This window comes from Salvia splendens, chromosome 5 (assembly GCF_004379255.2).
Source record: "Salvia splendens isolate huo1 chromosome 5, SspV2, whole genome shotgun sequence".
NCBI classification, from domain to species: Eukaryota; Viridiplantae; Streptophyta; class Magnoliopsida; order Lamiales; family Lamiaceae; genus Salvia; species Salvia splendens.
The window spans coordinates 29378995-29451083 of NC_056036.1; the positions used below are offsets into that span (position 1 = coordinate 29378995).

At 40.1% G+C, this 72089-nt stretch overlaps 2 protein-coding genes and 1 pseudogene across 3 annotated transcripts; 1 reads left to right on the forward strand and 2 right to left on the reverse strand.

Moving 5' to 3' along the window:
* Nucleotides 1-2555: 2555 nt before the first annotated feature.
* LOC121802440 (nascent polypeptide-associated complex subunit alpha-like protein 3) lies at nt 2556-4686 on the reverse strand. 2 transcript variants are annotated; one of them, XM_042202116.1, is made up of 4 exons: nt 4528-4686; nt 3751-3823; nt 3195-3322; nt 2556-3115 (listed from the first exon to the last, which is right to left on the reverse strand). In XM_042202116.1, exons 1-4 carry the CDS (start codon nt 4585-4587, stop codon nt 2777-2779), a joined length of 600 nt encoding a protein of 199 aa, XP_042058050.1. In that variant the 5' UTR covers nt 4588-4686; the 3' UTR covers nt 2556-2776. The 2 variants fall into 2 exon arrangements, with proteins under 2 accessions (XP_042058050.1, XP_042058049.1); XM_042202115.1 differs by having other exon boundaries at nt 3751-4657.
* Nucleotides 4687-5917: 1231 nt separating this feature from the next.
* On the reverse strand, nt 5918-22644 carry LOC121803402 (annotated as a pseudogene).
* Nucleotides 22645-34965: 12321 nt separating this feature from the next.
* On the forward strand, nt 34966-40341 carry LOC121805308. The gene is made up of 5 exons (XM_042205114.1): nt 34966-35503; nt 38169-38281; nt 38530-38877; nt 38977-39667; nt 39809-40341. The coding sequence occupies exons 1-5, from the start codon at nt 35266-35268 to the stop codon at nt 39877-39879; spliced, it is 1461 nt and encodes a 486-aa protein (XP_042061048.1). The 5' UTR covers nt 34966-35265; the 3' UTR covers nt 39880-40341.
* Nucleotides 40342-72089: the final 31748 nt, after the last annotated feature.

Genomic DNA, 72089 nt, shown 5'->3' on the forward strand with positions numbered 1-72089 from the left:
ACGTTGCCCGGTCAATGGAAGTAATTAGGTGACTCACCTCTGAAGTCGTTGTTTTAATATCAACATTATGTTATGAATAGAACTAAGTAGTGAAATTATCCAAGCCCCCTAGCTCAAATGGTTGAGGAGGGTGGCAAGGATACCGCGCCATCCTGGAGGTCTCGAGTTCGACTCCTGGATGGCGCAACTTGGGATTAATTTCCCCTGTGGGCCTAAACAAGGCTTGTTGCCTTGGGGCTTTGCAAGCTTACGGGCCTGGACCCGTCTGGGGGAGGCTAGTTCGTGCGGCCACGAGGGGCTGGGGGAGGCTAGTTCGTGCGGCCACGATGGGCTAGGGGAGGCTAGTACGCTTGCCAATGTATCTCGAACTCGAAAAAAAAGAACTAAGTAGTGAAATCATATATCTGGAATTCTCTTTATCTTATCAGTTTTTAACAAAGTGTTTAATTGCTTTCTGTTTTTTAAAACTTTTTACTTGTTTATTTTCTTTAAAGTTAAAACCAACCAAAATCTCGATTTTCTAAGTAGTATATGATGTTGAGTATTTGATAGTCAGTCTGTAAACTTATTTCTCGTGTTCAGCACCTTGTGTTTACCTTTAGTTATACTATTGCTGTGCATCACTCTCGATCGCTAGAATTTAACAAATTAGTTACCCATAGACGAGATAAAACAATTCATAAAAAACATAAACAAAAATGGAAAACAAAACCAAAAGGATGAACCTTGAAATTTTCGTCTTCAATCTTGTCTTGCTCCAAACTCCAAGTGCGGATTGTGAATGATGAATGATGGAATGAAAGTGTAAAGATCCTCGAGTGAGAATTTTTTAATTAACTTCTGGACTAAATAGTTCTCATTGTCTGAGGTAGAATGGAGAGTATTAATAGACTTGTGAGCAAATTCCTCAGTTGGATAATAATTCTGACTCGAAAATGGGAAGTCTTGGGGCAAAATAGGGATGAATGCACTCGTCGTCCAAACTCAGCGGACCGTTAACTTGGACTCAGCGGGTCCCTGACTTGCTCCTGGACTCTCGGCATCGAATTTGGCGGACCATTGACTTCATCTCAATGGACCGCTGAGCTTGAGGTCGGTTCTTGCGTGTTTCCTCAACGGACCGCTAGACCTCCACCGACAGCTGACTTGGTATGATTCCTCCGAACTTCAATTTTGATCTTTTTCTAAGTCTATATTGCACATTTCTCACAAAACATATCAAAATACCGAATTGTACAAACAATGCAATTAAATAATATATTTTGCATTATTAACATTCAAAACGAGCCAAATCTCGGCCATAAAACCATGAAATATACATGTTTATCACACTTGCAGTTGGACGGAGGGAGTATCATATTTCCTAAATGAGTTCTCTTGTTTTAGGGATCCATTGTTGTTTTACGCTCCCCCGTAGTTGATCACTTGTAGTGAGAATCTATATTCTACAATAGAATTCTAATAGAATATTTATTTAGAAAAAGCGGGTAGCGGGAATCGAACCCGCATCGTTAGCTTGGAAGGCTAGGGGTTATAGTCGACGTCGATTCAGTTCTTTGAACGTCTCTAATTCAAAACCGAACATGAAACTTTGGTTTCATTAAGCTCCTTTATGGAAAGTGATAAAATTCTTAGATCTAAGAGGTGAACAAAACGAACAAAATTATACACGTTCCCTAGGCTCTACTTATTAACCTTTTACCCTTACTAGCTAGCGTAGCAGGTTGTTGATTAATTTCGAAATCGAGTCAATAATATTTACCTTATACTATAACGTTACATGCTTCTAGCCCTTAAGGTTTCCAATTTGAGTTATGCTCCTAAATCCGAGTTAAATAGATCAGATTGTATACCATTACTATAAAACGGGTGTACACACTCACGACACATTAAAATAAGCACAATATAAATGAACTAAATAACACAAGAAGAGACAATCATTCAATAAATGAAAAAAGATGTTTAAACAAAACCTACTATAAAGTAGAAGCAATCTGAAGATCCAGCAACTTATGGTGGTTACAAATACAACTTTAATTGGCTAAAAATTGACTATCGATACCCTGCAAACAGTTAAGGGGGTATTCGTGTCCTGAGCAAGAGAGTCAGCGTGTTCCTAAAATAAAATGGCTCAAAAATTGACTATCAATACCCTGCAAACAGTTAAGGTTTCAAAGGAGCATGTTCGTGAAGATTCCCCATGTGTCATGTGGAAGGAAGTCTTCTCTATCACTCTACATGCATCGTGTTGTGGCTGCAACAGTCGATGACTAGGAACAACGTAGAGTTTTCTACGAGGAGGCATTAGTCGTGCTAGTGTCCGTTCCGCTAGTCTCATTCAAGGGCACCACAAGCACCAAGCTGATTGAGCTGTTAAATATTTATATCTTTCAATTTCAGTGAATCATTTTATCTTATCTTGCACCTTCCCAACTTCGGTCTTGATTTTAACTACTAACGTTTCGGATTAATGAAATTCAATTACACCCCTAGAAAACCGGAGGATTGAAGTCTCCTAATACAAGTTTAACAGAAACTGAATGGAAAACATAGAATATGGATAACTTAATCATATTTCTCATAAGGCTAAAGGATGAGAGCAGACACAGATGCAAAACTAAGAACATAGTTATCACAATTCTACTAGAGTTGTATTGCAACACACAGAAAACTGAAAAGTGAAGCAGACTGCTCAACCTAAATGATTCGATATCACAGGGTTAATAGGAAAATGGTGGCCCTCAACAAGGAAACATATCTAAGCATGAGGCCTTGTTTAGTTTGTGAGCTCCATAATAGCAGAGACGATGTCTCCATTGGCCTCCTTGAGAGCTTTGACAGCCCTAACCCTTGAAACCCCAGCTTGTGTCATGACTAGCTCAATGTCCTTGGGTTCCACACCAGTCTCGTCTACATCTTCATCATCTTGAATTACAGCTTCTGGCTCTGCCTTTGGTGTGGCTTGGCCAATGTTGGGAACGGGAACCTTGAACTGCTCTGCAGCTTGAGTTTGCAATTGTGAGCTCAAATCCTCAATCTTGGCCTCACCAAAGATGACATAGGTATCTGAGTTCGGGCTCTTGAACACATCTGGCTTTGAGATGATAAACAGGATCTGCAGCACATTACATTAAATGGTCAGCAAAGACGCAACCAAGTCAATGATTAAAAGAAATACAGGAATACAAACTAACATTCTTGCTCTTCTTGACAGTGACTCGGCTGACCCCTGGGATTGGCTTCATTCCCAGCTTTAGCATTGCCTTGCGACTCTTCTTCTCACTACGGCTCTGCTTTGATCTACCGCTGGCATCTATTTGTCCTGTCAAGAGAGACTAGTCAGTAATTGGTCTAGGTTGAATTTCTTGATACTATAAGAAATTTCGTTGTTTGGCATACTTCAATACATCCATTTCAACCAATAGCTGTCTTAATTGCTAATGCCTAGCTGTTATTGACCATAATATTGAAACTTAAACTGAAATTAACAAGATATGCTTGAACTCAAGAGTGCATTACTATCATAGATTTCAGTATGGAATTAAAGGTAAAACAACTTGAACACAGATAAAGATATCGGATCTTAGATAGCAAAAGAGAACCAACTGCGAGTTTCTCTCCACAACAATTGCAAAATCAAGAACAGAATCCAAAATCTTCAATTACTGTCTTGCACCATATATTCAAGGAGATCACAAGCTTCTGTGAGAAATAAGGAGAATCATTTTAGAATCTAGGGTGGAAACATACCCTCAGTATCATCATCGTCCTCTTCATCATCATCATCGTCATCTTCTTCATCCTCAATTATAGGCTCATCATTCTGCAAGCATAATTTAACAATGAGCAACCAAGTAGCAGAACATGTTCTTTTTTCCATTCTTTCATGTAAGACGGTCATGGAACTACGGCTTAGTCAATTACATTTACAATACTTGCAATCACAAAATTAGATACCAGCAATTCTTGAACATGGAACTAGAAGCATCACACATTCAGCAAACAAGAAGTAGATTTCAAACTCCATACATACTAATTTATGGGATCATTTCATATAACTTCTGATGCACACAATCTTAATGCCTGAAAGCAAAACCATAAATGCAATAAAGTTAAATTTTCCATTTTCTCAATTGACACGAAAATATATGACTCCGTTTTCTAAATCCAATATAAAAAATGACAGAACATGTAGAATTATATAATATAGCATGCCCAGAATACCAGAGAAAAAATAATACACAGCGATTAATTACTTCGTTAATCAATTTCTCAAACGAATAAATAAGTCTCTACACCCAACTTGTATTGATTTGAAACACTCAAAATCACCAAAACCCTAGATCCTAAATCGAAGAGAAACTGGAATCTCCAATAACACGGATTTTTCTTTACCAAGCAAAAATAAGTACCAAATCGAAAAATTAACCGAAACACGATGAAAACTACGAATTCAATAATCCAAAAACACGCACAAGCCTTGGCTTCTATTTATTTGCCAATGCGTGAGAGAGAAAGAGAGGTTACACCAATCTTCTGTTGCTCAAGATGGTGGGCCAATAACTCCTCCTGCGATTGTTGAGTCATTCTTGTGCTGGTAAACGAGAGAAACGGAAGCAAGCGAGAGAGAGAGAGAGAGGAGTGCGTGTGTAAAACCCTAAACGGAGGCAATGTTACCTAAGAAAACCCTATTTTTAAGTAAGATGGCTTACGCTAAAAGCGGGTTTCTCCTTAGAAAACGCTATCGACTACTCTTTGTCGTTTCTTTTCCCTTTTATTGGGCGAACTGTATTTTATTTGTCGGTGTCATACATTTGTCTTAAGTGAAATGTAAATGCTTATCACCATTAAATATTTATAGAAAAAATAAGTTAGGACTCTATTCGCATACGGACCGAAATTAAAAATAGAACTCGTATTCGTGAATGGAGGAAGTATCACTTTTGCAAATATTCAACATTTTTTCCCATAATACGTGTATATATGTTAGCTCATTGGGTAATAGTATTGTGACAAAATAAAACAATTGTGTAATCGAGACAAACAGAAACGTAAAGAGTCACAGAATTTACGTGGTTCACCAAAGTTGTGTTGGCTACGTCCACGGGCAAAAAATGGAAAACAGATGTTATTCAGATTGTTTTCAGATTACAGAGTTATGTGCCCCTACTTCTATATAAATAGATGCAAAGACGACAAACTATGCCCAATAAAATAATTAATGCCTAAAACAGAAACATATCATACCATAAACAGCGAGACCACCGTTCGGCTAGCGGTAAACTATACAGATTCAAGGCATACTAACAAATACGAGTAGAATAGATTAAGAACCGAGAAATATACTCCCTCCATTTCCTTCAAATAGGAAGTTTGGAATCGACACGATTGTAATACAAAATTGGTAAAGTAAAAGAAAGGAGAAGAAAAATGGATAAAGTAAGATGGAGGAGAAAAAAAATAGTAGAATTAGTGTTGGTGAATGGCGGGATCATTTTCTAAAATGGAATGTTTCTATTTTTAGGAAATGGACCAACAAGGAAAGAATTTCTATTTCTAGGAAATGGAAGGAGTAGTTATTATAACAACGGGGCTACCCCGATGATTCAATATCAATGCTATTGTTAGCATACCTTGAATCTGTATAGTTTCCCGCTAGCCGAACGGGGTTCTATAATATGTTTCTGTTTTAGGTCTTAATTTTGTATTGGGCCTAGCCCGTCGTCTGTGTGCCTATTTATATAGAAGTAGAGCGCATAACTCTGTAATCTGAAAACAATCTGAATAACATACGTTCTCCATTTCCGCCCGTGGACGTAGCCAACACAACGTTGGTGAACCACGTAAATTCTGTGTCTATTTACGTTTTTTGTTTGCCTCGATTACACAATTGCTCTATCATGTCACAACAGCTAGTCTAATTTGTGAGCTCTATAATGGCAGAGACAATGTCTCCATCGGAGTCTCTGAGGGCTTTGACGGCCCTAGCCATTGAAACCCCGGCTTGTGTCATGACCAGCTCAATGTACTTGGGTTCAACGCATGTCTCATCTCCATCTTCATCATCTTGAGCTACGGCTGCCTTTGGTGTAGCTTGGCTGATGTCGAGAAAGGGAACCTTGAACTGCTCAGCAGTTTGAGTTTGCAATTGCGAGCTAAGATCCTCAATCTTGGCCTCCCAAAAGATGACGTAGGTATCTCAGTTTGGGCCCTTAAAGACGTCTGGCGTTGAGATGGTGAATAGAATCTGAAACACCAGCTCACAATATTAAAGCCACATCCGAGTTGTTGATTGATAGAAATAAGGGAATAAAAACTTGTTAGGGTTTTGTATACTAGAAATCACATTTCGAGTGATTGAATACTGTAAAACTCTATATATTCTTTTCAAATGAATGCAACAGATTAATTTTGTCATAATGTTGTTATGTTTTACATTTAATGGATGTTTATTGCATATTTAAATGTATAAGCGAACGTAATAAAGTCTAAGTCTTTGTTTTAGTATACCGGTTGTGTGGGCGTCGTCCACTTTAAGGTAACACGGTCAGTTCTGAACAAAGTAAAATAAGAATTTCACAACCTAGACAAACCTAGACTACATATCGTAAATGGTTGCAATGTCAGTCCGATTATTTCTAAGCCTTATTGAAATAAGATGACGTTGGTGTGGTATAGCACTGAATTGGATCTAAACGGCAAGACGAGTCTTTATGCTATCTACTGAAAGACGGGTTCTTGATAATTAATTTCTTAATCAATGTACGTTAGCATTAAGCATACGATATTTATTATCTACTACTTTGACTTACCAATAGGTGCGGGTTTTTCGTAACCCAACGATCCTGGTATCTTGGGTAGTGGCGATTAATATCTAGCGGTGCCAGGATTGCTATTATATTGAATCGTGTGCGAGGTGGGTCTCGTTTGATAACATCCACAAGAGGAGCTCGAAACAAGGTTTTATTATTCGGAACCTAGCTAGTTGGAGTTTGATTACTCTATGAATAATAAATAAGTGTTTCTTGCTAAGTCCACTCTTGGAGTTTATAATATGTTAATTAATTAAGTCCATATCAGACATTGATTAATTAATGGGTGTTTCTATCTTAAGCGCGGGAAATAAATGGAAACCCGGAATACTTGTAATTTCGGATTTGGATGGCAGTGCAATATTGCTTCTTCTTTAGTGGCTGATTGTAATATTCCAATATAAGCTCATATTAAATTGTGGGTTCAATTTAATTAGTAAAAAGCTAATTGAGGGAGGCCATATCCAAATTCTTCCTTAGATCCCTGACTGGGCCCAATATGTGACTTAATATAAATAGGAGAATAAAGGAGACAGAAAACATACTTGTTTTATTTTACAATTATCGTCCCCTCCCCCCCTCCCCATTCCAAGGGGAGGAACATTTTTTGCTCTCCTTCCGTGAGCAGGATTCTGTCTTCTTTATTTAAGTCCTAGTATTCTGGTGAGAATTGCCCACATAAATATCAGATTATAGTCCGGGATACCAGTCAGAAGATCCAAGCTCGAGTACTCAAGATCTTCATGTGGAGAGGACGCAAGCCATCTTCGATTCTAAAGTGAATCAACGAGGTAAATTGGCTAACTCCGTAGCAAGCATGTTTTAGGGATTTTTTGTGCTAAAGCATGTTTAAATTCAAATTGTGAGCATGATACATGTGAGAATTACGCGAATAGAGTTTATCTAAATAATTTGCTAAATAGATCAGTTTTTATGTGATCCGTTATAACGCACGCTTCCGCAGCAAACCCCTTCAATTGGTATCAGAGCCAGTCTTTGGCTCTGATTATTTGGATTTAAATTTTACAAAATTCATGTATGCATATGTTATTTGTTTACGAAGCATGTTCTTGTTGTTTCTTTTTGTTTATATTTTATGCATGTTGAACTCAAGAACTATCGAATCAAACAACTTGAATTATTCGATCGCACGAGACGTGCGATCAGTCGGCGCTCGTGCAGAGACGGATCGCACCACACGCGATCGAGAAAGGGTCATCGATTGAGTGGGAGCCAGGGGCTCACGATCACGGGGCGACGCGCAGACAAGCGTGGGCTTGTGCGCGCCGCCGACCGAGACCGCACGCCCTAGACGGAACCCGCGTCGAGGTCGACACGGTGGCTGGCGCGGTGCGGCGGTTCAACCGAGAATCCGCTGAGACACCGAGATGCCGAGAGCTCCAACACTAGGCGGAAGGCCCGGGACGTAGCTCCAAGCTACTGGTCATGACGTGTGCGCCTCGCAGCGCGACGTGTGCCGGAGCAGTGGGAGCGGCGAGTTTCGGATGGTCGAGACGGGCGATTGCCGCTAGCCGAGAAGATTCGCGCCACCGCGCGATCTCCTAGCCGAGATGTTGGCGCCAACCGATGAGCTAGGTGGCCGAGAGCAGACGCGCCACGGCGCACCTGCAGGCTGAGTACTCACGACGCCCGACGAGCCAGGCGGCCGAGACACTGGCGCGCGACACGAGCGCTGCTGGCCGAAACGCCGTGCGCGTCGTGATACGATGACGAACTCGTCAGATCTTCGTCGTTCATCGTTCGTGCGAACCTCGTGCAATGAGATAACGATGAAAGATTATTTTAATGATTATTTAATTTTTAATTAAAAGATATCATTAAAATATTATTATTTAATGAAAATAAAATATTTTTGGAAGATTTCCCTAGATTTTAGGAATATTTATATTATTATCCACATCTATGGAAATAAATAATATTATTTTGATTCCTAGATGATATGGACAAGCATAATTTAATAATTTTCTAATATTTATATATCTAGAATCCTAATAAGGATAGATATGTAAGAATACATTAAATAATAAAAAAAATTCTTCCTAATCTTGAACATGGAAATAATTTGAATTTAATTTTTCATGTCTTATTAAGAATTAAATATCTTGTTTATTTTAGATATATTTTATAGTAGACATGGATAAGAATTAAATTCTAGAACAATGGTTTCCTAAAGGAAGATACCAAAGTAAATGAAAGATTTAATTATCCAGCAAATTAAATACCAACAGAATTTAATTAAGCCTTAATCTGCCTCAAGACTAAGGATAATTAAAGGAAAAACCATAACTCAAATATCCAAGCTATAATTACGAACTTAATGTTTGTATATGGTCTCCATCAATTGGTCTGCAATTTATGAAGCTTATTTCCAATATTATCGCCACCCATTATGTAGGGACAATAATCCTACGAAATAGCAAGTTCATGAGGGTGGACTTCTCAAAGATAAATAGTATGAACTAGAATGTGGTTTCTAATATTATCGCTACCCATTAAGAGGGGACAATAATCCTAAGAAACTACGAGATTCAGAAGTTCACACAGGATTTATGAGATAGCTTGATCTTGTTAGCAGCACATGAGCATTGTTATGGGAGTGTGTTGTAGAAATAAGACTCTGTAATGCTAAATTTGGTGGTCTTGCTTAGGCAACATTAGGCGGCCATCCATTATGTGGTCTCTGGACTATTCGTCGGTGTTGTGACCAGTAAAATTGTAGAGTTTTAATGTGTATTGACCTCTTATGGAGGGTACAAAATTTTAATTTTACAGTTATAAGATTTTGAAAAGTTTTATGGTTAATCTGATCAAACTTTTTACATAAGTTTATGACAAATAGTAAATACTATGTTTTGCAGTGCAAATCAAATCGTCAAGATGTCATTCAATCATCTTTCTGCAATTCTTAAAGAAAACAAACTCGAGGGCCAAAATTACATAGAATGGAAACAAAACTTGGAAATCGTTCTTACAGCAGAAGAGTACAGCTTTGTACTCACAACCCCGCGACCTCTAGTGCCGCTGGCTAATGCTGCGGCCGGTGTCAGAGATGCACACAAACGACGGCATAAGGCGAATGAGATGGCTAAGTGCTACATGTTGGCTTCTATGTCTTCAGTACTCAAGCATCAGCATTCTGCCATGGAAACGGCCGCCGAGATCATGCAGAATCTCAAGAATCTTTTTGGTACTCAGAATCGAACGGCTAAGTCTCAAGGCTTTCGGAGTATCATGTCAAAGACAATGAAGGAAGGCTCGTCAGTGAGGGACCATGTCCTCGAGATGATGGGCCACCTCAACCAAATTGAGGTTTTGGGAGGGACATCATCCTTCAAAGTCTTCCCCCTAGCTTCCAGCAGTTCAAGCTCAATTTCGAGATGAACAAAAGGAATTACACCTTGGCAGAACTGTTAACTGAACTTCTGTCGGCAGAGGACCTTATGGTTCACTCTAAGGCGGCCATGATGACTTTGGGGCCTCGTTCCTCTGGCTATAAGTTTGGCGTAGGAAAGAAGTCAACACCGAACTCAGGAGCGGCCAAGATGGCTAAGGGAAAGAAAAAGAAGAGGGCAAACAAGAAGCCCACGGGGAAGTGTTTCAAGTGTGGTGAGAAGGGGCATTGGAAGCCAGACTGTCCTAAAAGGGGCAAGGCTACAGGTATGCCCCAAGCTCTGGTAGTCGAGTCTTGTTTGACTTCGACATCTACTTGCACTTGGGTTATTGACACAGGAGCGACTGATCATATCTGTTTTGATCCTGACTTAATGCAGGTTACAAGACGGCTACATGATCGTGAGATCGAAGTCCAGCTGGGCGACGCTACAAAAGTGGCGGCCATCGCAGTGGGAGACAATTATTTGTGTTTTAGTAGTGATAGAATTTTGATTTTGAAAAATGGTTTGTTGATACCTTCTTTTAGAAGAAATATAATTTCAGTTTCTAAATTGGTTTTTGATGGATATTCGATTTCTTTTAATGACAATTGCGTTATTAAGAAAGATGGTTCGTATATCTGTCGTGGTATCATGGAAAACAATATGTACACAATCACGTCTACACAATTTAATAATCGCAAATCAGAACTTAATACACATCGAAAATTTCAAAGAAACGAAAAGAACCTTCAAGTTCAATGAACGAAACGTACTTATGGAACCTTAACTTGGTCATGCCAATGAAAGGAGGATTCATTCTCTTGTGGAACAACATCTTATTAAAAACTATGTAATGAATCATAAACCCAGCAGTGAAGTGACTCTAGATGAGCTAACTTCTGTCACAAGTTCCATTAACCAAGAACCCGTACCTAGTGTACAAACAATTCCAGAAACTTCAACTTCTACTCCAAGCATTGTAGTGCCGCGCCGCAGTGGGAGGTTCTCTCATGAGCCCAATAGATACATTGGTTTGGGAGAATCTATTGATCGCTCCTCGGACAGCAATGTATTAGATCCCTAGAACTTTGCAGAGGCGCTGGCAGATGTCGATCATTGCTAATGGGTGAAAGCAGAGTCTACGATTTGTCTGTCCTACCCGAAGTCTGTACTGCCATTGGGAGCAAGTGGATATACAAACGTAAACGTGGACCCGATGAACGATTTAAAGTCTTCAAGGCAAGACTAGTGGCCAAGGGTTATACCCAAAAGGAAGGTGTCGATATGACAAGACTTTCTCCCCGGTGGCCATGCTCAAATCGATCCGGATACTGTTGTCTATAGCAGCTTATATGGATTGGGATGTATGGCAGATGGACGTTAAGACTGCGTTCCTCAACGGCAGTCTTGAGGAGACCATCTACATGGAAGAACCCGAGGGATATGCCATAAAGGGCAAGGAAAACATGGTTTGGAAGCTTAAGAAGGCTATTTATAGCCTTAACCAAGCATCTAGATCATGGAATCAGTATTTCGATCAAACAGTTCGCAAGTTTGGATTCGAAAAATGCCCAAATAAAAGCTGCGTGTATAAGAAGATTGAAAAAGAGAATGTTGTGTTCTTGGTTGTCAAACCAGTTCGAGATGAAGGATATGGGAGACGCGGGACACATCTTCGGTATCAAGGTTCTTCGGAATCGAGAAAAGAAGATGTTGTGCTTATCTCAAGAACCTTACATTAACACTGTACTTAGTCGCTTTAGTATACATGACGCCAAGAAAGGTTTCTTACCTTTTAGATATGACATCCATTTATCTCAAGAGATGTGCCCGAAAACGCCGTCTGAGATACAAGAAATGAGAAGGATTCCATATGCTTCGGCAGTTGGAAGTCTCATGTATGCTATGCTTTGTACGAGACCTGATATTTGCTTTGTTGTTGGCATGGTGGCAAGATATCAGTCGAATCTGGGCCAAGGACATTGGACTGCCGTAGAGAACATACTCAAGTACCTTAAACGGACTAAGGACTATGCTCTACTTTACAATGCAGCCGAGCTCTGTCCTTAGGAATATACTGACTCAGACTTTTAAGCTGATCAGGACTCGAGAAAATCTACTTCAGGATATGTGTTCACCTTAGGAGGTGGAGCCGTAATTTGGAATAGTGTGAAGCAGAAATGCATTGCGGACTCGACCATGGAAGCCGAGTATGTGGCCGCTTCGGAGGCTGCAAAAGAGGTAGTATGGTTCAAGAACTTCCTTATGGATTTAGGTGTGGTTTCGAATCTGCCCAAGAACATCACTATTTATTGTGACAATTCTGGTGATGTGACAAACTCGAAAGAACCAAGAGCTCTCAAAGCGAGCAAACATATAGAGCGGAAGTATCATATCATTAGAGATATAGTGCAGAGAGGAGACATACAAGTGGTCAAGATTGCGTCAGAGAACAACCTGGCAGATCCTTTTACAAAGGCATTGGTGGTGAAACAGTTCGAACGCCACGTTGAAGGGATGAGAGTTCGACTCATTCAAGACCTCAACTCGCTTTCAGTATAAGTGAGAGAAATTTTAAGACGTGTGCACTACCATTTTGTATACTCGAAAGCTGTTTTGAGTATAAGTGGGAGACTGTTAGGGTTTTGTATACTAGAAATCACGTTTCGAGTGATTGAATACTGTAAAACTCTATATATTCTTTTCAAATGAATGCAACAGATTAATTTTGTCATAATGTTTTTATGTTTTACATTTAATAGATGTTTATTGCATATTTAAATGTATAAGCGAACGTAACAAAGTTTAAGTCTTTGTTTTAGTAGACCTGTTGTGGGCGTCGTCCACTTTAAGGTAACACAGTCAATTCTGAACAAAGAAAAATAAGAATTTCACAACCAAGACATGCCTAGACTACCTATCGTGAAAGGTTGAAATGTCAGTCTGATTATTTCTAAGCCTTATTGAAATAAGATGACGTTGGTGTGGTATAGCACTGAATTGGATCTAAACGGTCAGACGAGTCTTTATGCTATATACTGAAAGACGAGGTCTTGATAATTAATTTCTTAATCAATGTACGTTAGCATTGAGCATACGATATTTATTATCTACTACTTTGACTTACCAATAGGTGCGGGTTTTTCGTAACCCAACGATCCTGGTATCTTGGGTAGTGGCGATTAATATCTAGTGGTGCCAGGATTGCTATTATATTGAATCGTGCGCCAAGTGAGTCTCGTTTGATAACATCCACAAGAGGAGCTCGAAACAAGGTTTTATTATTCAGAACCTAGCTAGTTGGAGTTTGATTACTCTATGAATAATAAAAAAGCGTTTCTTGCTAAGTCCACTCTTAGAGTTTATAATATGTTAATTAATTAAGTCCATAGCAGACATTGATTAATTAATGGATGATTCTATCTTAAACGGGAGAAATAAATGACAAATAAATGGAAACCGGGAATACTTGTAATTTCGGATTTGGATGGGCAATGCAATATTACTTCTTTAGTGACTGATTGTAATATTCCAATATAAGCTCATATTAAATTGTGAGTTCAATTTAATTAGTAAAAAGCTAATTGGGGGAGGCCATATCCAAATTCTTCCTTAGATCCCTGACTGAGCCCAATATGTGACTTAATATAAATAGGAGAATAAAGGAGATAGAAAACATACTTGTTTTATTTTACAATTTTCGTCCCCCCTATTCCAAGGAGAGGAACAATTTTTGCTCTCCTTTCGTGAGCAGGATTCTGTCTTCTTTATTTAAGTCCTAGTATTCTGGTGAGATGTGCCCACACAAATATCATATCATAGTACTCAAGATCTTCACGTGGAGAAGACGCAAACCATCTTCGATTCTTAAGTGAATCAACGAGGTAAATTGGCTAACTCCGTAGCAAACATGTTTTAGGGATTTTTGTACTAAAGCATGTTTAAATTCAAGTTGTGAGCATGATACATGTGAGAATTACGCGAATAGAGTTTATCTAAATAATCTACTAAATAGATAAGTTTTTATGTGATCCGTTAGAAATCCTGCTCTTCTTCACAATGACTCGGTTGACCCCCGGGATTGGGTTCATTCCCAGCTTTAGCATTGCCTTGTGACTCTTCTTCTCACTGCGGCTCTGATTCGACCTACCACTGTTGTCTTCTTGTCCGGGCAACAGAAACAAGTTCATGAAGAATCGATTTTTAACAACGTATGAAGTGGAAACGAGTTTCTGTATTATGATTCAGTTTCTGCGCCTCGGTACCTGAAGGCGCTTGTTAGGATGGACCAGCTGGGATATCCTAACTTTCGCTTCTGACGCAAAGATGTAGATTGATTTTGAACTTAGAGTTGTTCTTATTATTTTACACTTGTCTTTTCCTTTTGTTCATTTAGTTTCTATTTTAGTTTTGATATCATAGAGGATCCCGACTTGAGGGACCTTCAGTTTATTTTTTCATGTTCTTGTTTTGGATCCTAGTCACTTTTGGACTAGGATCATGTTTTGGAACGTTATATTTTGATTTAATTTACGGGTTGGGGTCTGCCTAAACCCCCGCCCACAACGGGTGTTTTTTGATTAAAAAAAAGAGTTTCTATCTTTCTTTTATACATCTATTGCAAGTTTCTGTCTTGCTTTCATAACATCTATTCCGACTGGTAATGTAAAATGGAAGCTAAAACTAAAACTGGCATCGAACTTAACTCAAGTCTCAAACTGCTTTGTTATCCTACATTTTTTGAAAAATAGATAAATTCGGAAAAACAGCCTGAAATTGAAGGGAAACGATGGAATCCCAGTTTGAATAGTAAATGAATCAAATCTTAGATACTAATGTACCAACTCTGAGTTTATCTACCTATATCTTTTTAATAACATAACCAATATGATTTTTCCAAATCATTTGCAAAATTAAGAACCAAAAAAGGAGAGATATCCTAAATCTTGAATTACTGTCTAGTGTCTAGCAACATTTGTTCAAAGAGAGGACAAGCTTCATTGAGGAATGAGGAAATGGAGATTCCTTTTTGGCTCATACCTTCAACATCATCTTCATCATCATCGTCCTCCTCATCCTCCTCCTCTTCATCCTCAACTGTAGGCTCATCGTTCTGCAACCACAAATGAATAATAAGCAACCAAGTGATAGAACATAGTTTTTTCCTCGTGCAAATTGTCGTCATGTACATTCAAACAACCAAATCAATTGTATGCATATCTCCAGTGTGGATGACAATCACATACAAGAATCGAATCAAATCAATGGTCTTAATGTCAATATTATTGGGAACATTCATAAGCTCATGTATGAAGTGGAAATTCACCAAGGAAAATAACTGCATTATGTTTTTATTAAATTATCAAATCAAGTCATAATAAAATGGTTGCTACTCCGAAAATCAGTTATTCCAGCAAAGTAACTGAAATTTGAAGCATTGGATTCCATATGTTAGAAATAAAAAAGTGGAAATACAATCCTATAAACATAAAATGTAGTATTACACATTCACACTCACATTCTTAAAGCATAGAAATAACAACAGTTTTTTTAGAAGAAAATGAAATTAATTTTACAATATCTACACTTTTCATCATGTTGCTCTATAACTTCGAATTCAAATATCGGTAAACTATAGGTTTCATTTGGTCCTAAACACAAATCAATACAAACTATGTACATCAACAATTACTTGAATTTCTATGAGAGGAATTGTAAAGCTCTATGTTTCACCTGTACCACGTACCAGATTGAAATTTCAATTCTACTCCCTCCGTTCTATAGTAGTGGAGTCATTTTTGTATGTTCCATAGTAGTGGAGTCATTTCACTTTTTTGTAAATTTCTACACATTTCTTCTCACTCGCTTTACTCACTTAACACAAATTTTCTTAAATCACGCGCCAAAAAAAATGTCTCCAATACTATGGAACGGAGGGAGTACATGTTAAGCAAATATGATCCATGCACTACTGAGAGGGGACGTGTACGTGCATGCATCCTATCTTAGGTGAGTATGTGATGAATGAGTCATTGAATAAAGGCGCATGTGGTAGCTGAGTCAGCATGAAGAGATGGTGAAGGAGTGAAAGTGTTGAGTTGTTACTAACGGTGCATGTGGAGTTAACAACAAGTGAAGTTATAAAGAGAGGAAGGGGGACCACTATCAAGGCATGTTGATTGTTTGCTACGGATCTGAGATCCATAGGATTAGTTACTGTAATTCGTTTCTGCAATTCCTTTCATTGTTTTTTCATTTTCCTTGTTTTGTGGGGGATAGATTTGAGGGATGGATGATGTGTTCCCGTAGTTTGATGGGGACGGATTTGTGGGGAGGACGAGTTTATCAACCTATAAGGTGAAGCTGCACTTGTTGATTGGGGGGATATGTGATGGCCATGGGAGCTAGATTTGGCACGCAGGCGTATGCCGATCCATTGGCGGATCTAAGAAACCTTCGACAGACCGGATCACTCCAAGAATACATGGATGCTTTCGACGAGACATATCTATGAACAGGGATCCGTGAGGATCAAGCCTTGAGCATGTTCCTATCGGGGTTGATTGATGAGCTGCAGATGTTGGTCCGTATGTTTAAACCCAAAAGGTTAGCCGAAGCATTTTCATTAGCTTAACTCCAAGAGATGACGTTGCGCGCCTTGGGGGAGGCAAAAGGAAGTTTGGGGGGAGGAAGCACGGGTGGTACAGGGTATTCTTACTCCAAGTCATTGGCGGTGACGACCACGCCTTCAAAATCTGGTGGGTTTTCAAGAAATGCAGTTGCTAAGACACTAAATTGATGGGATTGAGGCTGCATTTGACCCCAAAGGAAATGGATAAAATGAGGAAGAAAGGGTTATGTTATGGGTGTCCGGAAAAGTTTACACCGCTCATGTTTGTTCGAGACACAAGGCCTATTCTCCCCACTCCCTAAATATCTCCCACATCAAAACAAATCACCTTTAACGTTGCACCACCATTCAGTTTCTCTATAATATATGTTCACATCTCTCACAAGAACAAGGCAACTCTCAGATCGAATTCGAACTCAAGCCTCTTGCAAGGACAAAACTACCTTTTCTCCCCGTTCCAATCTAGCCGAGCTCAAGGTAATCTGCAAAACATCCCCTATCACTAATCTGCCAGTTTTGGATAACCCATTAAATTTTCTCTGTCAGAAAATCTGAGAAAACTAAGAGAGGAGAGAACGAGAGCCGAACCTATTTTTCGAGCCAATTCGTTTCCAATCTACAAAGGTACATCAATTCCTCTACAATAGCCTCAATTTTTGTGCATCTCATAACTTGTAACCAATCTAACAATCTAGTAACCAAAACAAAACCGAATCAAAGAATCGAACTTTAATTTCACGAAAACAACGTAAGAACTTACCTTGCGGGGTGGTTCGGGTTGGTTTCGGGGCTGCGCGATGTCGTTTTCGGGCTGTTCGAACAGCGAGCTGACCGACGGAGCAGCGGCGTCCGACGGCGAAGGTGGCTCGGCTGGACGGCGGTGGACGCCCCCAGCAGCAGCTCTTCCCGGCGGATTGGCGGCGAAAATTCTCCACCGCGACGGCGACTGCACAGCAGCGACCGTCGGCGAACAGCAGCGACGCGACGGATTCCTCGGCGAAAGATATGTGGGCCGTCGATTCTGGAGGTGGGATCGGAGAAGAACGACGGGAATTTGAGGATTACCTCTGTTGTGTTGAGAGAGAGAAAAAGAGAGAGAGAGAGAGTATACGTGTAAATCTCATAAAATGAAGAATTGGAGTGTACTGTACTTCAATTCCTTTATTGAAATAATTCCTTAATATTATAAAATGGAAGTGATGAGTGTACGTGTTTGTTTTAAAAAAAAAGGGAGTTCATATGTTTTTTTTTGTTTCTTGGACCAACACTTTTTTTTGTTTTGGTGGGCTAGTGAATAAATTAGATGTTGGGCCTCATTAATTAAATGTTTTGTTTGGGCTTCTTTAATTAAAAGTGGATGATTTATTAAAGTATGGGCTCCTTTTAAATTTGCTTTGGGCTTTAGAAGTTTTATTGGAGATATAAGGTGGGGAAATAATTAAAGTTTTGGGGTTTTTTTTTTAAATCCTTGGGCCGATGAATAAATTTAATAGTGAAGAATATTTAATTAATCCCGGAATATTTCGGAGGATGAATAATTTTATCCTAAGTCCGAAATAAATATATTTTCAAAGGGAAAATAGTTGTGATAATTTAGTTATGCGCTTAAATAAATTTTGGGTTTTTAATTCGATATCATGGAGGAAAATACGAGGAGTCAAATGTGGAAATATGGGCGTGAGTGGCCGACCGGCATCGCCCCACGACTCCTCGGGCGGCCGCTAAGGAAATGGAAAGAAAGAGGGAGACGACGTTCTCAAGTCACAAAAATAATTAAGTTTAATAAAGAAGTGCTATTAATTAAATTTCTCAATTTAATTAATATGCAAGTTTCTAAAATTTTCTAACGGTGAACAGATGATAAAAGAAATAAAGTAAGGGCATGCATTCCTATAAGTATGTGAATTTCTCGAGTCTTATTAGTACGTTGTTTGTTTTCAAAAGGCTATCTCCGTGAGTTAAGGGTGGAGTCAGGAAAATTCAAGTTAAAGAAACTAAACGATCAAGGTGAGCTTTCTTATACTAAAATACAAATCGTATTTTATAAAAACACGAACCCATGTTCGTGATTCTTAATGATGTTGTCTTGCCACAAATGTTTGTTATGATGCCTATCTGTTGGCTACGGCCAAGTGAATTATGAATGATGAAATATGTGAATCGATTCGATTTTTAGTCCGGGTAGGGTGGTGTCCCTACTTGGAACCTCTGGCCGTGAACGGCAGAGAAGGTGACCGTGGAAGGTGGCCACCTTCCAGGCACAAGGATACCTCTGACGTGTTGGGCAGGGAAGGTGACCGTATGAGAACACCATCTCAGCGGCACAATGTGATCAGATATGGCTAAAGTACAGGAAAAGGGGTTGCAACCCAATGTGATATTTTTAGTAAGCTCGGGTCTTTTCAACAACACCCCGAGTGTTACTGTGATGATGGCATGACAATATTTTCAAATGTATATGTGTAATTTTCGGCAATGTGTTCACTGAGTACTTTTTGTACTCAGCCCTGCATATATTTCTAAATGTGCAGGTTGAGCAGCGAAGTGGTGGAGGAAGTGTTATTGAGACAAGACACTTAATTCAGTCAGATTTTGACTCTCGGAGGTCCATGTCTTCATACATGGAACCGCGTTCATTTGCTTCCGTTGTGCATCTTAAAAGACTCAAGTCTATTTTGTTCAAAACTCTGATTTTATTTCAAGCTTTTCCCATTTGTTTGGAGCTATGGTCGAGTTGTGTTGTTTTTCCCCTTTCTTCCCCGCTTCTTTAGTCCTCCCCTAGTCGCGATCAACCGTGTTTTCTATCCTTAGAAAATGCGGTCGTGACAGAGTGATTTGGGTTTACCAACACGCCATAGACATTCCAATATCTAATAAATACGGTCTTTCGTGAGTTTCTACGGAAGTTTGTATTGGTATTTTTCGATGATATACTCATTTATAGTGTTAGTCGAGCATAGCACGTTGAGCATGTACAATAAGTCTTAAGTCTGATGCGGCATCACAACCTGTTGGCAAAGCGTTGAGGAGATGAAGTATCTTGGTCATGTCATCTAAAGGGCCGGAGTAGCAACGAACAAGGGTAAGATAGAGGCAGTCTTAGCGTGGCCTTTACTGAAATCAGTTAAGCATGTTCGAAGTTTTCTAGGCTTAACGGGATATTATCGGAGGTTTGTGAAGGATTATGGTGTGTTGGTTCGTCCTCTGATCAATGTCATAAAAGGAGCGAGTTTTCAGTGGACCTAATCGGCAGAGGCTGCCTTTGAAGGGCTCAAGATTGCAATGACCTTTGCCCCGGTCTTAACCCTGCCTGATATTTTTCACGAGACTTTGTCGTCGAAACAGATGCCTTCGGTGTGAGAATTGGGGCTGTTCTATTGCAACATAGACACCCCCATTGCATACATTAGCAAGGTTCTATCCCCAATGTATCAGACGCTATCAGTCTACGAGGTGTTGCTTGCGATCCTATTGACAGTCAATAAGTAGTGTCATTACCTCCAATGTCAGAAGTTTATGATTTTGACGGACCATCAAAGCTTGAAGTATTTGTTAGAGCAGCGTCTCACGACCCCCACACAACAAGCTTGGATGACCAAGCTCATGCAATTCGACAATGAGATTCGCTACATAAAAGGGATAGAAAATTCGGTGGCTGATGCCTTATCACGAGTTTCCGAAGTTATGATATATGCACTCACTTCGTATGTAATTCCCTTGGAGCTGTTAGCAAAGATTAAGTCTTCTTGGGCAGCGGATACACACATAATTCAGGTCATTGAGGATAAGAAAAGCAACTTTGATTCCCATCCTAAGTTCACTTGGAGGAAGGGGGAGCTGCGACGTAGGAGCCGCTTGGTTGTTGGGAAAGACCTTGTTTTACGCACGCAGATTATATCTTTGTTTCATGAGTCGGCTCTTGGGGGACATTCGGGAGCCTTATTGACCTACAAGAGGCTCTCGACAATGCTCTATTGGCCTAAGTTGCTTAAGGAGGTTCGGGAGTTTGTGCAAATGTGTGTGGTGGGTCAGCAATATAAGGCGAGTCATTCGCTTCCTGCAGGTCTACTCAGCCTCTTCCGGTACCAACGACTATATTCACCGACCTTACGATGGACTTTATCGAAGCCTTACCAACCTCGAGAGGTAAAAATGCGATCTTGGTGGTGGTTGATTGAATGAGTAAGTATGCCCACTTTATGGCTTTGGCTCATCCGTTCACGGCTAAGGGTGTGGAAGAAACCTTCTTGGATTCGGTTTTTAAACTTCATTGGATGTCAGTACGCATTGTTAGTGATCGTGGGGTAATATTTGTTGGAGGCTTTTGGCGGGATTTCTTTGGATTGTTGGGTATAGAGCTGCTATATTCCACGGCATATCATCCAGAAATGGAAGGGCAATCGGAGGTGGTGAACCGATATTTACAGTACTACCTTCGATGTATGGCTGGGGAGAAACCTCACTCGTGGATGCAGTGGCTGAGTCTCACGGAGTATTGGTACAATACTTCGTTCCATATGTCGATTAAGATGACTCCTTTTGAGGCACTCTATGGGTTCGCACCCCCTATCCATATGCCTTACTTGCCCGGGGATTCTCGTGTTGAGGCAGTAGACGTCGCGATCAGCTTATGGACAAAGTGGGGAACCACCACAAGTTCGTGCTGAAGGGAAACCACCACAAGTCCGGTCAAGGAAAACCACCACAAGTTAGTGTCGAAGTACTATGGGCCTTATCAGCTTATGGACAAAGTGTGGAAGGTGCCATACAAGCTGAAGCTACCGGCCGCCGCCACCATCCACATGCGATTTTAGACCACAAGATGGTAAAATGCCGCAATCATGCTGCCACCTAATGGCTCATTCATTGGGCGGATCGTTCTCCGACAGATGCATCGTGGGAGTTTGCGGAGGAGATTAAGGCCCGTTTTCCTTGGTTCCTTGAGGACAAGGAACCTTAAGGGGGTAGCATTGATGTATGCACTACTGAGAGGGGACGTGTACATGCATGCCATCCTATCTTAGGTGAGTATGTGAGGAATGAGTCATTGAATAAAGGCCCATGTGGTAGCTGGGTCAACATGAGGAGATGGTGAAGGAGTGACGGTGTTGAGTTGTTACTAATGGTGCATGTGGAGTTAACAGCAAGTGAAGCTATAATAAGAGGAATGGGGGGACCACTATCAAGGCATGTTGATTGTGTACTCATTTATGGCCTACGGATCTGAGATCCATAGAATTAGTTACTGCAATTCTTCTTTCATTTCCCTTGTTTTATTATCGGAGTTCTTATCGTAATACAAGTGATTCCCCTATTTCTTCAGGCGTGTTGATTATCCGTTGTTATGAGGCATATCGGTGGTGTTTTATCATGTGAACCTATCAAATTACTTGAATACAAAATCCACTGATAATGTTTTCCCTCAATACCACAGGCAAATGCTCTAAAAATGATTACTTTTTTTATTAATACGATTCTCAAACAAAGAAATTGACTCCCTAAATTTAACTAATTAATTTGAAACCATCAAAGCCAAAAAAACATAAACTGTAGTAATTTCCCCAAATGTGTGTACAACCTTTTCTTACTTAGCACAAGCCAGCTGCTTCAACTGTAAGAAAAATACCAAACTGAAAAACAAAGCTAAATATTTATGGGAATAGTGAACTTAATAATCGAAAAACCCAGAAAAAAATCCGAACCAGAAAAAGGTGTGGGTTCTAAATATATTAGAGAGAGAAGTTACATCAATATTATGTTGTTCAAGATGGTGTGCCAATAACTCCTCTTGGGATTGTTGAGTCATAGTACTTAATTGTTTGTAGGTGAAGTAGAGAAAATTGGAGAGGGATCTTTAAAGCCCTAGAGACAGAAACAAAGTTATAAAACGCTACGGAAATCCTTATTTGTTTATTACAAAAGGTTGAAACCCCAACCCCAAAGGCCCTTATATTCCGGCCCAACAGTATTGTGAGGGTTGTCCAATCAGGATACACAGTGACTCGCTAAGGGGGATGGTCATACGGTCCTACCAGAAGCCTACTTTCCATTGGCTCACACTTATGCCTGAAAGATGTTGCAACTACACGGCAGTAGTGGGATATTTGGCCATTCTTGCAATTCTGCCCCTCCAGAACCAACTGTGATGCCCTGTAGGCAAAAGTTGTGTTGGGTAAACTTTTTATAGTGATTGATTCCACCGCATGCAGCCCCATACTCAAAAAAATCCAAGGGCTTTTTTTGAGGAAATTCAGATAAGAGGGCTCGAGCTTGACATCTCAGTCAATAATGTCTAACCTCCTTGCTGCTACGACAAAGGCTCCACAGATGATTTCTCTAGACAATGTCTAACCCTAATCAAAATATTGTATTCCACGAGAGACTCACTTAAACTTTAGTTTTTCCGTCGAAACAGAGTAAATATTTTTGTGAAACTTTTTTAGATAAATTTTTTCTCTTAGAATTAAAGGAGTTTCCATCTAAATAATTTAAAACTAATAAGCAGAACATTTTTATATAACATTGTCTTTGAAATTTATATTACTTCCTTTGTCCCTGAAAAGAATGAACTATTTCCTATTTAGTCCGTCCCTGTAAAGTATGAACTTTCTAATTTTGGAAACTCCTTTACAATTGAAACTCCTTAAAGCGTAATAAAATATAGGGCGAATTGCCCTAAAAGTTATGAAATTTTCAAATATTCCAATTTTTCCCATGAACTATAAAAGTAACATACAAAGTCATGAACTAACCCGGACTATGCACATTTCCCATCCAACCTAACCTTGATATTTTCTGGTAAAATTATGCAGACGTGGCTAGTATGAATCCCTAGGGGAAATGCCGAAAAATCTTTTAGCTGGAAAGTACATGTGGCTTTGACTGATTTAGGGAAAACTGCCTTAAAAGTTATGAGCTTTTCAAAAATTTATGTTATTCCCATAAACTACTAATAGCATACAAAGTCTTACTAAACTAAATTTTATAATGTGATCGGCCCCTCCTGCGCTTGAATTTCTTGCCCACTAAAGAGGGCTGAAAGCTCCTTAACCCTCATCTGACAATGGCAAACCATATATTTCCATATCCTCGACCCCTGCATCTGGCTCAAGCCACAAGATCAAACATTATCTTCTTTCGTATTACTACTCATCATACAAGTTAAGGAACACAATTTGTGATGCCGATTCCATCCTAAACAACTCAAAAAATTCTTTGAGAAGCTTTGACAAATTTAACTTCATCTATCACCATTTTCGTCTAGAAAATTCACAAATTTTCTCACACCCACAGCAACAACAGTTTCCTCCACACCCAACACCCGACCAACTTCTACCACACCACCAACGCATGTTGCAACCTCATCGGATCTCAAAATCCACCGACGTCATCTCATTGTTTCTGGTAACGTTGGGACTCAGGAATCGACGATTCTTCCACTGAATCAAACAATTTCAAGAAATCAGTGGAAGGCAAAGCCCAAGCTGGCTCGAAGTGGAGGGACATAAGACCTTGAATTTCCAAAACCCAAACCCCATCCCCCAAATTGGACGACAACCTTATCTTCGATGATTACCACAAATTCTCTTGTCACTCTGCTTGATGCTGATCCCAAACCGAAGTTGGCGCTAGATTTGTGGTTGTGGATAAAGGAGGATGGGAGAGCTGTCATCATTCAAGAATCTATCTTCGTCCATTTTCTATTATCGTCTTCAACTATTCGTTCAAATTACTTTCGATGCTACATTCGAAGTTCATGGGAAAAATCTAAAATTTTGAAAAGTCCATGACTTTTAAGGCAATTCGCCCAAATTACATTTAACATGTCAGCACCCACGTCAGTTTTAAAAGACATGTCATCTTGCTTTGTAGTCAGAATACCCGACATGGAAAACGACACACGGTTGATAAGTTCATGACTTTGTATTCTACTTTTATAGTTCATGGAAAAAATTGGAACTTTTGAAAAGTTCATGACTTTTAAGGTAGTTTGCCCTAAAATATATTAATAAGAAAAAAAATTGATTTGCAGGCTAAAGGTTTTGAACTTAGAACATAAAAGTGTAAGAAAACTAAACATGATTGATTTGTAGGCACAAGCATTCATACCTGCGATAATAAATTCAATGACTTAAGCCATACCAATGTAAGTAGGTTGCGAAAGATACAATTTTCCTTGCGCCTTGTAACGCTCGATTCTCATGCCCAAAATCTGATTAGCCTCTCCAAGATCTTACATGAGGATCGTTCAAACAATTGTCTTTTCAACTTATCCATCACCTTTGGATCAACTCATGCGATCAACATATCATCAACATATATTAATAGGATAAGATAGCTCTTATCAAACCTCTTGTAGTAACAACAATGATCATCATGGCATCTTTTATAGCCAATATCTATCATGAATCCATCAAACTTCATGTACCACTGCTTTGGAGCTTGCTTTACAATTACACCATACAAGCTCTTCATCAACTTGCACACAAGATCTTCCTTATCCTTTTACAACGAATCTCTCAGGTTGTGTCATATACAACTCATCCTCCAAATCACCAAAAAGGAATGTTGTCTTATGTCATATACAACTCATTCTCCAAATCACCAAGAAGAAATGTTGTCTTTACATCCATCTGATGTAACAATAGATTTTCTGCAACTTCCATACTCAAAACTAAATGAATAGTAGTTAGTTTCACAACGGGAGAGAACACATATGTATAATCAATACCATACTGTTAAACAAATCTCTTGACAACCAATCTAGCCTTGTAGCGTTTGCTATCATCGGCTTCACCTTTGATTCGATAGATCCACTAGCAATGCAATGCCTTTTTCCCCTTTGGAAGTTCCACAAGCTCCCATGATTCATTTAAGAGAAAGGAGGCAAACTTGTCATCCATGGCAATTTTCTACCTTCTCAGGCTTACCACCATCAGTAAGTAACAAATGGAAAGTAGAGGGGAGTACCTACCAAGTGCACGCCGCTCTCTAATTTGTCTAGGCAGCGGAATATTCGATCGTGGGTTCTTAGTTCTTCTTCAAGCACCTTTTCAGCATTCTGACTCTCCTTGCCCCCACTCGAGTTTAAGTAATCTAACTCAACCACTCGGGGCTTAGAAATGCAGGAACTCGACCTCTCTAATATTTCCTTGTACAATAGCGGTTCATTGAAAACAACATCTCTAATGCGAATAACATTTTTGTTCTGCTCATTCCAGAGTCTATAACTGAACTCATTGCCCCCATAACCTATACATGTACACTTCACAGATTTAGCATCTAATTTACTTCTCTCAACAGAACTAACATGGTCATGAGCAAAACAACCAAAGATGCGTAGAAAAGATAGATTTTCTCTCTTTTCTCGTCCAAACCTCCTCATGTATTCGAAACTCCAGCGAAACTGATGGACCTCTAATAATTACAATTGCAGTTGTTTTGACTGCATCTGCCCAAAAAATTCTTTGGCAATCCACTTTTTAATTTCATGCATCATGCTCGCTTATTCAACATTCTTTTCATGCGCTCTGCGATTCCTGGAGTTCCTCTCACGGTCTTCTCCATGTGAATTCCATTTTCAGTGCAAAACTCCTTGAACATTGCAAGTTAATATTTTCCTCCATTATCGGATCGTAGACACTGCACCTTTAGTCTTATTTCAGTTTCTACAATGGCTTTCCACTTCCTGAAAGCATCAAACGCATCAGATTTATTTTTCAGAAAATAAACCCCCATACCTTTCGAGTGGAGTCGTCGATGAATGTCATATAGTACTCAGATATTCTTAGGGACTTCACAGGCGTTGATCCCCATTGATCACTCTGGACTAACTTCAACTTCTGTGTCTTCAATCTTCTACCGCCTCTTGAGAAACTCACCCTATTCTGTTTCGCGAACACGCAATCCTCACATGGGCCAACTTTAACAGTTTTCAGGCGGGGCAATAAACCTTTTGAGCACATTATCATCTATTTCTCGCTCATGTGGCCAAGACGAAAGTGCCACAAAATCTGTAACATTTGCTTCACCTAAAATATCAATGCAATCTTTGGAGTTAGTTGTGGTATACAACGTACCCTCTTTCTTACTATGATAGGTACCTTGGTAATCTTCCAATTACTGTAGCCGAGCATCATAGATTCATAGTGTACCTTTCTGCACCAAGCTGCCCAAATCGAAATCAAATTTCTTTGTGATTCGGAAATGTGTCTGCTTCATCACGAATCCATTGGATGTCACTACGTTCGCGTTTCCTTTTTCCACGATGGATGTCCAAGGACTCTTCATCAGCCAGATGTACCTTCCCAAAATTGCCAGAACCATAGTCTTCCATTATTTCCATATTGCTCAATGAATGTAACGACACTCCAGAATCTAATACCCATGATTCCATCCAACTACTCACACTCAAGACCAACGTCTGGCCATCATCATCAGACATGGTAGCATTTGTTGTCACTGTATCGGCCAACTCTTGGCAGGGACGATAGCAAAATTTGGGCACGAATTTCATCAGAGAATTTTACATCAACCGAGTTCAATTGCAACGTAATCATGTTGAACTCATTGAGATGTTGTTGCACCAGCTTTCTCTCTTGCATTCTAAAATCAAACAATCGTCTGATTAAATGTACCTTGTTCGCCATTGATGGTTTCTGATACATCTCCTTCAAGGTCTTCATCATCTCTTTTGTTGATGTTGTTGTAGTCGTGTAATTGATAAGCCACATCCTTGGACAACGATAGCCTAATCGCGCTCATCTCTTTTCTGTCCATCAGCTCCCATTCCTTCTGTTCCATCTTTTCGAGTTTGGTTTTCACAGATCTTTACACACAAGTAATCCTCAATTTGCATCTTCCAAAACACAAAATCAAATCCATCGAACTTATCTGCATCAATATTCTCGTCGATCCCCATCGTGATTTCTGCCTCTTAAACCTTGGGCTCTTGATACCAATTGTTGAAAAAATAAACATAGACAATCACAAATATAAAATACATGAACACAAAGAATTGTTTACCCAGTTCGATACGATGTTCATCTACGTTTGGGGGCGATGCTAAGCCATGGATTTCACTATATAATTCTTAGTATGATTTCATAATAAGGGGACACCTCTATTTTACGCACAATAGAGAGCCTTAATTCTAATCACACTATGAAACATTTCTCACATGGAAGAATATTCTAAAGGAATAAATCACTCACAAGAAAATATAACTCAAATAAACAAATCCTAAATACATTAAGAGATGTTTTAAACTCCATAATTAACAATCTCTCACTTGGAGACTAACATCTTCCTAAACAACTTGTTGAATATGTAGTTAAATTCCTAAATTTGAATTGTATGTGTATTCAAGAATCTAAAAATCTGTAATAAAATATAGATCTTTATTTGAAATTGAAGTCAAAGAGATTTTTATTTGCATCAATAGTTAACTTTGATGGAATTTTCTAATTGTATAGTTACTATAGTACCAAGAACTAAACTGTAGTGAAATCGAAGTAACAAGAATACTTGAAATCTTAAATAGTTAAATGCAATGAAATCGTATGTGTATTATTTATTGGCGATGAATCTATAAATGCATTGGAATGGCTTGGGGTTGGATACCTGACTAGTGTAAAAGGTATACTCGTGGTGTTGTCAGTGTGGGGATCGGGTAAAGGAAACTTGGCTAAAATGGGTGCGGGTACTCGCGGATACCCCTTTTTCCTCTAGTTTTTCATGTTTCACCTTCTTTGCATACTCTTCAGTCTCAACCCTCCATTCCTTACAAAATACACACTTTACGTGTTGATTTTTAATTAATTAAACACACAAAAGGACTTCAAACGAAACACAAAAACTAGCCTATCAACCACCAGACAATTATGAAACTTGGAGATAAAATAGAGCGCGGTAAGAGAGAAAGACATTTTTGTTTCACTTTTTAAGTAATCCTATTTTAATTTGGTTAATATTTGTATATGTACTCCTATTTTATCAACCACCAGACAAATATGAAACTTGGAGATAAAATAGAGAGTGGTACGACCTCTTTGTTAAGTATCCTATTTTAATTTGGCTAATATTTGTATAGGGTGTGATTCGTTACTAACTTATTAACGCATTGTAAAATGTCGACACGATAATATTAAAATGTCAATATTATGTAGATATTTTAATATCATCGTCTCGACATTTTTAATGCATTGCGTTAATGAGTTAGTAGAGTTAGCAACTTAAGAAAGTTAACAAGCACACCCCTATTTGTACGTGTACTCCTATTTTCTATTATATTTATATATAGTAGGATCCATCCTGTGTACATATAAGGAAATGTTATGCTATATATATTTTTTGAGCAACTTATGTGAGCATCATTCTCGTTCAATGCACTTTAACATTGTTTGTTTTATTTTACTCTCTCTGTCCTATAGAAATAGGCTATTTGGGATCGACATAGGTTTTAATGTGTAATTGGTAAAGTAAGAGAGAATGAGAAAAAGTTGTTGAAATTGTGTAGTGGATAGTGGGGCCCATAAATGATAAAAGAAAGGGAATGAGAAAAAAGTTTCAATAAATGGATATGGACTATTTCTATGGGACGACTATAAAGGAAATATGATTTATTTCTATGGGACGGAGGGAGTATATATTTAGTTTGATTCTAATGGAATAAAAAATGTTATTGACATTTTTTTTATTTTATAAAATTTATAAAAATCAAAGCTAGATTTGTTTATTTTCTCTATAACTTTATATAAATGAAGAAAATATCAAATTGAGCTTTTTTTATAAATTATTTAAAATTAAAAATGTCAATAACTTTTTTAATATATTAAAATTAAACTAAATATATAAGTACAAAATAAACAATGTTAAAAATGCATCGAACAATGCGGTGCTCACGTAAATTACTCGCATAATGTATACAACATATCACTACCCATATAAATGTTAAATTTATTTCAATTTAGTAGGTTGCAATGAAAAATCATGAAAAGAAGATGCAATAGACCGGTCATGACATAGTAGAATTTCATTTTTTTTAATTAATGAAACAATATACACGTGTTTGTTGTGGATATCTCTTTCCCATGTTGACCCAAGTCGAAGCAAAACCAACCACAACTCGATAAGAGCTTTCATCCTGACATTCACATATGAAGCCAACCAATAAATATTTTGAACCATCTTATATTCTTATTCATATATTTTTGTTAATCGAAGTAGCACTCATTACAATTACGTTTAAATTTTGTGATGTTGTTCTAATGTACTAATTAATTGGAATGGAGTCGGACCAAGTTATATATCAAGATATATATTTATTCTGAAATAATATCGATAATAATAATAAACATACATGTACAGTTATTGGATGTAAGCACACATAAATGTGTATGTGATACACTTTGAAGAGGGAACTTTCCTTTCATTCTTTATCGAATGGATGCTTTGAAAAAGAAAATAACAGGATTTACTTGTATTAGAGGCCTTGAGAAAAATAAATAAATAAAAAGATTTACTTGTTAAAGGAAAGGTGTTGTTAATATTACACATAAATCTATTCCTTTCGTTAATATTCCATTCGATGTCCATACACACTACACAGTATAGTGCTTTAGTTAGAGACTAACATGCATGTGCAAAATATTCCAAAATAATACAAAGTTGGTGATGCCTTTTTGTGTACATAACATGCATAATTATATTCAATTTAATATTCCAAAATAATACTTCCGCCGTCTCGGCTAAGATGACACATTTCTTAGTTGACACAGTTGTTGGTTAATATGATTACTCGAAAAGAAAAATATTTAGTGGAAGTATTAAATAGAAATAAAGAAAGTAGTAGTAGAATATTTAATGGACTTGGATCCTCGGTTGTATCTTTTAAAAAATTCTTTTCTTTCCTTCAACTGCTGCAGCAAATTCCAATATGCATAATAGATTTCTTAATAAAACTCTTTCTAACAAATCTTTTGGTATATGTCAATGTAAAATAATATAATTAATACAAACTTAGAGGAATCATTAATAACTATTACTCCACCTACTATTATAGTACTAGAGAATGCTTATATTTGTAAACATGATGTAATAAATATTTGTATATTTTATTTTTTAAATATTTAATTCTTAAATATTGATTCTCCCGTGATCTTTAATTTGACTTGGAGATGTTCCTATTTGATATGGATGAATATGCAAATTTTTAATTTGCAGAAAAAAATTAAAATATTTTAATTAATATAGAGATATTCCTATTTTATTCTTTTTAGAAATTTTTATTTAGTAATTTAATTTATTTTATGTTTAATTTAGTATTTAAATAAAAAAACAAGTTTCCAAATTTTTTAATAAAGAGTGAATGATAAATATGGCCTGTGTGTAGTTTTCTTAGATTTTTGCTCTTCCCTTTTTTTTATATTTCCGTTTTTAATGATCAATATAATCTAATAGTAGGTGGAGTAATAGTTAATTAATGATTCCTCGAAGTTTGAATTAGTTATACATTATTTTACATTGACATATACCAAAAGATTTGTTAGAAAGAGTTTTATTAAGAAATCTATTATGCAGATTGGAATTTGCTCCAGCAGTAGAAGGAAAGAAAAGTTTTTTTTTTTAAATCAACTAAAACGGCACCGTTTGTTAGCTCAACATGCTGTGCTGTGATTAAAACGGCATCATATTTAATAGAAGAGAGAAAAAATTGTTTAGTGCATTGAGGGGAGAGAAAGGGTTATCAAAATAAAAATGTATTATTTTAACTAGGACAAATTAAAAACAAAAATGTTTCATTTTAATAAATTTGGGACGAAGAAAGTAGTATAAAGTAGGTGGTGCCTTAAATTACATTACATGCATATTATATTCAATTTGTCAATGTAATCAACATCATTACACTAAATTTATTGTTCCTTATTTTTCTTTGTCGAAAATTGAAATTTTGATATCGTATAAATTAAATAAAGTATTTTTTGTATTTTTTTATAACTAAAAGCTCTCAAATTAAATTATCTCAATATCTTATAAATTAAATAAAGTATTTTTTGTATTTTTTTTATAACTAAAAGCTCTCAAATCAAATTATCGGAGTATAGTATACTGCAAAGTGCAAAGTATATTTTGAATGTTTTTATATTTAATAATTCTTTATTTATTGTTATCATATTTTTGAGAAGAAATATTTTGTTGCAATGTGTTTTGGTTATGCATTTATAAGATGTTTAAATTCAAAAGAAGCAAAACAAGTCTAAGAATTATGCGTAGTATACTATAATTGAGAGCAGCGTTCACAGTAGGTAACTTAGTCGATTCTTGTAGAAGAGAAAGGAATTTCACAACCTAGATAGACTTTGACTACCTATCATGAAAGCTTGCGTCGTTAGTCCGAAAATATTCTTACCTAAGAAAATGAACGATGTCGGTGTAATATAGCACCGAATGTATCTAACAGTGAGATAAATCTTTCTTGGCGATTTATTGAAAGACAAGATCTCAGTGATTATCATTTTTTAATCATTGTTGATGTAACATTGAGCATACGATATTAGTTGAAAACTACTTTGACTTATCAAATGGTGAGGACATTTCGTTGTCCAAGAATCCTGATAGATTGTGTAGTGATCATTATTGTCTAAGTGATGTTAATATTGTTATTGCAATTAATTGTGTGCTGGGAGAGTCCAGTCTTATAATATTCTTAAGAGGTATTTAGAAAAGATTTTATTGTTCAGAAAACTAGTCTGTTGTAATTTATTCCATGAATAATAAATGAGGTTTTTAAAGTAGATCACTCTTGGAAAAAGAAATTAATTAATAAGACTTGGATAACATACTCGATATTTTAATGGATATTTATATCTTTAACACGAGAAATGATTTAATTAAAGAAGAAGTCAGAGAATACTCGTAATTTTGGTCTGGACGGGCAATCAATATTTATCCATTGTGGCTGATAATAATGTTTAAGTTTGTGCTTGAATTAAGTTGATTTCTAATTTAATTAGCGAAAGCCTTAAACTATGGTCCAAATTCAATCCTCCATAGAGTAATCTCAAGCTCCCGCTACTCATGGTGGTCACAATAACAAGAAAACTAGCTATGTATATCTAAGGGACAATGCTTAGGTGGATAAAGCTTCAATCTTACTTTTCATCTCCAAAATGTGGCTTCCAAGCATACTGGTTCCGCGTGGGTTCCGCTGTCGTCGAGCAGATGTTTGGCCCAACCGAACGAGTGTGTTCTGACCCGACCAAACGACGGTCATTTTTATTTTTTCCATTAATCCATAAATTCATATTTTGTTATGATAATTTTATTCTTTCATATATTCATATTTCATTACAACAAAGAATAACAAAATCGTTGTGAATGGATAGTCCAAGATTTGGGCATCCACGTGACTATTTTAATGTATATGAAGTCATAATTCAGTTTCCTAATTAAAGTGATCCAATAAAGATTCAAGTTTGGCCTAAAGTGTATTTTAATTGTTATGAAAATAAGTGTAGATACCATAATAGATTTTCTATTTGTTGAAGGACCGAATAGAAAATAAAGGGTCTTATATATAATTTATATAAATATAAGCTAAGTTATGGTCCTCAAATGTCAAAAAAACGATTCAATATCTCTGTATAACTTCTAGAAGATTTATAACCGCTGTAAAGCAATTCCGCTGTTCAGTTCAATATGGATTAAGGTATGCTTTCGCTCAACGGTTTATGTTCCTTCTCCATCATTCTCAGTTAATCATCATAGAGAACTTTATATAATTGTTCATTCAATTATTCTAACATGTGTTTGGCTGGTGAATGGATCATATATCTAATGGATGATTTATTTTTTTATACATTCCGTACCATTTTAAGTGATACATTTTCCCTTTTAGGATGTTCTACTCTAAATAAGTACATTTCATAATATACAAACATCACTCTCTCTGGCTTTACTCAAAAAAACACTACATTAAAATCTTATGCCAAATTAAAAATGCCAAATTACACTACACAACAAAACACTCCAACCATAAGTTGTTTTTTGCTCAGTAATAAATTTCTCACTTGCCTATAAAGGTTTAGTTGGTGAATAATAATACAACTCCTTATCATTTACTATTAAACTTCAATACTCAAACGATTATTGTTTAATAATGACCGTTAAATGATCTATAATCTATGCTATATACGATGAAGAATAACACTATTATATATACATAATCAAATGCTTCCAAATCACAATAAAGTGAACCCAACAACTATATTAAAGTACTCCCTCCGTCCCATGTTACTTGCACTGTTGATTTTTTGCTCGTCACAAACTCCTTACACTATTTATAGTTTAAGTTAGAATTAATTCATTTAATTAATATGTTAGATTAAGTTAAGAGCTCATTAATTAAGTGATGTCTCATTACACTTGAAATTCTAATTTAATTAGACCATAAAAACAATCTCAAATTTACGACCTAAAATGAAAAGTGCGAGTAACATGAGACGGATGGAGTATAATAAATGCCATTAACACAATCCATTCACCTACAAAGAATCAAATCTTTCACTATACTAGCAATCATATTCGATTCTCTATCCAATTAACCAAAAAAAAGTAATACTCTATCTCTCCCGTAAAAATACGGACATTTGGAATGACACGAGAATTAATGCATAATAATTAGGAAAGTAAGAGATATAAAAAAGAATAATTATAGTATTGTTAAAGGATAATGAGTCCACCTTATTAAATAGAAAGAAGTTACTAAAAAGTTAAATAGAAGATATTTTTATGAAACATCCCAATATAAAAGATGTGGTTATTTTTATGGAACAGAGTGAGTACAAAAGATATAATAAAATGATTTCTAACTTAACAAAATCAAGCTACACACTCCATCTCCCCCACTTCGTAACCACCGACAAAACATGAGAATGATTTCATAATATATACTTGCAATAAAATCGTACAAATTCGAATTTTTGTCACAATTTCACCCTAATCCAACAAAATTAACTACTTAGCTATAGCTGCAATGAAATTATACTATACAAATTCTATTTTTTTTCATAATTTCTCTTTTATCCACAAAATTAGTAGAGAAAAAAAAGACAGCACATTAATTTGTCTTTATCTTCACGACTAGGAAAGAAAGTTAGCAGCAGTTGATCAGCCGAAGTTACGCCACAATATTCCACTTCCACCCCTAAACTTTCAAACCCTAAAGTAAAAATTATTCCTTTCCTCCAACCCATAACCACTCACCAAAAATTCATATCTATCCATGTAGGTACGAACAAAAAGGGGAAGAGAGAGAAGAGAATGACAATCAATGGTGTTTCTTTTGCTGAAAAAGATTTCAATTATGGAGTGTAGCTGAAGAACCCACAAGGAAAAGACCCACATTGCTGGAAATTGTTTTCTGCTGATGGGAAAGGAAGAAAATTTGCAGCATTTGGAGGGTACAACACATAATGCTCAAGGCACAACCCCTGCTGCAGGGAGTAGTAGTGGCTGCTGCTTGAGCTGCACTAGTGTTAGAAATTTAGTGACCTTGAGATGTGTTCTTGCTTTGGTTCTTGGCTTTGGGGTGCTTCTGTCTGCTCTTTTTTGGTTGCCATTCTTTCATTTTGGAGATCGTCAAGATCTGGATCTGGATTATCAAGGTTGGTAGGCTTTCTCTATTTTTAAAATTTTTAACTTTTTAAAGTTTGATTTTTGTGGGATTACATTATATTGTAATGCAGATGTTTTAGTATGTTGAAGCTTTTCTAGTTTTGGGAATTGGATATAATCAGGTTTTAGGTAGATTGAGTTCTTGGATTTTATGGCTGAAAGGTTGCATCTTGATCTGTGGTTAGCTATGATTTGAAGTAAATGCAAAAGATATATCTTTTCTAGTTGAGGGTTCCTTGTCAAGATCATGGGTTGCCTTATAGTTTGCCAGAATCTCAATTCTTGCAATTGTTGAGTCATTTATTGTGGCCGATATTGTTTCCACTATCGCTCTTCTCCTCCGTTGGGTTGGCTGTTTCTTGTGATCTTAGATTGTCATCCTGCAACCTTTCGATCATCCTTGTTTGGACTTTTCATGCTGTATGCTGAATTTCGTTTAGTAGGTCTTCCGGAGTCAACCTTATGATATAGTACTATTTGGTTTTTCGGTTTATTGGATGTAGGATAGCCATGGCTAGACCCTTTCCATAATTTTAGATAAAATGGCATGCCCTATCGAAGAAAATTTTAGCCAGAAAGTGATACTTGTTTCTCTCTTGGAATCTTGGTAACTTATTCCAGTAGCTGTGTTGTCTCAGTGTGGAACTCTATGAGTAGAGAAGGGTTAAGTTTCCTTTCGCAGTTTCCTACATGACAATATATTTTCAGGTTATGCATCTTTAGAGGTGGATAATATAATCGGTTGCACCTTAAAAATATACTCCCTCCAACGGGCGCAAGACCGGATGGCTGCCTCGGCCAACAAGAAACGGCGGGATGTGGAGTTTGCCGTGGGAGATATGGTCTATGTCCGGTTCCGACCACACCGGCAGTCCACTCTGTTCTCCTCCCGCAACAGGAAGATGGCGCCACGGTTCTTCGGACCGTTTTGGATAGAGGCCCGCATCGGCGCAACGGCCTATCGCCTGCAGCTTCCCGCGACGGCACGCATTCACCCCGTGTTCCACGTATCGCTTCTCAAGCGGGCCATAGGGGAGGCCACGACAGAGCCCACTCTTCCCGACGGCCTCGACGAAACTGACCCTCCCTGCCTGCCCGAAAAGGTGTTAGACGCTCGCACTGAGCAGCGGGAGGGTGAGGCAGTCGGCCAAGTCCTTGTTAAATGGCGGGGGATGGGCAACGATGAGGCCACATGGATGGACGTGGCCGACGTGCAAGGCCAATTTCCTTTCTTCAGCCTTGCGGACAAGGCTGTTTCGACGGGCGGGGCAGTTGATACGCCAGGAGCATGGAAGGTCTATCGCCGTGGGAATAGGGGGGTGGTTTGGCCGGTGGAGAAGAATGGGGAGGCAGGCGCGGCAGGTGGAGGAAAGTGAGGAGGCAGGCGAGGAAAGAGTGATGCGGCAGCGGCTAGTTTGTTTAGTTTGTTCCTATTTTCGTGTAATTCAATTATTTTCTGTTATATCCATTGTCTATAAATATAGAGACGCTAGGGAGAATAGAGTATCTCAGTTAGTGATCACTTGTTTGGACGACGGATTGTCGTAGGCCTCCGTAGTGAGGATTATCTTTCGTTACTTTGATTTCTATCAATAAAGTCCGCTACTTCCTCTACAAATCACATTGTGAGTGCGTGTGTGTGTGGAGATTACATTCCAGCGGGTACAACTCGTGCCCCATCAGCCGGTCGGCCTTACCTCCGCTATCACTCCTCTCTCCTATTTTTTCCTCTTATCTCTCCTACTTTTTCCTCTCTCTTACTTTATTATCTCATTCTCTTTCTTACTTTTTCCCCTCTCTTACTTCATTCTCTCTTTTTCTCTCTTACTTTATTCTCTCTTTTTCTCTTACTTTATCCTCTCTCTTCCTTTTTTCTTTCTTTCTTTTTCTTACTTTACTCTATCTTACTTTACTATTAACAATTTAATTCACTAAACACCACTACCTAAATTCTTGTGCCAAAATAGAAACGTCTCGCTTAGGCCGGGACGGAGGGAGTACGTTTTTAGAGAATGCAACGGTGGAAATAGATTACTTCCATGTGGGATAGGCTTGGCTAATGTAAAGAATGTTTGCGGTAGATTTCCTCAGTACTTATTGTGTAATAGAAATAAGTGAATAGGTGAACCAGTTATTTACAGTCGAACGACTTTGTCAGCTAATAAAAGAGGTTTGGTAACGATGCATCAATCTTATACTCCCTCCGTCCGCCATTAAGAGTCCCGATTATTAGTCCGTCTACCATTAGGAGTCCCGGTTCACTTTTACTATAAATGGTAGGTAGATCGCACTTTCCACTAACTCATTGCACTCACATTCTATTATAAATCTAATAGGAGTATATAAAAATGGACCCCACATTATCTTTTCTCACCCACTTTTCTTTACATTTCTTAAAACCCGTGCCGAACTCAAATGAGACTCCTAATGGTTGATGAAGGGAGTAAGTTTATTCAGGCATTGGTCTTTTGGAAATCAGGATCAATTATTTGTATATTATTTCCATAATACTAGTATTCTTTATAACATGTTCGTGAAAGTGAAAGTAAAAGTGTGGCTTAATTTGCTGTTTGCTTTAGTTTCCATATGTCATATCTCATATGGGACTTTTTTTTGTTATTCTGTGTAATGAAGTATTCGTTTGGTATTTTGCAGGTTATGATGTCATCGCAAGTTTTATGCTGAACAAGTCAGCTTCTTATCTCTCAGACTGTAAGTTGCAACTTGAGAATGATATTTTTGATGAGATTCCCTTCTCCAATACTAAGGTACTCCTCAGAGCTATCCGTTGCTTGATTTTAAATGGGCTGCTACATTTCGTTGTCTTCCCTAGATGCACTGTATCAGCAAATTTTACAAGATCAACGTATCATGCTGCTAAAACCTTTACTTGTATGTGTAGTTTGTGTTAGATAAGCGATAGTTATACTTGTATGTACGCCTAATAAGAGCTGAGGTTTTGTTGTGTGACGAGATGTTTGAGATAGAACAGACACCCTCGTATTTCTTGTGACAGGTGGAAATAATAAGCTTAGAGCCAGCTGGACCAAACACGACAAAGGTTGTGTTTGCGGTTGAATCTGATGCAACGACACGGAGTTTAATTAGAGAACATTTTGTGTATCTAATATCAAATCAGTCAGCTCTTACCTTGACTGCACCTTTGTTTGGGGATACCTTCTCGTTCGATGTCGTAAAATTTAAAGGAGGGATTACTGCCAGTCCAGATCAGAAGGCATTCCTTTTGCAGAGTGTTAAGATTCCATTCAATTTTACCTTGAACTTCTCCATTGATGTACTCCTCAAAAATTTTGACGAACTCACGAGCCAACTCAAAGTGGGCTTACGGTTAACTCCATACGAGGTCCGTGGCTTTCTTAATTTTATTGTTTCAATAAAAACCGGTGTCTTCTTTAAATATGCTTCAATGATCTCCACTTTTGCTGCTTCCTGTTAAATGCAGAATTTGTATATTCGGCTCACTAATTTGAAAGGCTCCACTGTACGTCCGCCTACAACAGTTGAGTCGCAAGTCGTGTTGGCCGTGGGCATGAACCCCTCGAGATTAAAGCAATTGGCTCAAACTATCACAGGTTCACACTCTAAGAATCTTGGTCTGAACAATACCGAATTTGGTCGGGTTAAGCAAGTTCGTCTCTCGTCAATCTTACAACACTCCCTCGGCAATGACAAGGGAAGTCCTTCACCATCACCTTCTCCTTCTCAATCTCCTATGTCGAAATCCCGCCACCGCCACCACCACCACCACCACCATCACCCTGCTCCTGCTGTCTCGCCTTCTCCATCGACAGCTCGTGGCGGGTCTTTCAGTGGGAAAGGATCACCAGTACCTACGCCTGCATCAGCTCCTGTAAAAGCCAGGGAGCCTCCGTGCCCTTTTGGTCACAATAACTGGTATCCGTGGAAGCACAAGCATCCTCGGATGGCGCCTACTGCACCACCAGTTTACGCACCATACATTGCTCCATCACAGCCAAAGCAAATGCATAAGACAGCACCAAGAATTGCTCCAGCTACCGCAGAACGTCCATCTCCTAGTGCAGCTCATACTCATAACCGGGCCCCCTCACCAAGTCAACATCGTGCTAGGCCTCTGGACGTGATGTCAATAACATCACCCTCTCCATCTCCATGTGAGTATATGAATAACCAACAAATCCTGAATTATATTACTGATTACTAAATCTTGTCAAGGAGAAGGATTAGTCATGTATGAGTTCACACGACTAACCCGTTAAAATAAGCTGATCCGAGTTTTTTTTCCCTATCTGCAGCTTCTGCAATAAAGTTCTCCCTCAAACCATGGATTCTGCTGTTATTTACATTGCTCGGCATGGCTTTGTAGCTACAGAGAGCGTCAGGGCTCGTTTTGGTTAGAGCAGGTACTGCACGACCACTTCAAAAACAGCTTTCTGAATCGAAGTTTTACTGGTGAGAGCAACGCCCAAAGTGGCTTACCTCACTGTGAGTGCATATACGTTGTTGCCTTGCTCGCACGTGTAAATATTTGAGTAAAAAAAAAGAACTCAGTAGCTAGACAGCACGAAGGTCAAAGTCTCGGGTGACAGGCCTCTCGTGGTGTTGCAATGCCACTGATATATGTATGATATCTCTTCTGCATAAATATGAGTAGGGAAAACCAACAAATGTAAACAGCACCCTTTACTTTTCCTTGTTTCTTTCTTCTTTTTTGGTTTCTAATCTGGTACTTGTAAGCAACGATTTCTACAGAGTAGTCTGTAATTTATCAGCTGGGAGCTTAGCAGCTGAGGAAGCAATAAGAAATTGTTTCTTCTTTGCTATAAAACCTTTTGTTGTTACAGCATTATTGCTGTTTTATTAGGATATATTTTATTCTTATGGCAATAATCATGTTGCAGATCTGATTAAGGTTACATGTAGGGATGTCAATGTAACCCGAACTCGTGGGCCGGCCCGAATAACCTGATAAAAATATAGGATTAGGGTTGTAATTTTGCAGCCCGAATTTAAAATCGGGCCATTCGGGCTGACCCGTTCGGGTTGTCGGGTTAGGTGGGCTGACCCGTTCGGGTTACGGGTCGGCCCGTCGGGTTGAAGGTTTCTGCACAGCGAGCAGTTTTTGTAACGGTCATAACTTTCTCTACAAAGCTCCAATTGAGGCGTGCAATATATCCACGCGAAGCTCTTTCGAAGACGAAGAGAATGATATGTATTAGAGGTTTATCAGACTTCAAAATCGCGAGAAACATTGACTCAAACAAGGCTGCTGCACATGCACATATTTTGTGTATATTTTCTAATCAATTTTCTATCATTTCTCAACAAACATGTAAACATACCAAAATATAGAAATATAATCAAAATCATCCAAGACAACCCTCTAAAACCATGCAAAATCCAAATACGTCAACCGACTATATAAGATCACAAAAAAAATCACCATGTGGTTCATGGACTCATAAATACGCGTATATAAAAGCTTTCTTTTAGTATATTTCCAATATAATAGTGCAAAGTGTTTTGACACCGCTTCGTCATTGAATTATGCGTACTTTGATGATTCTTAAAACAAAGATAAATTATTATTTGACTTATTTACAGCTGGAATAAATTAAATTTGACCAATTATAATTCAAGAAAACTTAGAGTTACTCCAATTAGCTAGCATCTTGATAATTCACTCTTTAACAATTCAAAATATTTTTGTTACATCTACGATGCACCTCTCACGTTATGAAAATTTTATTTAATTTTCTACGAATTGATTTATGTTTGAATTTTGAAACAAAGTGTTGATTTATGTTTTAAATACATAAACATAAACATACTATTGATAGATATTTTGTAAATAATTATGTAATGAATAAGTTATTTAAATTTAAATAACTTAATCTTTTTTAAAAATATTAAAGAAAATTAAAAATATGTATTTCATTATTGAATGATTAATTAAAAATATGTATATAATTAAAGAAAATTTAAAATACGTATTATTTTTTGAAAATATTAAAATAATTAAAAATACGCATTGACCCGAATAACCCGGTGGGTTAGCCCGAAACCCGAAGGGTTTGGGTTAGGGTCGAACTTTTATAACCCGAAAAAATCATAACCCGAATAGCCCGTACCCGAATGGCCCGACAACCCGAACGGGTTGGCCCGATTGACATCCCTAGTTACATGTAAGGATAAATGCCTAATGTTTCACACCAAAGTTTTGCTCCATCAATTTGGTTAGGTGGAAACAACACTGTCCTTCCGCTGTCCCATGCATATGCCACGGCCTAAAATTGTTCTCATGATTAAGTGTGGGAAAATGCAGATTTATTGCTGAATTTGGAAGATTTTATCATTTTTTTGAGGTATAATAGTTTGTAGATTTTAATCTCATAAAACCTACTCGAGCCTATTGTAAACTTTGATGTAATCAACTTCCTCTGTCCCACTTAAAATATCTACCTTTCCTTTTATAATTTGTCCCACTCAAAATGTGCACTTTTTATATTTGAAAATAAACAACTCTGCAATCTCTTCTCATTAAAATCTTCAATCACTCCACCATTTTTGTCTCTAGTTACTCCACCTAACAACTCCTCTTAAAATCTCGTGCCACCCAAGAATATGAACATCTTGATTAGACGGAGGGAGGAGAGAGTAATAAATCTTATTCTCTCCCTCCCATAATAGATGTTACCCTTGGATAATGATACATGCTTTTAGGAGATGTTGTTTTGCGTGTTAAATAGAGAGAGAAAATAATATATTTATATTAATGTGAGAGAAAACTTTTAAAAAAAATGAAATGTGATATCTTTCATGAAAGAAACCAAAAGGGAAAATATAACATTTATTGTGGGACGACATCAAGTACTTCTTTTCTCCAGTGTGGGATGTTTCTTTGATAAGAGAATTAAAGAAATGATGTTTAGTGAGTTAAGTGGATTTACTAAGTACTCTCTTCGTTCCCCAATAAGAGTTTTATTTGGTTTCAACACAAGTTTTAAGAAACGTAAAGAAAAGTGGGTAAAATAAGTTAGTGGAATATGGTCTCACTTATACATATTAGTTTTATAATAAAATGTGAGTGCAATAAATTAGTGGAATGTGTGGCCTACTTATCATTTATGTTAAAAGTGAAACATGACTCTTAATGGGGAACAAACGAAAATGACAAAACAGGACTCTTAACAAGGAACAAAGGGAAAATGAGAGAATGTAATAAATAAAACAATGGGAATAAAGTAGAAGAGTGAATAAATAATACCATGAATTGAGTTATAAATAAAACAATGGGAATAAAGTAGAAGAGTGAATAAATAATACCATGAATTGAGTTACTTGGGAAGGAAGGAATAAATTAATAAATGTTGAATTATGACTTATTCATAAATAGTAGAGCAAACTGTCCTAAAAGTTAAAAACTTTTCCTATTTTCCATTTTTTTTCAAGAACTAAAAAATTGGAGTAATAATGTCATGAACTTTGTTGGGTTGCTATAATTTCCCATTTGCCTCAATCCTGGAGTTTTCCGGTTGAAATCTTGCTTGTGTGGCAGGCTTGAAATCTGCCGTGGAGAACACCGGAAATTCATTACACAACGTCGTTTTCTACATATAAAACGACGTCGTGTAATCATCTATCCTATAAATACCAAATCAATTCCAAAGAATTCTAAAATCCCTAAATTCCTTTCGATTTCAATCAATTTCGATTTTCCCCACTTCAAATGATCGATTTTTGGTCAATTTTGATTGAATGGACGATTTTTTATTTTTCAAATTCAATCAATTTTATGGTTTGAATTTATGGTAAATATATAACTTATACAAAATGTTTCACATTTGTTTAATATTTAGGGTGAAACTGGTTTGATTGCGTTGTTTTAAGTTAACTTACGGTTGATTGTTTCAATTTGGGTTCGGGGTTAGGGTTCACTGCCATTTAGGTGATTTTAGGCTAGGGTTAAGTTGAATGAAGTTCCTGAACAAATAAAATCATCTAAAATCCAGTCTTGATCATTGAAGATATTGATTTACTATTTCATTACAATATAGATAGATTACCTTGGAAGTTAAAGATTGTAGGGCCAATGGTTGATAATGAAGTTTAAATGCAATATTTAGTGATACTTGGCCAAGTCAAATCCGGCGATGCTATAAATGACTTTAACTACAATCTTTACTGATAATGGAGTTTGTTGTTGTGTTTTGGTTTGGGATGTCCATCGGCGCAGAATTCGAGCAGGAGGACTTGGCCAAGTTGAAGTAGTGGTTTGTAACTATGGTCATGAAGATGAAGTTGTGACATCGAAGATGGAGGCCAATCCCAGGTGACGCTTCTATCGTTGCCATGTATAGAAGAATGACTATTGCAAATTCTTTTGTTGGATTGATCCTCTTTGTCACCTAATCAAGAGATATTTTCCAAAATTGAATATGGAGAGGGACAACACGGAAGAGAAATTGAAAAATAGAATTGTTATGCAAGATATACTTCAAGAGAAAGTTCGCTAAAAAACTATTGAATTTGAATTACTCAAAATTGTTGCTGAAAATTTGCGTTGTCAAAACCAAAATTTCAAGGTCAGTCATTTGGTTTTTATGTGTCATCATTTGGCTACTAATGCACTATTTTTTAGCACTACAACTACTTGCAAGTATATATAGCAATTGGAGTATAGCTAAGGGTAAGCACAGAGATATCGAACACACAGAATGCTATCACTGATTGACTATATAAGACCAAGCTTCTTTCACTATTTGGAGACATTGTTTTTGTTGGTGAAAAATAGTAAATAAAATAGAAAGCAAATATACAAATGCAATAAAACACAGAGATAAAACAAATGAGATAAGTGAATTCCAAGGATGTGCTTTCACAATTATGATTTATACAAGTTACAACTACAACTACCTAGCACAATTCATGTTTTACTAGAACGAGTCACATAAATATTGGTCATACCATACAAAGTAGATTGCACACTAAGGTCGTTAATCCTAGATTAGCAACTCTACAAAGCTCAAAAGACTCATATTGTTCTTACTCTCAATTAAAAGTATTGTTTTAAGGGAATTATGTGTAGTGTCAACTTAGCTCTTCCAAAATGCAAATCCTCTCTCGATTACTTTGCAAGTCAATAAATCATCATAGAATGTGTCACTCAAATATGAAGCATTATCTACTACTTAGAATAAAGCATTCAATGAACAAATCGGATATTAAATAAATAGGAACTGTATAAACCAAAGTCGTTACTAACACATCCCTAGAATTCTACTGATTTAGCTACTCATAGACAGATAAGCTAAACCATAGTTTGTAGGGAAAACATAGAAAACAAAAGAACTAAGACAAAAAATCCAAAGGTTGAATCTCATAGCCTTGATCTTCTCTTGAATCCATGCTTCAAACTCCTTGAATGGTTGAAACGATGATGAACAGTGGAAGGAACTCTCAAATATTATTCTCTAGTGTATTATGCAGCAAAAGGTTCATTTGATGAAGCTTGAGGGGTATTTATAGCCTCCAAGTCGTGCATGATGATATGGTAAATCTTCTATCCCTGTAAGGAAAGTCTTGGAGAGAAATTCGGTAAACTTCTGCACCGCGTTTTCCCAGCGGTCATTGCGGAGCCATCTGGAACTCTCTGGACTTTAGTGAGCGGTCGTTGGACCTGCTCTTCTTTCAAGCATAGATTTCCAAAACAGGCCGCTGCAGGATCAGCGGGCGATGGTTGCCAGTGACGCCGCTGAGTAAGGTCCAGCGGACCGCTGGCTGGTTCAAATGCTCCCGACTTCAAACTTCGACTTTTAGCTATTACTAGGCTCTATTTTGCACATTTCTTACAAAACACGTCAAAATACCAAAATAGATAAAATGTTTAAATAATTGGACATGAATTGCAACTTTGACATTCAAAACGGACCAAATAATGGCTTTAAAACAGTGTAAAATCCGAGCGTATCAGCTACTTATCTAGCTTATTGTAATAGCTGTGGAAGTTGAAACCAAATGTAATACACTACGAATCAAGGAATTTTGTCATATGAATACATTGAGTAATGAGTTCAACTATGATACGGTGCAACCCTCTGCTCTCCTTAAGGAGACGAGAGCAGAGCCACAGGTGGAAGAGCTGGACTTCGACACGTCAGAGAAGGTCGACAAGGAGCCGGAGAGGACGATCGGGAAGGATCGCCCGCGCCGCCAGAGACGGCCGCCGGATCACCTCGCTGATTTCTCCACGAGCAGAAGAGGAGTCTAGTTTTATTTTAGCTTAATTAGTATTTTATTTTGTTGCCTTATTTTTGATGACATTTATTTAATTATTGAATATTTCGAGTTGAGCGGGCTTTAAGCTCCTTTCCGGGTTTTCTTCGTTGATTCTTTCCCGGATCGTAGGTCGAATCAACCCTAGGGTCCTTAGATATAAAAGGCGTGTATTTTATTTCATCAGCAAGGAAATAAAATATTTTTACGCTATCTTTCTCTTTTATCGTTAAACCCTAATTCCTCTCGCAGTTGATCGTCGAGCAAAGGATCTCGCGACTTCTCGAAGGAGTTGATCGACGTTGGGGAGTTTCTCCTTAACAAGTGGTGCTTTCATCACGTACTCAGACAACCATGACGACTTCCGAGGGAGGGCACCCTGTTTCGGCGTCTTTTTCGTCGGCCCCGTTTATCACCGGCTTACACCCGCTTCCGACGGCGTCGTCGGCGCTGAATGCGCCAGCGCTGGCCTTGGAACATATTCTGGCGTCAATAGCGAGGGTTGAGGCTCGCCTGGATGCAGAGGGCCGCCAGCCTGTAAGCGCGCAGCCGCGGTCGCGGCCTGACCCTGATCCTCCTTACGACGTGGCGTCGGGGCAGAGGAGAGGTTCAGGGGACCTGCGCCCCATCTCCACATCGGCGATTTCCATTGCCACACAACCGCAGCATGGGTTTTCCGGCCCGTCGACAGCCCGGGGTCCGCACCGGCAAACATCGTGGGAGATTTCCCCCTGGGTACCACCCGGATACGGGGGCGCAGTCAATAGAAACAGACAACCGTCGGCCTGGTATAATCCAACAAATCGGCTGGAGGGGAGAGCCGGTGGGCAGCAATCGGCTTGGGATATTCCGTTTGGTGAGCGGGATGCTGTGCAGTATTTGGACCCTATGCGATACGATCATCAGCGCTACGATAAACCACGCTATGAGAAGATGAAGCCGCCTCGTTTCAATGGTTCGGAGGCAGTTAATTGGATTTTGAGGGTTCAGTACTACTTTGACCATATGGGCGCACCGGAGGAGCACAGGTTGCACTACGTGGTCATGATGTTTGAGGGTCCGGCTTCGGAGTGGATATTTAACTACCGAGATAACAATCCGAATGTGACGTGGACAGAGTTCTTGGAAGATGTGCGACGACGCTTTGACCCACAGTGTTTTCAGAATTTTATTGGGTTAATTGCGTAGTTGTGTCAGACGGGGTCTCTAGCCGACTATAATACTACTTTCGAGACCATGCTGAATCGGGTGAGAGGGGTGCCTGAGTTCATCCTTCTACCAATTTATATAGAGGGACTGACGCAACCTGTGAAGAATCAAGTGCGTCTTCAACATCCGTCGTCGGTGGCAGCAGCTATGGCTCTGGCTGTGGAGTGTGACAGCTACCTCGAGCGACCGTCGACACCAGTGGGCTTTCATCGTCGTTCTGGGAGCCGTCACGAGAACAGACATGTCGGCCAATCGTCCCAGCTATCCCTGCCGCCGCCCCAGCAGCAGGTATCGCGACCCCCGCAGCAGAATTTTCCGAGTTCGCGAAACTTCCTGTTATTCGGTTGACGCAAGCAGAGAAGGCGGAGAGAACGCGCTTGGGATTGTGTTGGTGGTGCCCAGAGAAGTGGGTAGTGGGCCACAATTGTCGGGGTCGGTTCTTGGTGTACATGGACGCGGATGGTGATTCGGATGATGATGATGACGAGGATGAGACTCCTCAGGATACACAGATTGTGACGGCAGACATATCTCATATCTATGCTATGGAGGGCCGTCAGAAGGAGGACGCGATTGAGCTAGTCGGGTCAGTGGGATCAATGGAAGTTCGTATTCTGGTGGACACGGGGAGTTCGCACGACTTTTTCCATCCTCGGGTGGCTGAGCGATTGGCCCTCCCGCTACAGAAAATTCGCCCTTTCAGAGTGTATGTTGGCAATGGCGAGTCGCTACTATGCTCGTGGGTTAGTAAGCAAACACGGATCGTCGTTCAACAGCATGTGTTTCTAGTGGATCTGCACATTCTGCAGGTGCATGGTCCGGACATTATTCTGGGGAGAGCATGGCTGAAGTCTCTCCGTCGCGTAACCAACGATTTCGACACAGATACGTTGGAGTTTATGAGGAATGGCGAGCTTATTCGCCTGACCTTGGTGCCGCCGGTCGCCCAAACTGTCTCTCTGCGACAGATTTCCACCTTACTCACATTGCAGGGCGATGGGGAAGTGTTTGAGATGGTGCACCTGCCACGTCAACAGGGGCTCGACGCCGCAGCGGCAGAAGCACCCTCGTTCCCGATGGACCTTCCGGAGGAAATTCTGGCAGTGTTGGGATCGCACAGCGGGGTATTTGGGCTGCCCTCGGGGATGCCCCCGAAGCGCATTTTTGATCACAAGATTCACTTGCTTCCAGAGACAAAGCCAGTAAACGTCCGTCCGTACAGGTATCCGTATTTCCAGAAAACAGAGATCGAACGTCAGGTCAAAGAGATGCTTGACTCGGGTATCATTCACCCGAGCCAGAGTCCCTTCTCGTCGCCAGTGTTGCTCATACGAAAGAAGGACGGCTCGTTTCGATTTTGCATTGATTACAGAGCCTTGAATACAGCTACAGTGCCGGATAACTTTCCGATCCCGACCACAGATGGGTTATTTGATGAACTAGGCTCGGCTCGATTTTTCTCTAAATTGGATCTGAGATCGGGTTACCACCAAATCTGAATGTGCGAAGGCGATGTGTATAAGACGGCTTTTCGGACTCACGACAGGCACTTTGAGTTCTTGGTTATGCCATTTGGGCTAACCAACGCCCCGTCTACGTTCCAGGCGGCCATGAACACCCTCTTCAGGCCTTTCTTGCGCCAATTTGTAATCGTCTTTTTCGACGACATCCTGATTTACAGCCCGACGTTACCAGCTCATGTGCGCCATCTGAACGAGGTATTATCTATTCTTGGAACAAATCAGTTTTTTGTGAAGCTTTCGAAGTGCACCTTTGCGTGTACCACAGTCGAGTACATGGGCCATATCATTACTGATGGCCATCTCAAGGCGGATTCTTCCAAAATTGAGGCTATGAAGTCGTGGCCGATCCCTACGACTGTCAAGCAGCTGCGGGGCTTCCTGGGTCTGACGGGGTACTACCGCTGTTTTGTTGAGCATTATGCGTCCATCGCGGGTCCACTTACGGAACTGTTGAAGAAGGATGCTTTCGTGTGGTCGCCGGCAGCGGGGACTAGTTTTGAAGCTTTAAAGGCGGCAATGTCTTCTGCACCGGTCCTCCGCCTACCAGATTTTTCGAGGACTTTTTACTTGGAAACATATGCGTCGGACTTCGGTATAGGGACAGTGTTACTGCAAGATGGACACCCCTTAGCTTTCTTCAGTAAAAAAATGGGTCCGAGGAGGCGCATATCTTCCACTTATCACAAGGAGCTCTACGCCATTGTAGAGGCAGTTCAGAAATGGCGTCAATATTTGTTGGGCCGGGAATTTGTGATTCGGAGTGATCAAAAAAGTTTGAAAGAGTTATTGCAACAAATAATCCAGACGCCGGACCAACAGTTCTATGCCCGAAAGTTGATGGGCTATAAATTCCGAATCGAATACAAGACGGGTGCCTCGAACAGGGTGGCTGATGCGTTATCACGGAGGGATGTGGAGGAGACGCAGGCGCCGCGAGTCAGGGGCGATGAGCAACCTATGGACAGCGACCCCGTGGAGGCCGCGCGATTGCTGGTGGCATTCTCTAGCCCGGTGCCTGCGCTGTTGGATATTCTGCGCGAGGAGGTACAAAATACCGCAGATATGATAGAGCTCCAAACAGCGCTTAAGTTGGGAACGGCGGACCCAGACGTGTCCATTTCGGTGGGGCTGATATACTTCAAACGGTGCATCTACATTAGCCGGGACTCGTCGGTGAAGAGTCAGCTGTTGCAGGAGTATCACGCCGCGCCGACGGTGGGTCATCCAGGGATGGATCGCACCTTCAAGCGACTGGCCGCAGTTTTTTATTGGAAAGGTATGCGGAAGGATGTGAAGAAATTTGTGAATGAATGTTATGACTGCCAAACGACAAAATATTCTACGCAGAAGCCTGCAGGGTTGTTGCAGCCCTTACCAATTCCGTCGCCGGTTTGGGAAGATGTGTCGATGGATTTCATCACCGGCCTACCTCAATCTCGGGGCTACACAGCCATTTTGGTGGCGGTAGACCGCCTCACCAAATACGCACACTTTGCCCCGTTGCCAAGTACTTATAATGCGTTGAAGGTGGCGTCAATCTTCATAGATACGGTGGTAAAGCATCACGGGTTTCTGAAAACGTTGGTATCTGACCGTGACCCAGTGTTCTTGAATGCGGTTTGGGAAGAGATGTTGCGTCTGAGCGGCACGAAGCTCCATTTTTCAACCGCTTACCACCCGCAGACCAATGGCCAAACAGAGGTGCGTAACCGGGGCCTGGAACAGTACTTGAGGGCGTTCACCGCGGACAAACCATCCAAGTGGGCGAATTTCCTCCCGTGGGCGGAGCTGGCCTTAAATTGCTTCTATCACGAAGGGTTGGGGACGTCTCCATTCACTGCCCTCTATGGCAGGGAGCCGCCGTCTTTGATTGCGGCCCCACCGTCGGCCGCCACCCCCCGTGATGTCGCAGTGATGATTAGGCAACGTGGGGAGTTAATTGTGATGTTGAGAAAAAACTTGGAGCGTGCCCAACAACGGATGCGAGCAACCGCGAATAAGCATCGCAGAGACGTAGAGTTTGCAGTGGGGGCCCGAGTGCTGTTGAAGCTGCAGTTATACAGGCAGCACTCCGTGGCACGTCCGTTATCTACTAAATTGGCGAGGCGGTTTTACCGCCCGTTTGAAATATTGGAGCGAGTCGGCCAGGTAGCGTATCGTTTAAAGTTGCCGGAAGGGAGTAGGGTGCATAATGTCTTCCATGTGAGCTTATTGAAACCATTTGTTGAGTGTGAACTTCGCGGCACATCGGCATTTCCATCGGCGTTTGCACGGGGCAGACCGGTGGTCCAGCCTAGACAAATCTTGGATCGTCGGGTTGTGTTGAGCGACGGAGCTGCCGTTGACGAGGTGTTAGTGGAATGGGATGATGACGGGGGAGCCGCTCCGACCTGGGAGCCTATGACGATGGTGCAGAGGTGGTTCCCGGGGCTGCTCCTTGTGGACAAGGAGGTTGTTAAGGGGGGAGGAGTTGATACGGTGCAACCCTCTGCTCTCCTTAAGGAGACGAGAGCAGAGCCACAGGTGGAAGAGCTGGACTTCGACACGTCAGAGAAGGTCGACAAGGAGCCGGAGAGGACGATCGGGAAGGATCGCCCGCGCCGCCAGAGACGGCCGCCGGATCACCTCGCTGATTTCTCCACGAGCAGAAGAGGAGTCTAGTTTTATTTTAGCTTAATTAGTATTTTATTTTGTTGCCTTATTTTTTATGACATTTATTTAATTATTGAATATTTCGAGTTGAGCGGGCTTTAAGCTCCTTTTCGGGTTTTCTTCGTTGATTCTTTCCCGGATCGTAGGTCGAATCAACCCTAGGGTTCTTAGATATAAAAGGCGTGTATTTTATTTCATCAGCAAGGAAATAAAATATTTTTACGCTATCTTTCTCTTTTATCGTTAAACCCTAATTCCTCTCGCAGTTGATCGTCGAGCAAAGGATCTCGCGACTTCTCGAAGGAGTTGATCGACGTTGGGGAGTTTCTCCTTAACAAACTACAAGGTCTTTTCTTCCTGTATCCACAATCAACAAGTATCCAAAGCTAACATTAAGCAAAACAGTGGACAATAACATTACACAATGCACACCAAGATGAAATTGTCATCTGGATGATGAAGAAATATCAAGTTAATGAATCTTGGACAATAGAGAACAAGATGTGTACTACAAGTTTTGATCGGCGTTATACACGTGTTGAAGCAATTAAACTTTTTAAAGATGGTGATGTTTTGATGTTTGAAGGTGCAGGTTCTCGGTGTTGTGTTAAGCAAGGGTGTATCCACCTGATAAGGATAATAATCCCAGCCAACCTGAAACTGGTATCAATAATATTCCTCAACCCACTTCTACTGGTTAGTATAGTGGAGGTAAGGGTCGAATCCCACAGAGATGGACGCGCTTGGGTAATTGTGGTGATAATCTTGAGGGGTTTGGTTAGCTACCACACTTAGGTTGAGATTCTACCTAGACAAGAAATAAAGGTGGTACTCTACTGACTGGGTGGTGTGAAAGTGATTGACATGTAGCTGTGTACGTGAGAGTGGGGGACACGGTGTTTCAGGGGTATATGGAAAGTAGATAGTTACTATAAAAGGCGAAACGGAATATCAGAGAATAGGTGGTGGGTTGGTGGCTGCACTGTCAGGTCTGTATGGTACCAGCAGGAAAAGTAAAGGACAAAAGCAAAAAGTAACTAAAAAGCAAAAGTGGTCCCAAACTTGGATGTGGATGTTGTCTTCTTCAACAAGTATGCACAAAATCAAACAAACTTAGATTCCATGGATGACACTTACAGATTAACAACTTCACAGTTCAGATCCACAAATGAACACTCTAAAATTTGAAGATTAACTGAGTGAAATCAAGAATTACACTTACTGGGCGACATGCAAGGTGACAGAATTCACGTAAACTCGGATTTCGCACTTAATCACTTCGGAAACTAAATCTAAACAACAAACTTAAATAACAATCTTAGATCGAGCAACTCCAAATGAAATCATGCTTTCAACACTTAGAAATTACCGCGACAACTAGATCTAAGCTACCTAGGCAGAATGAAACAAATTCAAACCAAAAGAGATGCATAAAAACAACTTCATTGCATAAAACGTTTGGATCCCAACAAAACACTTCAAAAGATAACAAGTACTGAATATGCAACAGATCCAACGAAAGGAAAACAACTAAAGATTAACTAGGAAAGCGAATAAATATTGTTTTGCCACTCCGGGAGATGAAACTGCTACGACTACGGAATGAACTGGCTGGAACGATGGAAGGCGACTCTCCGGTGGACTTATGGAACTTTAGGTGACCATGATTGTGGTGAGGAAAGAGAAAATTTCAGACTATGCTGGAAGAATTTTCTACCGAGAGAGATGACTCTAACTAAGTGTTAATGTCGATGGCCTTCCTTTTATAGGGAGGCCTGCCCTTGCCTTTTAGGGTAGACTCTCTTTTGTGAAATGACTCTTTTGCCCTTGTTTGTGGTTGATCATTCCCAGCAATCCTTCTTCTCTATCTCGAGCATTTTTGGCATGCATCCTGGTCAGTATTGCACCTTCCTGGCGCTCTTTTCACCTGAGTTAACCAAACCCTTTCGTACTGACTGGTACCCTTTCCCTGCACACTTTAGCAACTATTTTGCAGATATAATCCAATTAAGCACGTTATACTGACCAGTAACTGAGGCCTAGAATGTGACTTATCAAACTGCCCACACTTACCACATGCTTGTCCTCAAGTGTGAAGAACGAACAAAAAGAAATAAGTCGAATTCTAGCCTGGTTATACCCCTGACCGACCATATCCTAAACTAGACTCTAAACTTTGACGCAAAGAAAAACACATAAACGACAGACAAACACATATGAACAGACACACAAGTACTTAAACACATTGATCGGGCTATATTTTCAGCCATCCCTCCCCTTGGGATCGGGTGCAATCCGGCCTTAGACAGCCTTGAACTTCTGCCGCCCCCCTTTTCCTTCACAATCAGTATATCTGCTCGTCAAGATCACCCAAACTCTCGGCCAAACACCAGATTCGCTCAGTCACTCATTCCTCACCGGGGAAGTTAGGACTGTTTTCTCTCAAAATGCTGAACCACAGATGCTTCGGACTCAGATCTCACGTGCGGCTCCTGAAGGGCTTTAAGGTTTGTAATGTTGCTATTGGTTTGTAGTGTTTGGAGTGGATGTTCCTAAGGCTCTAAGGTTCAAAACCTACTACTTTATTTTGATGTGGGGAACTGTGTGCATTTGGGCTCTTGGCTGTTGCTTCTCTTCGGCTGGGCGTTTCTGATATTGACCTCCATCTGGTCAGTAGATTCCTTGTGGCTTCGCCACCATTATTCCTTCTTTTTGTGGTTAAGTGTTTTCGACCATTTTCTTCAACTTTTTTTTTGGTTTTTCCTATATGTCCTCTTGGCCAGTCACCTTCTTGCCTTATGCCTCACACACACGCAGTCCCAGTGGCTAGTGGGTTATATCTGGGTATAGATTTGGCTAAAAAGATGGGTTCTAAGGGATGGTTTTTTTTTCGGATGGGGGTTTCCTACTGCCTTCAGGACTTGCTACACGCGGTCACCTTACCCTAGGCATCATGTGGCAGCCACTCTTTTCTTTTCTAAATTGGTGGAAAGTGGTTCCACTTAGGCTTATAATTCACCATTTAAGAGGGCTTTTGTATCTGGCTCTAAGGATGGGTTTTTCTCTCATACTTGCATCATCTATACTGACTAGGAGATACTAGAGGGGGGGTGGTTTCTATTGTCCAGCATGCCTTAACTCCCTCAATTCCCCTCACCGTCAGTTGGATGCAGTTGAGTTTTAAGCTCATTCATAAACACATATATACAAATCCTAGACTTAAACAAACACTAGCACATACAGTTAACACAGACCACACATACATACATGTCATACTGACCATTGTCTCCCCCTCCCACTTCACAAGTGTCTGCCCTCAGACATGGCTGTGAAGTGGAAAATGGGAATGGCTAGTATGGCCGACATACATACGCATTAACAAAACATGAACAAAACATACTTTGTCTAAAAACTTCTCACACTTAGACTATACAATAGGTTAAGTGGGAGAGTTGAAGACTTAAACAGAACTCAACAAACACAAACATATATATACATAAACTTCTCACACTTAGACTATGCAATAGGCTAAGTATGAGTTAACATGCATACGATAAGAACACAGATATATACACATGCACCAAAGTAGCAAACCCTGTACTTCTCACACTTAGACTATTGGATAGGCTAAGTGCTGTGAATGGGGTTTGCACACACATACTACACATAATTACTCTACCTAAAACAAACAGAACAACAAATAAAAAAAACTAAAACTAAAAATGATAAAAAAAACTAACTGGTCATTAGGGTGGGTGTTCACATATTCCTCCTACTCCTCTGCGGGGTAGGGCTGGGTGCAGGTGATTCCTCGGGCTCCTTCTTCTCGGACTCAGAGTGGTTCTCCTCAGACTCTTCCGGTACATCGGTACCTTCTTCCTCCGGTTCTCCTTCTTCCTTCTCTGCTACCGGTGGTTCACCATTCTGGCCTCCATGGCCACTAGTTCCAGCTCCATCAATTGTCCTTCCTCTTGCTAACTCCTTCAGTATGCTCTCCATCACCTTCGTCAGACGGGTCAACTCTACTCTTGCTTGTCTACTCTCCTCTGCTAATTCAGCCACCACCATCTCCAAGTTCGCTTGCCTCTGAGCTTGAACCTGTGCGCCTTGGCCTGCTGCTACTCACCCAACAGGGATAGCCTCTTCACCCATGGCGTAAAAATGAGGGGCTCCTTCCCTAATGTAGACGGTGTTTGTGCGGACGAAGAAAGGCGTATCGAATGGGCCAGGAGGGTCCACCATGGACATGGGAGACAAATCTTCGGCCTCCACAATGGTTATGTTGTTCCTCACGAAGGCTCCCAATATGTGGCAGAAGGATCCTTGCAGGGTGTGTGGTAATAAGGTGGCATTGATAGGCGGTCCAGAACCCAAGATGCACTCTCCTCCCGTGTTTAGCGCACCGGAGTAGGTAGAGTTCGGTCATGGATGTCCGGATGGAAGAGTTTGATTGCCCTAGTAGATTGAAATCCAGGTAGAGTTGGACGAGGCGCAAGATGGGGTTGTTGAAATGAATAGAGCGGGATATGGTAGACGCAAACTGCTCAGCAGCTGGGTGAGTCAGTCCCTCCCACGCTTCCTGGGGTCAAATTCAACATGTCTCTGGGGAATCCCCCTCTCCCTACTCCTCCATTCTGGCCATATCATCTCTTCTAGGCTGCACATGCCCAACCTAACTGTCCACTCTATCAGGCTTATCCTCACTTCTCTCCCGAATACCCGAAAGGTTATCGACTCCTCATCCAGGTCAGTAGTAACCCTGAATCTAAAGGTGGTGAAAAATTCTTTTGCTAGCCTAATGGGTATACTCGGGTCCCTATTTTCCAACAACCAATTGAACCCCAACGCACGCATATGTGAATGGAAGGGCTCGCGGGCATTCAGTTCATCAAGAGAGGGGAAATAGAGTACCTTCCCGCTCTTAATTTGTTTGCTGCCATCGCCTTTATCATCGAATGCATCCTGAAGCTTTTTGGTACTGAAATGCTTCAAGTCTTCTATCAGATCGTCCGTTAGCTCCACTCTCCAACGCCTGTACTTCAGCCTTTCCACCGGAGGATGTATCAACTCACGGTGGTCGTGTGGGAGCTGCTGTTTGCCATATTCCTCGTCTTCTAAGGAGACGTCCCTGTCTGACTCTAATTCCTCACTGGCGGTGTACTCACTGTCACTTGGCTCCCGTTGGCATGGTGGGACTCTCTGTTTTGGCTCTTTGATTACGACGCCGGCATTGCCCGTACGTTGTTTCTTGCTGCTCTGCTTCTTCGTGACAGGGGCCTTCCCCTTCCTTTTCCTCTCCTGGAGGTATTTATCTTCATCTTCCTCCAGTCTCTCCTTTGTTGGTGTCGAAGGCTCCTTCTGGGCAGTAGGCTTGGTCACCACACAGATAATGGTGTTGTCATCTACTGGCTCTTAATGACCTACTAACTTCGATGCAAGGTCCAGACCCTCAGCCATCTAGTCAGTTTCTTCTTTACGGTCACTCGGCGTGGGTGAGATCATCTCTGTTGCTGTTGAGGTGTCTTCCAGGTTGGTAGCTGACAAGGATTCCTCCCAGGTTTTGTAGGAGTAGTCCTTCATTCCTCACTAGAGATCTCCACTGCCTCTGCTATCGTGTTTGCTCCTGCCTTACTGGATGTCCATCTCCCCAGGCACCTTTGCGACACTCTCTTTGGCTTCGGCCTTTCTGCCTTGGGATCATTCTTCATCACCAATCTCCTTTTTATTGCCTTTGGTTTCGACATTGGTGGCACTACTGGCTCTGGTTCCTTGGGTTGTACTTCGGTCTCCTTTCATTCGATGTGTTTATCACCCTCCCTTGCTTCTGACTGGGGGGTCACTGACTTCGGCCTTTCTTCTTCGGTCTGCTTCTCCTCCACATCGGCTACTAGTTGTTGGACTAGGCCGTCTAACTCGTTCACTGTGCCAGATTCTTTACTTCCTCCTACTGCCTTCGATTCAAGGTCCAGACCCTCAGCCACCTCGGTAGTGTCTACTTCCATCTTGTTCACCCCATCTAAAAGCGACTGGAATTCATCATCAGTCATAAGGCCTTGCTTCCTGGCCGTCTCGTTCAGATCTATCTCATCTCTTTCCTTCTCTTGGGAAACAGGCTCCGCGACCGGTGTGTTCTCTGATTTATCCCCTCCCCCCTCGCTCTTCTTCTCTTCGATTTCTTTCCCCTCAGTTTCCCCTAGGTTAGGGTCATGGTAGGTGGAAAGCGGTCTGACATCCAGTGGTTCGATTTGTTGGTGAATCGGGGAGGGTTTCGAGGATGCCGATGGTGCGGTTATCGAGGGAGACTGCTTTTGTGGTGGGGGTGTTGAGGAAGTCGGGATGGAGGTTGGTGGGTTCACCGCAGCCAGAACATCTGTTTCTGGAGTTGGTATCACCGGTGTTCCTCCGGCCATGCTTGATCCGCCTCCGGTTCGGCTAAAATCCGCCAATGCAGCCGCCCAATCTTTATTCGGGTCCTGTGGCCTGAGAAACTCTGTCAGTTCGTTTAAGGGAACCATCGCCGGAGCCTAAGGTATTGGCGCTTGCGGTTGTGGTTGTGGGCTTGGCGGCCGCTCTTCAGTCGGCGGTTGGATTTCTGGGGTTTCATCTCGGAGAGTTGAAAGGGGGTCTCACCGAGGCTTGTTTGTTGGCCGCTTTCTTCTTCCCCATGGTTTGAGTCAGTGGCAGTTTTTGGTGGTGGTGTGGGTGTTGGTTTCGGGAATAATGGTTGGTTACTTTGGGTGAGAGAATGCAGGTAAGGGTTTGTGAGGTGAACGGGAATACACGGCTGGGCTTTTAGAGTGGAATTGGGCAGTTGAGGGTTTTGACCGGCAGTAGGCGGTTTCCAGGTTGCGATGCTTCGGGCGGAAGACGGTTGAGAGAACTTGCTTCTGATTAGGAGTTTCACCGAATTGGTATTCTTGTGGTCAGTACGTACTCCAAATTAATATTTAAGGTTCGAAAATATTTTTGGATTTTAATTTTTAATTTCATGCAGAAATTTAAATATTAACTACCAAGTATTTACAATATTTACATTTTACTCTAGGTAATTTGGAATTCCACTTGGCCTGCATATGCAAACTTTGCCAAAAAGGAAACTATCCCAGTGGAAATCCAAATTCCCATCCTACTGGTCATTACACGACCTTAGAATGTGATTGTAGTGGAATCTCTTCCACTACACACCTATCAGTATTATCCCTAAACACCTTCAGCCTATGTCCATTTATGATAAAAGGTTCAGAGTTAGGAGTACTCCCTGAAATCTCCACCGCTCCATTAGAACGGAGTGCGATTATGACATATGGTCCTGTCCATTTCGACTTGAGCTTCCCAGGCATTAGCTTCAATTTTGACTGGAAGAGTAGTACTTCTGGCCAACATGGAGGTCTTTGGTCCTTAGATTTATGTCGTGCCACAATTTAATTCTCTCTTTATACCACATGGCAGAATCGAACGACTCCAATCTAAGTTCCTCTAACTCCTGTAGCTGCAGCTTCCTTTCCTCCTCATAGGCCTTAGCATCCATATTAACTTCTTGTACTGCCCAGTATGCTCGATGTTCGATCCCCACTGGTAAATGGCACATCTTCCCAAAAATAATTCGGTATGGGGACATTCCTATGGGCATTTTGTAGGCTGTCCGGTACGCCCGCAGAGCATCTTCTAACCTCACACTCCAGTCCTTCCTGGAAGGGTTGACAGTTTTTTCCAGATTGTTCTTTATCTCTCGGTTAGAGATCTCCGCTTGACCATTCGCTTGTGGGTGGTAGGGGCTAGATAATCTGTAGTGAACACCGTACTTTTTCATCAAGGCTTCGATAGTGCGGTTACAGAAGTTAGTTCCCTGATCGGATATGATACTCTTGAGGAACTTGGCCACCTCTTTCGCCTCACACGTGCTTGTGGCCTTAGCTTCTACCCACTTAGAGACGTAGTCAACTGCGACTAAAATATACAGGTTTCCATAGGACGAAGGAAAAGGACCCATAAAGTCCATCCCCCATATGTCGAACAGCTCACAAACAATAACCGGTACTTGTGGCATTTCATCTCTTGCAGAGATTCCACCGGTCAGTTGACAACGTTCACAGCTTCTACAGAATTCATAAGCATCTTTGTTGAGAGTTGGCCAATATAATCCGCTGTCCAGAATCTTCCTTGCCGTTTTCTTGGGACCGAAGTGTCCTCCACATGCCAAGGAGTGGCAATGTGTCAGTACGTCCCTCTGTTCCCAGTCAGGAACGCATCTTCTTATCACTTGATCTGCTCCTACTTTCCACAGGTATGGGTCATCCCAAAAGTAATATTTCGCCTCACTTCTGATCTTCATTTTTTGAGCCTTGGTGACGTTTGGCATTTCTGGAAGTTGTCCTGTCGCTTGGTAGTTGGCTAAGTCCGCAAACCATGGCTCCTGCCCTACTTTTTCTTTCCCTTTTGCTGGTATATCCTGGCTAGTGAGCTTCATTACCTCTTCCCAATCAATTTTTCTAACGGCAAAAATCACTTCACACAAGTGTTCCTCCGGGAATCGGTCGTGCACCTCCTCGCTGCTCCCATCTTGCACTATTCTGCTCAAATAATCTGCTACCTTATTCTCAACTCATTTTTTGTCTTCCACCTCCCAATCGAATTCTTGTAGCAGGAGTACCCATCAGATTAGTCGGGGCTTTGATTCCTTCTTGGCAATCAAGTACTTAATGGCCGCATGGTCAGTATAGACGATGACCTTGGATCCTAACAAGTACTGCAGGAACTTCTCGAATGAATACACCACGGCCAGCATCTCCTTCTCAGTGGTGTCATAATTCCGTTGAGCCTGATTCAAGGTCTTGGATGCATAGAAAATCACGTACCTTTTTCCTTCGATTTTCTGACCCTGAACAGCTCCCACTGCATAGTCGCTGGCATCACACATCACCTCGAAAGGATGATCCCAGTCAGGAGCCCGGATAATTGGTGCGGATATCAGCTTTTCTTTGAGAAGGTTGAAAGCGGCTTTGCACTGTTCATCAAAGACGAACTCCACCTCGTTTTGAAAGAGTCTGGTAAGGGGTTGGGCGATTTTAGCGAAGTCCTTAATAAATCATCGATAAAACCCTGCATGCCCCAAAAAGCCCCTTATTTCCTTCTGGTCAGTAGGGAATGGCAGCTTGGATATGACGTCCACTTTGGCTTGATCCACCTGGATACCTCTCTTCGACACCATGTGTCCTAGGTCGATCCCTTATGTGACCATAAAATGGCACATTTCGAAATTCAAGACTAGGCTCTTTACTTGACACCTCTCCAGGACTACGTCCAAGTGATGAAGGTATGAGTCGAAAGAGTCTCCTTAGACCGTAAAGTCATCCATGAATATCTCTATACAATCCTCGATCAGATCGGAAAAAATGCTCATCATGCATCGTTGAAATGTACCCGGGGCGTTGCACAGACCGAATGGCATGCGTCTATACGCATAGGTTCCGAATGGGCAGGTGAAGGTGGTTTTTTCCTGGTCTTCAGGGTCCACGTAGATTTGGAAATATCCGATGTACCCATCTAAAAAACAGAAGTACTTCTTCCCAGTCAGTCGCTCCAACATCTGATCGATGAACGGCAGGGGGAAGTGGTCCTTCCTGGTTGCGGCATTCAGTTTGCGGTAGTCTATGCACATCCGCCAACCAGTGACTAGCCTTGCTGGTATCAACTCATTCCTCTCATTTTGAACCACTTGGATCCCTGACTTCTTGGGGACCATGTGAATGGGGCTGACCCACTCGCTGTCGGGCACCGAATAGATAATTCCCAATGATAGTAATTTCAAAATTTCCTTTAATATCTCCTCCCGCATGTTAGGGTTCACCTTCGTTTGCGAGTCTCGATGTGTTTTCGCTCCTTCTTCTAGCCTGATGTGGTGCATACAGACATCGGGGCTTATTCCCACCAAATCTGTAAGGCTCAATCCAATTGCTCTTTTGTTCTTGCTCAGCACAGTCAGTAGTTTCCCCTCTTGCTCTTTCGTAAGGCTGCTGCTGATAATCACCGGGTATGAGTCTTCCTCCCTGAGGAAGGCATACTTCAGGTTTGCTGGCAGTTTCTTTAAATCAACTTGTGGGGGAAGTGTGTCTGCGGGTAGAAGGTTTTTTGCAGCATCCCCCTCTTTTTCTAATTCACCATCTGAGAATTCCTCTGTACTGGCTGGTAGTTGAGCCCCTGCAGCTCCAATAAATTCCGATTTCTTAGAAAAGTCCTTAATTGCTCATTCTATCTCTTCATCAGTCAACCCTTGGCTGCTGATCAAATCACATCATGCAGCTGCTTCTACATCTGCCTATCCATACACATCCAACGCTTGGAGTTTTTCCTGCAATAATTCGTTCTCAAGAAAATCTTGGACTAGGGGGTCAATTACATCAACATAGCATAGATTTTCAGAATCGATAGGCTTCTTCATGGCCTCATTGATATCAAGAGTGAATTTCTCTCATTGAAAATCAATGCAAATTGTCCCCTCAGCCATGTCTACGATTGTCTTAGCTGTTCTAAAAAACGGTCTCTCTAACAATATACCGGTAGACTCCCTAGCTTCAAACTCACTCATCTTGATCACATAAAAGTCAGCAGAGTAAGTAAAATCATGCATTCTCACCAATACATTTTCCAACACGCCCTCAAGATTTATGCATGACCTATCAGCCAGTTGGATTAACACCCTAGTGTTTGACAACTTTACTCCCTTCAACTCATTATAGATTGATAATGGCATAACATTTATAGGTAAAGTGAACATATCTGGGTCGGCTCTTTTGGACGGTAGCTTCTCCTGCACAATTGCTGACGCTATCCCTTCCACCATAATTTTTCCATCTTCCTGGGCCTTCCCTGCTATGAACTCCTTGATGAATTTCCCAAGTGGGGGTAGCTTCACGGCTTGGAGGAATGGTATGGTGACATCCAGCTTCCCAAAAATAGACATGTAGTCCATTGGTTCTCCTTCTTCCTCTTTGTCACAAAACGGTAAGGAATTGGTTTTTTCTCTTTCGCCTCTTCTACCGGTCTTCAACAGCCTTCCTGGAGTCTTTCTTGGGCACATTATGGGCTGCAGTCTCTATCGTGGGATCCGTTTCTTTAGGAGGGGTCTTCCCTGGGCCGTACGCCCTTGGTTTCATCTTTTCCAATTGTGCTTCATCCAAGAAAAATGGATCCTGCATCTGAGGCAGAGGTCTGTTGAGCGCTCCCACCGAGACGATGTCACTCAGTACCTTCGTTTCACTGGGCTCTCCATTGGGTTTCTTCGGTTGGGGTCCATTATAGGCAGTTCCGGACCCCAATGTGACCTTACTCACGTTTGCCTTTTCAGGTACATGGAATGTAAACGGGAGTTTCCTTGAATTCCCCTTCAATTCACCCATTGAATTCGCCAGCTGGGCTAATTGCCTATTCATCATATCCATGTTCGCCTTATGCTCCATCTGGGCATTCTGCTTCCCCCGCACTACTTCATTATTGGACTGCAATTCACATTTGATACTCTGCTGCGAAGCGAGCATTTCTCTCATCATGTCCTCCATAGATCTCCTTGACCTGTTAGGATATTAGAACTGATTTGGTCCTTGGTGCTGGTTATACTGGGGGTTTGGTTGTGCTGGTAATTCTAGAAGTTTTGCTGGTTCGGGTTAGGTGGGTGTTGGTTATACTGGGCATGGGGGTTGTATTGGTCTTGGTGATATTGATTCAGGTTCTGGAACTGGTTCTGGTTCTGGAGGTGTTGGGGACCTTGATTATGCCGATTCTGGTAATTTTGGTAGTTCCTCTGGTGTGGTGGCACATAAACAGGGTTTGAGTTTTGGTTATGTGGCTTTTGGTTGTGGGGTTGTTGGTTCCTCCCTGACCAGTTGAATTGGTGGTCGGGGTTTGCTGGGCCACGGTTGGGATTTTGGTTCGGGTGGGGGTTGTATTGGTTCTGACCTTGACCTTGGTTTTGATTTTGGTTCCCATCTCCCCATCGAAAATTTGGATGGTCCCTCCATGGTGTTTCCCGTTGTCTCCCCGAAATCTAATTCCCACTAGAGTTATAGTATCCTGCAGCATTGACTTGCTCCATATTGACCAAGTCATTCGGCTGATCGTAGGTTTGCCCTTGATTTCCCTGCTCTGCACCCTTGTAGTTCCCAGTTGGGGAAGGCGGTGGCACGTTCTTCTCGATCGCGCTCAGGAGCGTCTTTTTCAGCTCTTCCATCTTCAAGTCCATCTTATGCTCTATCTTCTGCTCCTGGTCAGTGGACGAAGCACTCGCAATCCTTTCTCTGCTGTATCCATCCCTCGAATTTTCGTACTCCTTCTTCGCGCTCAAAAGCTTCCCTAGGACCTTTTTCGCTTCATTGACCCTTAGTTGCGTGAAGCTTCCTCCTGACGATGAGTTTGCCAGATCCTTTGTTTCCTTATTCATCCCCTCATAAAAGGTGTGATGTATCTCTATTTATGCCATACGATGGTTTGGGCACGCATCCAAAAGGCTCATATATTTCTCCCAATAATCACTCAGGGGTTCATCGTACTCTTGCTTCACACTGGTTATCTCTCTCTTCAGCGCACTCATCTTCGATGACGGGAAAAATTCGCCCAGGATGACTGACTTGAAATCGGCCCAACTTTCAATGGAGTTGGGTGGCAGGCGCATGAACCATGTGTTGGCCTCCCCCTTTAGGACGAACGGCAAGGCCTTCAATATGTAGTCATCCTCGGTCTCCCCCGTTGGCCTTCTCTGTGCCTTACAAATCTTACAGAACTCATGAAGGAACTCGTAGGGCCCTTCATAGCTCTTCCCACAGTACGTGGGTAGAATTGCGATAACATGGGGCTTCACATCACAGGCTGTGTGTCCCATGGTGACAACTATGGCTTGCGGCGGTTCTCCGTCGGCATGCGCGTTCAGCGATCCGATCTCTGGGTCATCGTCTACTTGGGCAGCCATCCTCCTTGGGTTACCTTCCAATTGTAGCACCGGTTCTGGTATTCCTCCTTCTATGATGTCTTGCTCTTCGTCACTACTCGTGCCTAGGTCAGACATGGCTGTCGACAGGCCAGAACGAGTGGTCACGAGTATAGTCCCTCGTTGGAGTATCTTCGGCTTCTAATGGTTAGGAGCCAAACTGCTTCTCATAAACTGAAATAAAAAGAAAAGAGAAAAATTATGCACAATATATACGCCAAAATATCACGCACAATAGCAGTTAATAACGCCATCCATCCCCGGCAACGGCGCCATTTGAAGGTGCATGCTCTCGGTGTCGTGTTAAGCAAGGGTGTATCCACCTGATCAGGATAGAAATCCCAGCCAACTTGAACCTGGTATCAATAATATTCCTTAACCCACTTCTACTGGTTAGTATAGTGGAGGTAAGGGTCGAAGCCTACAGAGATGGACGCGCTTGGATAATTGTGGTGATAATCTTGAGGGGTTTGGTTAGCTACCACACTTGGGTTGAGATTCTACCTAGACAGGAATTAAAGGTGGTACTCTACTGACGGGGTGGTGTGAAAGTGATTAACATGTAGCTGTGTATATGAGAGTGGGGGACACGGTGTTTCAGGGGTATATGGAAAGTAGATAGTTACTATAAAAGGCTAAACGGAATATCAGAGAATAGGTGGTGGGTTGGTGGCTGCACTGTCAGGTCTGTATGGTACCAGCAGGAAAAGTAAAGGACAAAAGCAAAAAGTAACTAAAAAGCAAAAGTGGTCCCAAACTTGGATGTGGATGTTGTCTTCTTCAACAAGTATGCACAAAATCAAACAAACTTAGATTCCATGGATGACACTTACAGATTAACAACTTCACAGTTCAGATCCACAAATGAACACTCTAAAATTCGAAGATTAACCGAGTGAAATCAAGAATTACACTTACTGGGCGACATGCAAGGTGACATAATTCACGTAAACTCGGATTTCGCACTTAATCACTTCAGAAACTAAATCTAAACAACAAACTTAACTAACAATCTTAGATCGAGCAACTCCAAATGAAATCATGCTTTCAACATTTAGAAATTACCGCGATAACTAGATCTAAGCTACCTAGGCAGAATGAAACAAATTCAAACCGAAAGAGATGCATAAAAACAACTTCATTGCATAAAACGTTTGGATCCCAACAAAACACTTCAAAAGATAACAAGTACTGAATATGCAACAGATCCAACGAAAGGAAAACAAGTAAAGATTAACTAGGAAAGCGAATAAAGATTGTTTTGCCACTCCGGGCGATGAAACTGCTACGACTACGAAATGAACTGGCTGGAACGATGGAAGGCGACTCTCCGGTGGACTTATGGAACTTTAGGTGACCATGATTGTGGTGAGGAAAGAGAAAATTTCGGACTATGCTGGAAGAATTTTCTACTGAGAGAGAGGACTCTAACTAAGTGTGAATGTCGATGCCCTTCTCTCTCCAAGTGGCTTCCTTTTATAGGGAGGCCTGCCCTTGCTTTTTAGGGTAGACTCTCTTCATGAAATGACTCTTTTGCCCTTGTTTGTGGTTGATCATTCCCAGCAATCCTTCTTCTCTGTCTCGAGCATTTTTGGCATGCATCCTGGTCAGTATTGCACCTTCCTGGCGCTCTTTTCACCTGAGTTATTCGAACCCTTTCGTACTGACTGGTACCCTTTCCCTGCATACTTTAGCAACTATTTTGAAGATATAATCCAATTAAGCACGTTATACTGACTAGTAACCGAGGCTAGAATGCGACTTATCAATATTGCTGGCCAAATCTAGTCTATTCTACTACTCCAACAGGATAAGAACTCTTCAACAAGTCGATATGTTTAGGAAGCATCGTATCTACATAGGAACAAGGGGATACAGTTGTACCCCCAAAACATGTACTTCATCAATTCCATAGTAGTAGAGTCACTTCTTTTCGGTATGAAGATTAAGAAAGAGATATTAAATATATTAAGTGAAGAGATAATAAAGTAGGAAAGAGAGAAAAGTAAAAAGAATAAAGTAATAGAAGAAATAAATTAAGAAAGGGAAAAGTGTTACTTTTTGCTAAATAGGAAAATGATTCTATTCTACTATGATGGAATGTCTCGAAATGGAAAAATGACTCCACTACTATGCAACGGAGGGAGTAGTTAATAAAACTATACTTAAACAAGAAAGCAAAATTCAATGATAGCCCAGTGGTTAGAAACACAATATTTGAACCTGGAGGACCAGGTAATCCAATCTTTCTCCACCCTCTCTTTTCCTTGAACTTCTTCCAGGATTTTGTATTTATTCAAATAACTATTTTTCAACTAAATTTGTTTAATTCCTATTTAGTTTTTGTTTATTATTTTATTTTTAATAGATATTCTCTTTGTTTATTTCTAACTAACTTTTCCTAAAATTTTGTATTAATTCAATGTGCATTGACTTACTCTTGTCAAATTTTATTTTATTTTCATTTATATTTTAATATTTGATATTTACTTTGATCTTAATAATTTATACAATTAATTTTTATATAATATAGTCTTAACTAACAAGGTATCTACGTGCATAGCTCAATTTATCTTTATTTTAAAAAAGGTGTTTTTAAGAAAAAAAAAAAGAAATAGAATATTTAAAAAGAAACAGAAAACTTGTGAAAATAAAACAAAGAACTAAAAGGATTAGCTAAAATTTGAAACTGTAAACTGTTGTAATTATTTTTCGCACCCTCGTATCAAAAATTCTGGATACGCCACTATGTTTAAGGATGCAAATGTGAAGGGTTGTGCCGTGATTTTGAATCCTAGCCTTGTCTCACTCAATAAATTTGGATTGGAGAATGTGATCTCGTTTTAGTCCATAATTTTAGTCTACATTTGTGTGTTTGTGTCGAAAGTTTTTTTTTTTTTTTTGTAGGTTTTGGGTTCTAAGGTTTCTTTGTCTTTTGTGTTTGGCCTTGTCGTGTCGAATAGAAATTGTAGTTTAATTTTTCCATTTGAATGAATTCGTTGTGATATTCTTTTTTATAAGTCGTTATGTGTAAATTATCTAAGACCATGAAACCATTAAGTATTAACCATACGCATACAAATTGAAAATAAAACATAAAATAATAGATTCATTTTACTAACTAAGAATAAAATTTCATGACGCAAATCGTCAATCGCCGTAGCAGAAGCCATTGATTGGTGGCTTGTTGTGCATGTTCGTGTCGCCGGAGAATGTTGTTCATCAGGAGCTTGTTTGTGCTATGTAATGAATCCAAGGTAGTAATTCATTTTTTTTTATCTCAAGTGATAAATTTTCGAAATTCGAAACATAATTATAGCTTCACCGTGATCTTGAAAATCCTATTTATATGTGCAATCCTCCCACTCGTGAATTTTACCAACGGCAAATATCCCTTAGTAAAAAAATTTGCGACGTGCCTTTTACTAACATTTAGTGTTCCTTGGTAATCCCTTAGTATCACAGTTTTCCAAAAGATAAATTGATTTTACCAACGGATTTTGTTGTTGCTAATTTGCGTGTTTTTGTAGTGAATATATCATGCTCTGCCATCCTAAGAAATATAACTCACTTGACTATTCGTTTACTTTTGAATTTTGTGTGAGCAAAATAAGTTGCCAATATAAGGTGGTCTGTATGGGTCGGGGTTTTGAGTCTCTTTTTATGTTTACACAGACAGAGCTTCGAACAGGAATATGGAGGCTAGTTGAAATCGGCGCTACCTCTGGTTTAAGATTCTCTTGTGATGGACATGTTGAATGTAATGGCAACGTCCATTAGGAAGAAAATGATTTGGTTAAACCATACTTTCAGATTTGTGGTTTTTGACACGCTCGGATTTTGCACTGTTTTAAGACCATTATTTGGTCCGTTTGAGTCTCAAAGTTGCATTACATATCTATTATTTGCATATTTTATCCATTTTGGTATTTTAACATGTTTTGTGAGAAATTTCTCTTCGAAAGAGCTTTGCGATGGTACCTTGAGCATCTCAATCGGAGTTCTGTGGAGAAAGTTATGGTCATTCTACGAACGTCGCGCATTGCAGTCAAATGCTTGCGGGAATTTAGGCAGAAATTCAAGGAAGGAAATAAGATATTACCTTGTGAAACCAAATCTTTTCCTTAAAGCAAGAGTAAGATTAATTCTTCCGGGTTTTATCTAGTTTTTGTTAGATTGAACATGTCTTATTTTGCTTATATTTATTTAGTTTATTTGTCTATGAATAGTTAAATTTATAGAATCCTAGGGGATGAAAGTAATTGACTCTATGTAGTTCTTTTTATTTGTTTAATGTTCAGAACTCGTTTTACTTTAATTATTCCTTGGTTTATATTTAACTGCTTGGTTGTTACCTTGATTAATGTCAATCTTTGATCGATGCTGACTTTAATTAGTTTATATTTTAATGTGTCAATGCAATATTTGACATGAGTGTTGATACACGATTGGAATAACTCCTAGTAGAGCTTGAGTGGGATGAACATAGAACTAAATAATTAGAATTATTAATGAGTTGATGAAATCACTACCCTGGGATTCCCTTGTCTCATCGGCTTTCTCAAACCAAATTAACTGCAAACTACGAAACTGTTTCACTGTTTTTATTTTGCTTTCTTTACTAGCTTTTATTTACTGTTTTTCTTAGTTTAATCAAATTTCAACTGTGTTTCCAAATAGTATATGAGACAGAGTATGTGGTAGACAATCTGTATTCCCTGTGTTCGAATCCAGTACCGACCTTTAGCTATACTAGATCTATCATGTATACTTGCAGGCACTTTAGTGCTAATAAAAAGTACATCAGTTTTACATTTGAAATAAAATGTTTTAGCATCTTCTCTTCTCTTCTCTTCTCTTCTCTTCCAGATCTTCTCGTGGATGGAGTTGAGAAGTTGAATTTAGAGTTTACTATCCTTAGGGACTGCCTGTGTATTTGTTATTTAAAGACATGATTTTCACTCCTAATATTTTCTCACTAAGGAGGCAACGCTTAACCTTATAGGAAAACCATAGATATAAAACTTGTGCCTAATTAAGTTGGTATGGCCTACCTATTCTTAATTGAATCACTGCGTTCAGTAATGTCTGATTTGGATATATTTTGTGCAACTGATTTCTCCTTATTTATGTGTTTGGACCAAAAGATCCCTCCACACTTTTACCCTCTGTCGTATTTAGGCAACACCAATTCATCAAACCATACCAAATAATTCTTGTGCTAGAATTCTGAATCAAGTTGCAAACAACACCAACTTTTCTTCCAATATCCAATGTTCTCAAAATCACCAAGTAATACCAATATGACATGTTAATGAAAAATCTTGAAGCAAGCAAAACCAAGGCAAGAACATAGACGTCTCGCTGCTCAGCGAACATCCTCGCTGCCTCGGCTCTGACCCGACGCCCCTGCCACTCAACACCTCGCACCCTGCTGCCCCACCGGTGCCACTAGAGGCTGCTGCCGCAACAATTCGACGGCTGCCATGCCGAATGACTCGGAGCTTTCGAGCCACTGCCGGCGAGCTCAAGACAATGGCCAAAGCTTAGAGCTGACTGCCTAAGTGATTCATTTTCCTTTTTGGGACATTCCAAGATGAGTGAGTCATTTCTTTTTCTGGCATTCTCTCTTTTAACTTTTGCTCTCTACTTTATTCCCTCTTGCATCCACTTTCCATTTCACTAACAAAACCACATTTTTTTAAAATTCTTTGCTGAAAAGGAATGCCTCTCTTAGCAAGGTACAAAGGGACTATATAACTTATTATTTACATTATATATCAGATGTCATTATCATCCACTTATTTTCTCTATCTCACGTACTTTATTAATTATTTCTCCTACTTGACAAAAATAAACTCTCGGACAAAAAAACACCTATATCTTTCTTGTTTTAGTATAAACGGAGTACTAGTTTTTTCACATTTTTGCTTGAATCTTGAGGCCTATTCTAGCGATGTGGAAGGAGTATTACGTGTCTAATTGTTATTCATAGTTTACTCTCTGCATTGCCATGCAATTCAACGTCAATACAATTTGTGGACTTCAATCTATTAAATTAATACTATTCGCAAAAGGAAATAGCCCAAAAATAGGAGATATATGAACTAATGAGATATAAAATTCTCGTACTTGCTTGGCCGCGAAGTCTTCCTCTTTGGGCGGGCCGGACTGGCATTTCGGGCTGCATGGCATATTCCGGTCGCATGACATCTTGTGTAGACATCGGTTGTAGCCAGGCGCGGCCATACCATAGGGGCATGGGGGTCCTTACACTATCTCCGTGACACTCACCCAACCCAACCTCAATCAACTTTTTAATAAAATATTCATTTCTCTATCCTCCACATACACAACTCTCCCCCAATTCAACCTCCATCAATTTTTTTACTTCCATCAGTGACCCCAACCCAACCCAATTAAATATTTTTTTTCATATATTTTATATTAATATTTTAATTTATAGTTAATTTAAATATATTAAATAATGTCTAAAAATTATAATAAAAAAATATATGATTCAAATTTAAAACAGAAAATATTAGATATTCAAATAATTAAAGCACAATATAATAATAAATTACACACATTAAAAAATACAAGGCGATAATAGAAATAAACAAACCAAAATACAAATGAAGAGTGAAAAAAAAGCTAGCTTAAATAAGATAAACATTAGTACATATATAATTGTTTGTGCCAAATTTAATCCAAATGTGCTCAATCAAATCTTCTTGAAGAGCAATATGAGCTTCTCTATTGCGGAGTTGAGCTCGATTAGTCATATATGATGACAAGCTCCCGATCCGTTGAGTGGAATAGCGAAAGGCTTCAACATTTTCTTCATGTACTCTTGTATGCGTATCTTGAATAAACTCAGTGGCATCATAATAATTTTGATATGTATCACGTTCATCTTCTACTACCATATTATGCATGATGATACAAGCCATCATAATTTTTCCCATCAAAATCTTATCCCATACAAGACACGGCCTTCGCAAAAATGCGAAACGTGCTTGTAGGACTCCAAATGCTCGCTCAACATCTTTTCTAATTGACTCTTGGTGTTGAGCAAACAACTTATGCTTTTGAGTTTGTGAAGAAGTGATTGACTTGACAAATGTAGCCCATGCAGGATATATGCCATCAATAAGATAATACGCCCTATTATATTGATGACCATTCACAAAGTAATTAACATATGGTGCTCGACCTTCTAAGACATCATAAAAAATAGGAGATCGATGGAGTACATTAATATCATTGCACGAACCTGGAGTCCCAAAGAGTGCATGCCATATCCATAAGTCGTATGATGCCACAACTTCCAAAATGATCGTTGGTTTTCCACTTCTCCCTGTATATTGTCCAGCCCATGCGTTAGGACAGTTTTTCCACTGCCAATGCATGCAGTCTATACTCCCTATCATGCCTGGGAAACCACGTTGATCTGTGATAGGGCCTATTTCATGCATCGGTTTATGGGTGAAATACATGCTACTTGATCGGTTTATCGCGCAAAATAAGTGTTAAATGTGTAGAATTACCACTTGACCAAGGCTTCAAGGCCGACTTGATCAAGCAAGTACAAAGGCGATAAAAGGCTCATAATCGGGGGAGTTGATCAAGGGGAGCGATCAAGCAGTTAGGAGGGGACCACGGGCTTCTGAAAGAAGAGCACATGAGGAATGAGCTGGATACAGCGCACCATTCTGTTATCAAGGACGACGTTCTAGAAGGGGACACGTGCTGGAATATGAGACGCAAGGACGAAGCTGAGTCACGAATTTGTTACCAAAAAGCGTCGACATTCTAGAAGAACAACACGTAGCAATCAATGAGTCGCTCATTCTCAGAATGAGTGAATATTCCCTGACAAGATTGTTATCCAACTGGAGGCCGAATCGAGCTTATAAATAGAGGGTGTGCCACCACAAG

What these genes read in the sequence shown, in the direction of transcription:
- LOC121802440 (XM_042202115.1), bottom strand. Translation starts at nt 3,901, where the DNA reads ATGACCGTCTTACATGAAAGAATGGAAAAAAGAACATGTTCTGCTACT. An exon ending in GGACGATGATGATACTGAGG is followed by an intron (nt 3,323 to 3,750) that starts GTATGTTTCCAC and finishes CTCTCTTGACAG; the next exon opens with GACAAATAGATGCCAGCGGT. An exon ending in CTGTCAAGAAGAGCAAGAAT is followed by an intron (nt 3,116 to 3,194) that starts GTTAGTTTGTAT and finishes AATGTGCTGCAG; the next exon opens with ATCCTGTTTATCATCTCAAA.
- LOC121805308 (XM_042205114.1), top strand. Translation starts at nt 35,266, where the DNA reads ATGGGAAAGGAAGAAAATTTGCAGCATTTGGAGGGTACAACACATAAT. An exon ending in TTCCCTTCTCCAATACTAAG is followed by an intron (nt 38,282 to 38,529) that starts GTACTCCTCAGA and finishes TTCTTGTGACAG; the next exon opens with GTGGAAATAATAAGCTTAGA. An exon ending in TACGGTTAACTCCATACGAG is followed by an intron (nt 38,878 to 38,976) that starts GTCCGTGGCTTT and finishes TGTTAAATGCAG; the next exon opens with AATTTGTATATTCGGCTCAC.